The sequence below is a fragment of the Pleurodeles waltl genome, chromosome 11 (assembly GCF_031143425.1).
Source record: "Pleurodeles waltl isolate 20211129_DDA chromosome 11, aPleWal1.hap1.20221129, whole genome shotgun sequence".
NCBI classification, from domain to species: domain Eukaryota; kingdom Metazoa; phylum Chordata; class Amphibia; order Caudata; family Salamandridae; genus Pleurodeles; species Pleurodeles waltl.
The window spans coordinates 80,446,225-80,517,750 of record NC_090450.1 but is presented as its reverse complement, the minus strand read 5'-3'; the positions used below and the strand labels follow the sequence as shown (position 1 = coordinate 80,517,750).

Sequence of the window (71,526 nt, the reverse complement as noted above, 5' to 3'; positions counted from 1 at the left end):
CTTCTGCCCCGCGGGCCCGGTTCAGCGGTGCTCTTCTGCACCGCGGGCCCTGTTCAGCGGTGCCTATCTCCACGGCGGGGCCCTGTTCAGCGGTGCTCTTCTGCACCGCGGGCCCTGTTCAGCGGTGCCTATCTCCACGGCGGGGCCCTGTTCAGCGGTGCTCTTCTGCCCCGCGGGCCCTGTTCAGCGGTGCTCTTCTGCCCCGCGGGCCCGGTTCAGCGGTGCTCATCAAGCAGGTCAAGGGAGCCAGACCTGGCCTGGACTCCCGTCTCAGTCGCCCTCGGACCGTGACGTTTCTGGACCCTTCGGGGACAGACTCCTGGCCTCCTTAGTGTCCTCCTTCCCAGCTGGGATGTGGCATGTGGGGTCCACCTTCTCCGCGCTCCTGCTGCCCTTCCGCTCCTTTGATGGGGCTCTCGGGCCCTTGCCTCCCCTAGATGGTGTGGGTGGTGAAGTGGCCGCACATTGCTCCTTGGGGGCAGCCCTGTCGGTCCTCGCACGGCGGCCCTTGTTTTTGCGGGTCCTCTTGCCGGGGGGGGGGGGGGGGCTGGACGTGTCCTTGCTGCTGATGGATGTGTCACTGCTGGCAAAGGGTGGGCTCCAGAGCCCATGCACAACAGTGACACCCGAAGCTGGGCTGGTGGTGGCTGCGGTGCTCTTGGGACTCTTTGAAGATGGATGGGGGAGCTCATCGGGGGGAAAGAGGTCAAGGTTAGCAAGGAAAAGTTTTTTAGGGCCAAGGTAAAAGGTAGGAGAAGTGGAGATGGAAGTGGAGGTAGAGGAGGTGGTTGTAGGAGAGTCAGGTGTGCTGTCATTGGGTGAAGGTGCTGGTGCTGTAGGCTGTCGTGAGGTGGATGGCTGTTGGGTGGGTGGCTGCCTGCGTTTGTGTGTCTTGGAAGAGGGGGTGACAGACACAGTGGGAGAGGACACAGGGGACGTGTAAATGGCAGTGGGGGTGGTGACTGCACGAGTGTGGACTGTACTGGAGGGTGAGGTGGTGATGGAAGCACTGGCTGATGTTGGGGTGCATGCAGGTGTGAGTGTAGACGTCACAGGGAGGGAGGAGGGAGACGAGGAGGAGGGGGATACAGGGGTGGCAGTGGCTGTTGGCATGTCTGCATCTGGGTGTTGCTTGGGTGAGTGTTTGTGGGATCTGTGGTGCTTGTGTTTGGATGAGCTGCTCTTGGGTGTTGAGGTGTGTGCAGGCTGGTCTGATGGTGTGGATGGGATAGGCTGAGGGACAGGAGACAGAGAAAGGCTGGAGGCAGTAAGAAGAGGGAGGCTGGAAACAGGGACAATGGCTGCCGTCAGTGCTGAGGCCAGAGCAGTGAACGCTCGTTGATGGGCAGCCTGACCCGAATGAATGCCCTCCAGGTACGCATTGCTCTGTTGCACCTCCCTTTGCACACCCTGGATGGCATTCAAAAGGGTCGTCTGCCCAACAATGAGCGTCCTTACCAGGTCAATGAGCTCCGCACTGAGGGCAGCAGGGGCAACAGGGGCAGGGGCTGAGGTGCCTGGGGCGAAGGAGACGCGCGCCTTCCTGGGCGAACCGGCACGGAGCGAAGACTGAGGGGCTGCTGGGAGGGTGGGGCTGGTGCGCTGGGTGGCGGCTGTACCTGTAGAGGCGGGGGGCACGGATGTTGCCGCCACCGCTAGGGAGCTCCCGTCCGAGGACGTGTCGCTTTCGCTGCTCTCACCAGCGGTCCCCGTCGTGGTGCTCCCCTCGCCCTCCGGATCACTGGTGCCCTCGGTGTCTGTTCCTGGGCCCACCGGGGCCTTGTGTCCTGCAGCTCCCTCGTGTTCCGATGCCAAATCTCCTCCGCCTGATGATGCTAATGCACACATGCACAAGAAGATGAAGAGAAAGGGTGGGGGGAGAAAAAAGAAGACCAGGTTGAGTGCATGCAATGTCAACACCGTTGGCGGAGAGGACAGACACAGGAGCCTAATGCACTAAGCCGCGCATTCGGGGTACACTACTCAGTACTACTGACTAGGACAACAGGCCAAGAGACGTCAAACGCGCACATGGGAGATGCAGGACCTTCAATGGCTGTACTTGTCACCCTACCGAGGTGGGGGCCGGGGGCACAGGGCCATGCCTAAGGGAGAGGACTACACTACAGAAAGCGCCCTGGCCTAATGTCACCCACAGCCCTCCTCCCCCACCCAGACGCCTCCACTGCACAGAAAGATAGGAGAATGTGCTGATACTCACCCCCTTGTGTCTGCTGTGATGTCTTAAAGCGCCCATCCAATTCTGGGTAAGCCACCGCCAGGATCCGGGACATCAGGGGGGTCATGGTGCGACTGGCACCCCTCCTAGGTTGGGAGGCCATCCCCAGCAGTGTTTCTGCGGTCTTCCTTGTTCCGCGGCGGATGTCCTCCCACCTCTTGCGGCAGTGGGTGCCCCGTCTGTTGTGGACCCCCAAGTTCCGAACTTCCTTGGCGATGGCACGCCAAATCTCGATCTTCTGATGGGCGCTGACCTATTTGACATGTACAGGGTGGAAAGGAGGAATTCATCAATTACCTGCATGTTAGATGTGATTGGCCCCCCCCACCAACTTTGCCATATGGCACATGCTCTCATGTGTCGGGCGTTGCACTCCTCATTCGCCCCCCACCCCACCAACTTACATCCACCCCAATCCACACAGGCATAGCCCATTCCATGTGCACCCGGTGTACTCACTTGTTGGTCTGGAGGACCGTAGAGTACCGCATACTGGGGGAGGACCCCATCCACGAGCTTCTCCAACTCTTCAGACGTGAAGGCAGGGGCCCTTTCCCCAGTCGCAGCAGCCATTGTATCTTCCAGACCGAGGTCACAGCACCACTTGCAGTATAGGTCCTCTCCTGTGGATGATCAGGTCTCGAGTGATTAAGCAGATAGAAAATGGCGGTCACGCCCGCGGCGGTGCGTACCGCGGCGGTGCGTACCGCGACCGCCGGCGCACTTCGTCATTGGCTCCTGAAACCCATAGGCTTCAATGTTAACCAATGCGGCTTTGCGCCGCGGTCTTTGACCGCCTACCGCCACGGTGTGCCCCGCCAGCGCATTGACCTCACATCCCATTGTCCCACTTCACAGGTCAGGCAGCCGCCATTTCAAGGGCCTACATGGCTTAATTTTGAATGCGACACACAGGCCTAGGCCTTGCATTGCCACACATACACGCCTTTCAACCCATTGCCATTCTTTAACTGTGCAAGCTGTCTGTACGTACCTGTGGTTTGGCTGACTCTGTGCTCCATGTTGTCCTTCCTAGGCACCGTCCGCTGGGACTTGCGATGAGAAGGAGGAATCCTCGCGTGTACCGACCGCTGGTGGACCTGTCGACAATGGAAGAACGCCACATCATACTACGATACCGACTTGACCGAGCCACTATCCATGAACTGTGTGCCCAGCTGGAGCCAGCCCTGATGTCCCCCATCCGCCAACCCACAGGGATTCCCCCTCTGGTGCAGGTTTTGTCAGTCCTCCATTTTTTGGCAAGTGGGTCATTCCAGACCACAGCGGCCATGTCATCTGGAATGTCTCAGCCTATGTTTTCAAAGATTTTGAGTAGAGTGTTGTCTGCCCTGATGAAACTCATGCGGAGCTACATCATTTTCCCAGAGGAGGGTGACTTGCCTACAGTGAAGGGTGATTTCTATGCCCTTGGACATATCCCCAACATCATTGGTGCCATTGATGGGACCCATGTGGCTTTGGTACCCCCAAAAGACGATGAGCAGGTGTACCGAAACAGAAAAAGTTATCATTCGATGAATGTCCAGGTGGTCTGTTTGGCTGACCAGTACATCTCCCATGTAAATGCCAAGTTCCCAGGGTCAGTGCATGACGCGTATGTGATGCGAAATAGCAGCATCCCCTATGTGATGGAGCAGCTACAGAGACAACGTGTGTGGCTAATAGGTGACTCTGGTTACCCCAACCTGCCTTGGCTACTGACCCCAGTAAGGAATCCCCGGACCAGGGCAGAGGAACGGTACAATGAGGCCCATAGGCGAACTAGGAGGATCATCGAAAGGACCTTTGGCCTCCTGAAGGCCAGGTTTAGGTGCCTGCATATGACTGGGGGATCCCTGATGTACTCACCAAAGAAGGTGTGCCACATCATCGTGGCCTGCTGTATGCTTCACAATCTGGCATTGCGACGTCAGGTCCCTTTCCTGCAGGAGGATGGTGCAGATGGTGGTGTTGAAGTAGCTGTGGAGCCTGCGGAGAGTGAAGAGGAGGAAGACTCAGAGGACGACACAGACAACAGGGACAGAGTAATAGCACAGTATTTCCAGTAGCACACAGGTAATGATCACCCATGCCATTTTACATTTCCTGAAAGCCTCCTGCATCTCAACTTTGTCGGTTTCACCCCAGACCTATGGACATGATGTTTGAATTTCCCTTCCCTTTTCTGTGCTGTATGAGCCACTGCGTGACCTCGGCTTGGTTGGCCCATGGACTAATGCTAAGTTACCTCGGTATGTGTAATTCACAATGTTCACAATACGTAATTGATATGTAATGTGTCATACATTTGTAAATAAGACAGCCAGAGTCCTGATTGATTTCAGTGCAATGTGTGATTTATTATTAGTGCAGAGATATTGGTACATGATGGTGAAACAGTGATGGGTGGGGGTGGAGTAATGTCCATGGCGGAGTCCAGTTCTCAGTCTCACAGGTGCATTGTCCATACGCCTGTGGCAGGATGGAGCAGGGGCAGTTCAAGGTTTGACAGGGTGGCCATGTGGGACAGTGGGAGGACTTCAGGGGGTATGTGATGCTGGTGGGGGACTTGACATCCTACTCTGTCGTTTTTTTTTATCTCAGGCTCCTTTTGCGGGGCGGTTGTTGTTCAGCAGGAGGTGGGGTTCTGGGGGGCTGTCGTTGTGGTGGGGCCTCCTGTCCACTAGCGCCGGTGGAGGTGGTAGGCTGTTCCTGTTCCTGGCTAGTGACAGGGGCCCGGTGTGATGCCACATGGTCCCGAAATGTGTCCTCTATGCGGTTCAGGGCCTGGACTATGCTCCCCATAGCGGTTGAGATGTTGGTTAGTTGGTCGCTGAACCCCATGTAGCGTTGCTCCTGCTGTGCCTGGATCTCCTGGAACCTGGCCAGTACCGTCGCCATTGTCTCTTGTGAGTGGTGGTAGGCAGCCATGATGGTGGTGAGGGCCTCTTGGAGAGTGGGTTCCCTGGGCCTCTCCTCCCCCCCTGTCGCACAGCAGCCCTCCGAGTTGCCCTGTTTCCCTGGGCCTCTGTCCCCTGGACGGTGTGCCCACTCCCACTGCCCCCAGGTCCCTGTTGTTGTTGGGTTGGTGGGTTACCCTGGGGGCCCTGTAGTGGTAGACACACCGCTGCTTGACCTGTCCTAGAGACAGAGGCATGGGCCCGCTGGGTGGGAGCTGTGCGGTTGTTCCCAGAGGGGGTTGGGTCTGCAGTGGCCTGTGTCTGGGTGAGGGGAACCGACTGCCCAGAGGTCCCCGATGGTCCGGGCTGGTCGTCAGGTTCCAGGTCGACAGAGCTGCTGTCATCACTAGTGGCCTGTTCCGGGGGAGGGATGGACATTTCTGGTCCCTCCTGACCGGTGTGTTGTCGTTCGGGTCCTGCATGGGGTAAGAGGGTATGGTTATTGTTTCTGTGTGTGCATTAGCTTGCGTTTTATAGGTGCCCTTGTCCCCCAGTGCTGGCATTCCCTTGGGGGAGGTGTTGTGAGGGTGTTTGGTGGGGGGGGATGATGGGTATGTGCAGTGGTCATGCTTAGGTGATGGGTGTCCATAGTTTGGGGGTGGCATGCAGGGGTTGGTGTTGGGTGGGTTGTGCAGGGGAGACATTCTCAGGGAGGATGTGTGCTGGGGGGTTGGGGGTGAGGGTGGGGGTTAGCATGCTGGGGGTGGGGTGAAGTGGTTGGCCTTGTACTTACCAGAGTCCATTCCTCCGTGTACTCCAGCGAGGCCATCAGGATGCAGGATGTTGAGTACCTCCTGCTCCCATGTTGTGAATTCGGGTGGAGTGGGTGGGGGTCCCCCGCCAGTCTTCTGCACTGCGATGTTGTGTCGCGAGACCATCGAGCGCACCTTCCCCCGTAGGTCGTTCCATCGTTTGCGGATGTACTCTCTATTTCTGGGATGCTGTCCCACCGCGTTGACCCTGTCCACGATCCGCTGCCAGAGCTCCGCCTTCCTCGCTATGGTGGTGTGCTGGACCTGTGAGCCGAAGAGCTGGGGTTCCACTCTTATGATCTCCTCCACCATGACCCGGAGTTCTTGGTCCGAAAAGCGTGGGTGCCTTTGTGGTGCCATGGGGTGGGGTGTATGAGGTGTGGGGTGGTGTATGTGATGATGTGTGTGTTGGTGTGTGGTGCTTTGTGCTTCTATGTGGTGTGTGTGATGTTGCGGTGTGCCTCTGTGTGTCTGGCTATCTATTCTCTGATGTGTGTGTCTCTCTCCTTCGTCTCTGGTTTTTGTTGGTAGGGGTTTGTGGGTGATGTGGGTGTGTGTTTTATATGGTATTGGATGTGTGGGAGTGGTGTGTGTATGGGTTTCAGGTGTGTGCCTTTCAAATTGTCCAATGTGGTAGGGGATTGTAAAGGTGTGTGTATTTTGACCGCGGCGGGGTCTACCGCCAATGGAATACCGCGGTTGAATGACCGCCGCGTGGATTTGCGGGTCATAATGGGATGGGCGTATTTCTGTTGGCGTGGCGGTGGAGGTTTGGTCTTCTCCAGTTTACCGCTGATGTGGCGGACTGCAGTGGAGGGCGGATTTTCGGAGGTTTTGCAGTTGTGGGTCAGAATGTCCGTGGCGGCTGACCGCGGCCACGGCGGTATTGTGGCGGCCTTCTGACCGGCAGTAAGCGGCTTTTACCGCCGAGGTCAGAATGACCCCCTCTGACTCTTGAAATTCGGCCTTTTACGCCACAAGTTAACATTTTTAAATTGTCCTTTTATATATACTCAAGGGTACTTTTAACTTGTCATTTTTGACATTTTTATATATATGTCTTAGGTTTAGTTTTAGTAGCTTTTATACATTATTAGGCTTTGAACCACCTTTAAACAGGCAAGGGGAGGGTGTTGTCTAGCTATTTTAGTTATAGCTCCATGCACGTTATTATAGTACCCTAGGCCTGCAGCTGTGCACTTTACCTAGATGTATTTCATTTAGCTTTGTTTATAATTTTAACAATAGCCACATTAACGGTCTTGTTTTATTTCTCTCTATCTAGCTGTTTTTTGCCTAGGCCAGCACTACGTTCTTAAACAAGACATTCTTGTTCACTCTGTGCTTCTCTCAAGGCTACAATAAGATAGGTTGCCGGTAACACATGGTAACGCTTTGTCTCTGGTATTCATAGAAATATACACATCCTTACATAGGGACATTATTCTCAAAACATCAGCTGTTTTATTATAAAAACACTTCCCTGTCCCATATAAATTAGAGGGAGATTCCAGCCAGGTGACCATGACTGTATGCTGATTGCTGAGCACTTTGCTACAGCTGCTTATGCAGACTTCAGGCCTTTGCTCAGGTATAGGGATGATGTCTTCCCAGGGGAACATGAAGGGAAGAACTAGAGCTTAACATGCTGTGCTCTAATATAGCCTAGGTAGGAATTAGTCTATTGACTTTAGTGACAATATGGTAGTGTTATTTCTATGCTTCACTCGCCTTGTCACAGTTTTAATTCTGTCATGCTTTATCATCCTGGTTATTGCAGTACATACTTTATTATCTAAGATGCAGTTGCTTCATTAAAACCTTATTGAAACATATACTGCCTCTGTTTGTCATTGTATACGTGAGACTAATGTAACTGAGAGAAACGGATGGGATCTGAGTGACCACGATTTCGATGAGGAGTCAATTGTGTCATGCGCTGGGCTGCACAATCATCCCTGCTCTTGTGTGGAGATAAGGCACTGCTAGTTAGCCGGAGTAAAACCCGGATTGGGGCGACAGGTGTCACCTGCAGTGGGTTAAGACTCAGTCTCCCATACTGCAGGAGATTCTGCCGCTCAAATCCAGTAGTCTCATTAGAAAAAGGAGAGCCTACACAACAGCTACTGATCTAGCTCGTCTATATATGTATTAATTTGAGAAGAAGCCTTTGTTCAGACATACTAATCCCTTCAAACCACACATTATCCAATGGCATTGTTACATCAATGATGTTTTTTTTATTTGCTAAGGCCCTGATTTGGCTTTCCAGACCTTTTGTACGTGGATTAACACCTGTTCAGCTGACATTCACTTCACCTCTGCACACAGCAAATTAGAAATCTCTTTTCTGGATCTCACTGTTAAAACTGAAAATGGGCTACTGTACACCTCACTGTACAAGAAACCCATGGAAAGAAACTCCCTTCTGATGTACTCATCATCCAAGGGGGCTCAGTGATAACCTTCCCTATGGCCAATTTCTTATGATACGCAGGAATTGTTAAAAGAAAGAAGACTACTTTAGGTAATTTGATGTGCTCATCTACCGACTTGAGGAGAGGGTTTATCCTAGAAGGTTACATATGAGATCCAGGAAGAGAGCATGGTACATCCATTGGGAACATCTTCTCGACCCCAGAACCTGAGAACTTTTAAGAGGGTCATATGATTTTGTCAGCACACAGAATACAGATAGCAATGCCATACATATGATCATGTTAAAATACTGGCATTTAATAGCAGACAACCTCCTATCTGGGCTTTCAAAAGGGGTCCAAATCTTAGGGATAGGTTGATTAAAGCAGAAGTACCCACACAACCTGCTCCTACAATTTCATCACAATAGGGGCTTCTATCGCCAGAGGGGCACTTCAAGTGTGAACATTATCTAGCATGTCAAATGTGTTTTGAAATAAAAACTTTTGCTCAGAATGTTGTATCATATAACATGAATGTATTTTCTAATTGTAACACAAGGAACGTTGTGAACGCTCTCTGGTGTGTGTGTGGGAAGATCTATGTTGGACAGACAACTAAAAAAGTGAAAGTACGCATTTTACAACACAAGAGTCATAGTAAGTGTAAAACATTTGGGGCACCATTAGTGGACCACTAATTGCAATATGGACACACCGATTTGGATATTCAGTGGCGGGTGGTTCAAACACTCAAACAGGACAGCAGAGGCGGTGCCTACAAGAAAAGGCTACTGGAAATGGAATGTCAGTGGATTCAGTGAGTGAAATCTATGGAGGAGAGCCTTAACAGTCAAGACGAATGGAGCCAACATGTTTCTTATGGCCATTTATAGATTGCTTTATATGATCAATCTTTGAACATGCTTGTACTCCTGAGACTCTCTTTCATTCTGTTTCATGTTCCTCTTTCACTTTCACCTTGACCGGAGTGTTTTTCTTATACTCTGTACGTATCTATTGACCTTTAGTTGGTATCGTCCACATGTGTTCCTTTAATTGGAGGTTTTGTGTGTGGGTTGTTTTTATTCACCGGCCTTTAACTATTCGCAGTGACCGACCTTCGATTTCCTTGCTATAGATCACCTAGTCTGTTGCTTGGCTATATTACTATGGCCCTCATTACAACCCTGGCGGTCGGTGTTAAAGCAGAAGTAACACCGCCAACAGGCCACGACCACGGCGGAAACCGCCAACACAGACAGCCACTTTAACACTACGACCGCCACGGCGGTAACAACAAACGCCACGGCGGTAACAACAAACACCGCGGCAGTAACCGCCAACAGCCAGGCGGAAGACAATGTACCGCCCACCCCATTACAACCCGCCCACCCGCCAGCTTTTCCAGGGCGATACCAACGCCATCAAAAGCACGGTGGGAACAGTATTTGGAAGGGAAACCACTCACCTCTCGACACTCAATGAAGAACTAGGACACCATGGAGCCCGAGCTGCAGGTCTTGCCCATGCTGGTCTACCTCCTCATCTACCAGGAGTACGAACGCCGGCGGCGACAACCACGGTGAGTACTGCACCTAGCACACAGGGGAGGGGAGAGGAAAAAGAAAGTGACACACACATGCAACATGCAACACCCCCACCCCCACCCTCACCCACAACACCATACACACAAACATACATCAACATTACATTTACACCCTGTAACACTCTGGAACAATGCAAGGACAAAAGGAATTGGATCAAATAAGTGATATTTTAGAAATAATAATATTATACGTAATAATCAGAAAAACAGTATTTACAAAAATATACAATATGTACATAAGGTGGCACATTGTCCACCTAAAATGTCCGTGGGCCACTGGCCCAAAACGCAAAGGCCAAGCCCACACTTGACTCTTGCCTCAATACAGAGAGAACACTGTAGGGGCATCAGGTTGAAAACACACAGGCACCTCAGGGGGAAGGTGAAGTGGGGGCACCTCAGCCGGAATAACGCCACTGATCCTGGAGGGGGCTCCATGCCCCCAGCAATGTCCTGGGGAGTGCAAGACCACGGTCTCTGAAGCCTCTCAAGTGGGTGCTTTGCCCACTGCTTGGTCTTGGGGAGTGCAAAGCCACAGTCTCTCAAGTCTCTCAAGTGGGTGGTTTGCCCACTGCTTAGTCCTGGGGAGTGCAACGCCACAGTCTCTCAAGTCTCTCAAGTGGATGGTTTGCCCACTGCTTGGTCCTGGGGAGTGCAAAGCCACAGTCTCTCAAGTCTCTCAAGTGGGTGGTTTGCCCACTGTTTGGTCCTGGGGAGTGCAAAGCCACAGTCTCCAAGTGGGTGGATGTCCACTGCTTGGTCCTAGGGAGTGCAAGGCCACAGTCTCTCAAGTGGATGCCTTTCTCCACTGGTTCTGGAGGGGGCTTTGTGCCCAGTCTGCTTCATCCTGCCAAGGATAGGGTGAGTGGATGCATTTCTCCACTGGTTCTGGAGGGGGCTTTGTGCCCAGTCTGCTTCATCCTGCCAAGGATAGGGTGAGTGGATGCATTTCTCCACTTGTTCTAGAGGGGGCTTTGTGCCCAGTGATGCAACACTTGGGGTGTGACAGTTCACAGTCCGTCACCTATGTGTCAGAGGCACGAGATTTGAAGGGACCAAGTTACATGATAGTCCATGGAGGCAGGGCTAGACTCCATCCGGCGGCAGCTACGACTGCAAACTGGTGGTAGTGCTGGTGGGGGTGCTGCCAGTGGTGGAGGGAGGCCCCAGCCCGACTCCTGCCACCTCGGACGGCTGCCCACTGGGGCTGCTGCTGCTGGCAGTGATGCTACTGTCAGCGGTGCAGGTGGCGGGGCTTGCGGCGGTGTAGGTGGCAGTGCTGGCCGCAGTGCAGGTGCTGATGCTGCTAGTGGTGGAGGGAGGCTCTAGCTGGTCTCCTGCAGCCTCGGACAGCTGCTTACTGGGGCTGCTGCTTCTGGCAGTGGTGCTACTGTCAGCGGTGCAGGTGGCAGTGCTTGCGGCGGTGCAGGTGGAGGTGCTGCCAGTGGTGGAGGGAGGCTTCCAGCCCTTCTCCTGCACCCACTGGGGCTGCTGCTGACAGTAGTGGTGCTTGTGGCAGGGCTGATGGCGGTGCAGGTGGCGGTGCTAGCGGCGGGGCTGCTGCCAGTGCTGGCCGCGGTGCAGGTGACGGTGCTGGCGGTTGTGCTGATAGCCACCAGGCCTTCACCTGCAGCCTTGGACGGCTGAAGTGCCTTGCCTGGTGTTTTGTGCCCCTTCCTCACCTTGGCAGATGGTGGTGTCACCTTGGGTCTGGCAGCTGGAGTCTTTGAGGTGGCCTTGCTGGGTGGTTCTGGCTGCTTCCCCTTGATGGATCCTGTCCCCCTCTTCACCTTGCCAGGTGGCAGAATGGTTTCGGCCTTGGCAGGGGTTGGTGGCACACTGGCTGGGCTGATGGGTGCCCTCTTTGAGCCTTTGATAGCTGCAGGAACCACAGCGGACGACAATTTGGTGGCTGAGGTACTGGGCTGAGTTTTGGCCACCCTGGCCAAAGGGGAAGGACGGGGGGTAGGGAAGAGGGCAATGTTTGCCAGGAAAAGCTTCTTAGACACACTTGGGCGGGACAAGGGAGAGGGTTTGGGAGTGGAGGAAGAGGGAGTGGTTGTAGGAGGTGTCTGTCTGCTGAGTTTGGGTGCAGGCACATGGGCTGGATGCTGTTGTGAGGTGGATGGCTGCTGGGTGGGTGGGTGCTTGCGTTTGTGTACTTTGGGAGGAGGGGTCACAGACACACTGGGAGAGGACACAGGGGAGGGGTGTGCATGGATGTGGGGGTGGTGAATGCCAATGAGGGGTGTGTTGTGATGGGAGTGCTGGTGATGGAGGTAGTGGATGAGGATGTAGTGCATGCAGGTGTGAGTGGAGACACTACTGGGAGGGAGGTGGAAGACGAGGAGGAGGGGGACACAGTGGAGACAGTGGATGTTGGTGTGTCTGCATGGGGATGGTGCTTATGTGAGAGCCTGTGTGATGAAGTGTGGTGCTTGTGATTGCCTGAGACACTTTTGTGTGTTGATTTGGGTGAATGCTGGTCTGAAGGTGTGCTTGGGATAGGCTTGGGTTGAGGGGATTGGGACTGGGTAGAGGAGGTTGGAGAGGGGAGGCTGGAGACAGGGACAAGGGCTGCCATCAGTGCTAAGGCCACAGCCTGAAATGCTCTCTGTTGGGCCACCACGCCAGAGTGTATGCCCTCCAGGTATGCATTTGTTTGTTGCAAATGTCTTTCGACACCCTGGATGGCATTCAGAATGGTTGACTGCCCAACAGTGAGGTCAGTAGCCTCCTCACTGAGGGCAGCAGGGCTGACTGGGACAGTGCCTGAGGTGCCTGGGGCGAAGGAGATGCCCACCCTCCTGGGTGAGCGGGCACGGGAAACACGCTGAGGGGCTGCTGGGAGGGTGGTGCTGGTAGGGGGGTGGCGGCTGTACCTGTTGTTGGGGTGGGCACAGAGGTCTCCGCCACCGCCAGGGAGCTTTCATCGGAGAAGCCGCTGTCTGTGGTGTCCCCTCCTGTCCCCATCGTGGTGCTCCCCTTGCCCTCCGCCCCACTGGTGCCCTCACCGGCGGTGGATTCAGCCTCCAGGCCCATGTGGGATGCAGCTCCCTCCATCGCCAGTGCCTCTGCTCCTCCGCCAGATGATGCTAATGCACACAAGGACAGGGTGACAAAACAAAAAGGGGGGAGAGACAGAGGATACACTTGGTCAATGCCAGCAACAACACTACCGTTGGCGTACACAACACAAAGGGAGCAGCCCTATGCACTAGGCCATGCACTACCAGTTACACTGCTAGTCACCAGCCCATGGGGTACAATGCCTAACGCCATTAGCTGCACACCTGAAACCCAAAGGACCCTGCCCAGTAGTAGATGCCCATTAACACTATTGGGGTAGGAGTGCTTCAGAGCCTTCACAACAACGGACCTACCCTGCCAGTTTACCCTGGCCTAGGGGCACCCACAGCCCACATTCCCCACCCAGGTACAACCTTAACGCGTGCAAAGTAATGATTCTGAATCTGTACTCACCCCCTTGTGGCTGCTGTGATGCCTTCAAGAGCCCATCAAACTCCAGATAGGCCACCGCCAGGATGCGGAACATCAGGGGGGGGGGGTCAGGTTAAGACAGGCACCCCTTACAGCTGGACCTCCACCGTCCTCCTTGCCCAGCGGCGCCGGTCCTCCCACCGTTTGGGGCAGTGGGTGCTCCGCCTGTCAAAGAACCCCCCCCCACCCCCGGTCCGCACCTCCTTGGCGATCGCACGCTAAATACCCTTTTTCTGGTGGGCGCTTACCTGCATGGAAAAGACAGCAGAAAAGGGAATTAGTCAACCGTCCGGATCATCACACTCATGGCCCACGAGATCCCTCCCATCCCCTGATGCATATACATTGACCACCATACATGAAGCACACTGGCCAGGACCCCTCAGCCCCCACCCCCCCCCCCCACATGTGGCTTACACACACAGCACTCCATACATTCATGGCCCACACATCATGCTCACAGTGTACTCACCTGTTTGTCTGGAGGACCATAGAGTAACGTGTACTGGGGTAGGTTTCTCCAACTCTTCCGCAGTGAAGACAGGGGCCCTTTTCCCAGACACATGAGCCATTGTCGCTTCCAGACACAGGTCACAGCAGCACTTGCAGTTTGGGCCTCTCCTATTGAAGGTCAGGTAGTAATGAGTGAATAGATAGAAAATGGTGGTCACGTCAGCGGCGGTGCGTACGGTCACCGCTGGCGTACACTGCCATTGGCTCCTGGAACCCATAGGGCCCAATGTTAACCAATGCGAAGTTGCACGTCGGTCATCGACCGCCTACCGCAACGGCACACAACGCCAGTGGAATTACCTCATTTCCACTTGTCCTTCCTCACAGGTCAGGCAGCCGCCATTTCAGGGGGGCACAGGGCATGGCACCTAACTGCGTCACAGAAGACATTGGCACAGCAAATGACTCTCGGATTCACATACTGGTTCTGTAAATGTAGAAATGCATCATTACTGCAATAGATGTGTGATTATGACCATCTGCTCACCATTTTCCCCCATAGGCTCCGACCGCTGAGGATGAATATGAGATGGAGACATCCTCCTGTGTACAGACCCCTGGTGGACCTTGCGACAATGGAGGACAGACACATTATCATTACACACAGACTTGATAAGGCCACAATCCAAGAACTGTGTACCCAATTGGAGCCAGACCTGATGTCAGCTACCTGCCAGCCCACAGGTATCCCCCCTCTAGTGCAGGTCCTGTCAGTGCTCCATATCCTGGCAAGTGGTTCCTTCCAAACTACAGTGGCCATAGCATCAGGGATGTCACAGCCAATGCTCTCCAATGTGTTGGCCAGAGTGTTGTCTGCCCTGCTGAAACACATGTGCAGCTACATCATATTCCCCCAGGTGAAGGATTTGGCCACAGTGAAGGCTGACTTCTATGCTCTGGGACATATTCCCAACATCATTGGTGCCATTTAGACACACACAAAAAAGGGAGCACACTGCCTCACACTCCAGCATAAAATAGTCCCAATGCATCGTGGTAAATGCAGTCATTTGATTGGTGCCATTGATGGTACACATGTGGCATTTGTCGCCACCACCCCAGGCCCCCCCCCCCGGAGAAATGAACAAGTGATCAGGAATAGAAAAAGCTATTATTCTATGAATATGCAGATGGTGTGTTTGGCTGACCAGTACATCTCCCATGTGAATGCCAAGTATCCCGGCTCTGTGCATGAAGCCTTTATCTTGAGGAATAGCAGCATCCCATATGTGATGACTCAACTCCAGAGGCACCGGGTGTGGCTAATAGGTGAGCCCAAGTTCCCCACCCAGTATTAATTGGTGTATGGGTATGTGGTTGTCCCTAAGGGTTAATGTGTGGCTAACAGGTATCCCTCAAATATTTGCAGGTGACTCTGGTTACCCCAACCTCTCATGGCTACTGACCCCAGTGAGGAATGCAAGGACAAGGGCAGAGGAACGTTACAATGAGGCACATGGGCGAACAAGGCAGATAATTGGAAGAACCTTTGGTCTTCTGAAGGCCAGGTTCCAGTGCCTCCATCTGACTGGTGGTCCCTGTACTACTCACCCAGGAAGGTGTGCAAGATCATCGTTGCATGTTGCACAACCTGGCCTTGAGACGCCAGGTGCCTTTTCTGCAGTAGGATGAGCCTGGAGATGGACTTGTGGCAGCGGTGGAGCCTGTGGACAGTGAGGAAGAGGACGCAGAAGAAGAAGATGTGGACAACAGAAGTAATATAATACAGCAGTACTTCCAGTGACACACAGGTAAGACACTGTAACTTCACTTTACTTTTCAGTTTTCTGTTGGACATTGTACATGGCAGCCTGATTTCCCTATGTCTATGGCCACTTACTGTACCCTTTGGCATCTCTATTTTCAGATCTCTGTGGCCCACTCTGGCTCCTGGTGTGTTTACAGCTGCCCACTAAAGGTTATTCCAATGTAAATTTAACTGTACATATGACTTCCAATGCTTTGATAATGTTGGTGTAATACATATTTGAATCATTTGACAGACTCCAGATTTGTATTTGTTTCAAGGGTGTTTATTTAAGTGCTCATAAGTAGAGAGGGATGTGCAATGGGCTGGGGTGATGGTGGAGGAAAGTCCTTAATAGAGTCCAGTCTCTTGGTATCGTAGGTGCATTGTCCAAGGAGTCATAGGAAGGGGAGCAATGGCAGTTCAAGGTGGACAGGGTTACAGAGTGGGACAGAAGGGTGACGATCAGGAGAGTCTTATTTCCTGGAGGGGGTCTTGGCAATGTTCTCTGGCTTCTGCCTAGATCGCAGGAACTGTTTGCGGGGTGGTTCTCCTTCTGCAGGGGGTGGGGTGCCGGTGGCCTGTTGTTCCTGTGGCGGGCCTCCTGTCCACTAGCGCTGGTGGAGGTGGAGGGCTGTTCTTCGGAGTGGCTAGTGTCAGGGGCCCGTTGGTGTGCCACTGCCTCCCTCATGGTGTTGGCCATGTCACCCAGCACCCCTGCAATGGTGACCAGGATGGTGTAGATGAGTATGAGGTCCTCCCTGATCCCCAGGTACTGTCCCTCCTGCAGCCGCTGGGTCTCCTGCAACTTGGCCAGTATCTGGCCCATGGTCTGCTGGGAATGGTGGTATGCTCCCCGGATGTTTGTGAGTGCCTCCTGGAGAGTCGGTTCCCTAGGCCTGTTCTCTCCATCGCACAGCAGTCCTCCCAGCTTCCCTGTTGTCCTGTGTCTCTGTCCCCTGAACCGTGTGCCCACTGCCACTGACCCCAGGTCCCTGATCGTCCTGGGTTTGTGGGGTTGCCTGGGGTCCCTGTAGTGGTGGACACACTGCTGATTGACATGTCCTGGGGACAGTGGCATGGGCCCGCTGGGTGGGTGCTGTGCTGGTGTTTCCTGAGGGGGGAGGTTCTGATGTGGTAAGGGACTGTGGCAGGGTAACCGACTGCCTGGAGGTCCCTGATGGGCCAGGTTGGTCATTCTGATCCAGGCGTGCAGAGCTGCTGTCATCACTGTGGGCCTCTTCGGGGGGGGGGGGGCTGGATGTAGCTGGCAACTCCTCTATCGTGACATTGAGTAGGGGTCCTGTGGGGATGCAAATGCAGTGTTATTGTATCTGCGTGTGCCATCTTGTGCATGGGTATGTTCCCCTCTATGGTTGTTATTCACAAGGCAGCTTTGGCTTGTGTGAGTTGTGATTTGGTTTGCTAAGTGATTGTCACTAGTGTGCATGCTGTGGTGATGGGTGTCCATGCAGGACTGTGATGGGTGTCTATGCATTGGTGTTGCATGCAGGGCTTGGTATTGGGATGGGTGGGTTGTGATAGTGGGGTATATGTGAGGTGGTGGAGTGATGGGGGTGTGGGTAGGGGTATGAGTTTGTGATGGCATGCAAGTAGGGTGGGGGATATAGTAGTAAAGATTTGACTTACCAGAGTCCAGTCCTCCTGCTACTCCTGTGAGGCCCTCAGGATGCATGATTGCCAAGACTTGCTCCTCCCATGTTGTTAGTTGTGGGGGAGGAGGTGGGGGTCCACCGCCAGTCCTCCCTACTGCTACCTGGTGTCTTGAAACCACGGAACGCACTTCCCCCGTAGGTCGTTCCACCTCTTCCTGATGTCATCCCTTGTTCTGGGGTGCTGTCCCACGGCGTTGACCCTGTCCACGATTCTCCGCCATAGCTCCATCTTCCTTGCAATGGAGGTCTACTGCACCTCTATCCGAATAGCTGTGGCTCTACCCGGATGATTTCCTCCACCATGACCCTTAGCTCCTCCTCTGAAAACCTAGTGTGTCTTTGGGGTGCCATGGATGTGGTGTGAGTGATATGTGTGCGGGTGTGTGGGGTGCTGTGTTGGGGTGTGTGGTGTGAGGTGCGTGGATGGTGTATGGGTTATGGTTGTAGGAAGTTGGCTCTGTATATACTATTTCAAAGTAAGAAATAGTGTGCACAGAGTCCAAGGGTTCCCTTTAGAGGTAGGATAGTGGCAAAAGTAGATCATTCTAATGCTCTATTTTGTGGTAGTGTGGTCGAGCAGTAGGCTTATCAGAGGGTAGTGTTAAGCATTTGTTGTACACACACAGGCAATAAATGAGGAACACACACTCAAAGACTAACTCCAGGCCAATAGGTTTTTATATTGAAAAATATATTTTCTTAGTTTATTTTAAGAACCACAGGTTCAAGATTTACAGTTAATACGTTAAATGTAAGGTACTTCACTTAGATACTTTAGGAACTTTGAATGAAAGCAATATCACATACAGTCTTTGTAAAAATGGCAATAAGCTATTTTCAAAGTGGACACAGTGCAAAAATCAACAGTTCCTGGGGGAGGTAAGTAAAGGTTAGATTAGGAGGTAAGTAAAACACTTACAAGTCTCAGTCCTGGGACATAGGCAGCCCACCGTTGGGGGTTCAGGGCAACCCCAAAGTTACCACACCAGCAGCTCGGGCCGGCCAGGTGCAGAGGTCAAAGAGGTGCCCAAAGCACATAGGCACCTATGGAGAACAGGGGTGCTCCGGTTCCAGTCTGCCAGCGTCCTCGGGGGGCAGACCAATGGGGGTTTGTAGAGCACTGGAGGGGACACAAGAAGGCACACAAAGTACACCGTCAGCGGCACAGCAGCGGCCGGGTGCAGTGAACAAAGCAGGCAGGCACAGGGGGGCTTCTCGGGACAGCCACCACCTGGGATAGGTAGAGGGTCGCCTGGGGGTCACTCCTGCGTTGAAGTTCGTTTCCTTCAGGTCCTGGGGGCTGCGGGTTCAGTGTTGCTTCCAGGCGTCGGGTCCCTTGTTACAAGCAGTCGCGGTCAAGAGGAGCTTCTGGAATCTCTCTGCGTGAGTCGCTGTAGGGGCTCAGGGGGGTCGTCTCCGGTTACTCACAGGCTCGCAGTTGCCGGGGAGTCCTCCCTGAGGTGTTGGTTTTCTGCAGGTCGAGCCGGGGGAGTCGGGTGCAGAGTGTGAAGTCTCACGCTTCTGACGGGAAACGTGAAGTCCTTGGAAGTTGCTTCTTTGTTGCAAAGAAGTAGCTGGTTTTGAACAGGGCAGCTGTTCACAGGAGTTTCTTGGTCCTGTAGTCCAGGGCAGTCCTCTGAGGCTTCAGCACACACAAGCTGTGAGGCAGTGTGCATGTGCTGAGCGAGGGGTCCCTAGGGTGGCATAAGACATGCTGCAGCCCTTAGAGACCTTCCATGGCATCAGGGCCCTTGGTACCAGGGGTACCAGTTACAAGGGACTTACCTGAGTGCCAGGGTTGTGCCAAATGTGGAGACAAAGGTACAGTTTAGGGAAAGAACACTGGTGCTGGGGCCTGGTTAGCAGGGTCCCAGTACACTTTCAAATCATAACTTAGCACCAGCAAAGGCAAAACGTTAGGGGGTAACCATGCCAAGGAGGGGTTTCCTTACACAACAACCCCCCCCCCAAACGAAAGGGGATGAGACTAACCTTTCCCGAGAGTCTTCATTTTCTAAGTGGAAGAACCTGGAAAGGCCATCTGCATTGGCATGGGCAGTCCCAGGTCTGTGTTCCACTATAAAGTCCATTCCCTGTAGGGATATGGACCACCTCAATAGTTTAGGGTTTTCTCCTTTCATTTGCATGAGCCATCTGAGAGGTCTGTGGTCAGTTTGAAATATGAAGTGAGTACCAAAAGGTACGGTCTCAACTTCTTCAGGGACCAGACCACAGCACAGGCCTCCCTCTCAATGCCGCTCCAACGCGGCTCCCTGGGGAGTAACCTCCTGCTAATAAAAGCAACAGGCTGGCCAAGGCCATCATCATTTGTTTGGGACAGGACTGCTCCTATCCCATGTTCAGAGGCATCTGTCTGCACTATGAACTGCTTAGAGTAATCTGGAGCTTTCAAAACTGGTGCTGTGCACATTGCTTGCTTCAGGGTGTCAAAGGCCTTTTGACAGTCCAAGGTCCAGTTAACTTTCTAGGGCATTTTCTTGGAGGTAAGTTCTGTTACGGGGGTCACTATTGATCCATAATCCTTCACAAACCTCCTATAGTAACCAGTCAAGCCAAGGAATGCCCTGACTTGAGGTTGGGTTTTTGGAGCTACCCAGCCCAGAATAGTCTGGATCTTGGGTTGGAGTGGCTGAACTTGGCCTCCACCTACAAGGTGTCCCAAGTAAACCACAGTGCCATGTCCTATCTGACATTTAGATGCCTTGATAGAGAGGCCTGCTGCTTGCAGGGCCTGCAAAACCTTCGCCAGGTGGACCAGGTGATCCTGCCAGCTGGAGCTAAAGACAGCAATATCATCAAGATAAGCTGCACCAAAGGACTCCAGGCCAGCAAGGACTTGATTCACCAACCTTTGGAAGGTGGCAGGGGCATTCTTTAAGCCAAAGAGCATCACAGTAAACTGGTAGTGCCCATCAGGTGTAGAGAATGTTGTTTTCTCTTTTGCTCCTGGTGCCATTCTTCAATCAATCAATCAATCATTAAATTTATAAAGCGCGCTATGTACCCGTTAGGGTTTCGAGGCGCTTGGGGGGGGGGGGGGGGGAGGAGAGGGGGGTAGCTGCTATCATTCAAAGAGCCATGTCTTGAGGAGTCTCCTGAAGGTGAGGAGGTCCTGGGTCTGGCGTAGTGAGGTCGGGAGTGAGTTCCAGGTCTTGGCGGCGAGGTAGGAGAAGGATCTGCCGCCAGAGGTCTTTCGCTGGATTCGGGGGACGATGGCAAGGGCAAGGTTGGCAGAGCGTAGTTGGCGTGAGGGAACGTAGAAGTTGAGTCTGGTGTTCAGGTAGGTGGGTCTGGTGTCGTGTAGTGCCTTGTGTGCATGGGTGAGGAGTTTAAAGGTGATCCTCTTGTCCACGGGGAGCCAGTGGGGTCCTTCAGGTGGTGGGAGATGTGACATCGGCGGGGTATGTCGAGGATCAGGCGGGCGGATGCGTTCTGGATGCGTTGGAGTCGCTTGATGTCTTTTGTTGGGATGCCTGTGTAGAGTGCGTTGCCGTAGTCGAGTCTGCTACTGACGAGGGCTTGGGTCACCATCTTTCTGGTTCCTGTTGGAATCCACTTGAAGATCCTGCGGAGCATGCGGAGGGTGTTAAAACAGGAAGAGGAGACAGCGTTGATCTGTTTGGACATGGTGAGAGCGGAGTCGAGGATGAAGCCGAGGTTTCGTGTGTGGCAGGCTGGGGTGGGTGGGGGGCCCAGGGCGGTGGGCCACCAAGAGTCGTTCCAGGCCGAGGGGGTGCGACCGAGGATGAGGACTTCGGTCTTGTCGGAGTTAAGTTTCAGGTGGCTGTTGCTCATCCATTCGGCGATAGATTTCAGTCCCTCGTGGAGGTTGGCTTTGGCGGTGAGAGGATCTTTGGTCAGGGAGAGGACGAGCTGGGTGTCGTCGGCATAGGAGAGGGTGCTGAAGTTGTGCTGGCGGGCCAGTTGTGCGAGGGGGGCCATGTAGACGTTGAACAGCGTTGGGCTTAGTGAGGAGCCTTGGGGGACGCCGCAGATGAGGTTGGTGGCTTCGGAGCGGAAGGGTGAGAGTCGAACTCTCTGGGTTCTGCCCGAGAGAAAAGAGGAGATCCAGTTGAGGGCTTTGTCTTGGATACCGGCTTCGTGGAGGCGATTTAGTAGGGTGCGGTGGCAGACCGTGTCGAAGGCAGCGGAGAGGTCCAAGAGGATGAGGGCTGAGGTTTCGCCGTTGTCCATTTGTTGTCTGATGTCATCTGTGGCGGCGAGAAGTGCAGTCTCTGTGCTGTGGTTGCGTCTGAAACCGGATTGGGAAGGGTCTAGGATGGAGTTGTCTTCGAGGTAGTGGGAGAGCTGTGCGTTGACGATCTTCTTGATGACTTTCGCTGGGAAAGGGAGGAGGGAGATCCGTCGGAAGTTTTTGAGGTCGTTGAGGTCAGCCTTAGGTTTCTTGAGGAGGGGTTGGATTTCTGCGTGCTTCCAGCTGTCCAGGAAGGTAGCGGTGTTGAAGGAAAGGTTGATGATCTTGTGGAGTTTGGGGGCGATGGTGACGTCGGCTTTGTTGACCCAGTACCCTGCTGCCAAGTCAAAGGTACTCAAGTATTTGGCAGCACCCAATTTATCAATCAGCTCATCTGCCCTAGGAATGGGGTGAACATCTGTCTTGGTGACAGAACTAAGCCCTCTGTAGTCCACACAGAACCTCATCTCTCTCTTTCCATCTTTGGTGTGAGGTTTGGGGACTAAGACCACTGGGCTAGCCCAGGGGCTGTCAGAGTGCTCAGTGACTCCCAGTTCCAGCATCTTGTGGTCTTCCACCTTGATGCTTTCCTTAACTTGGTCAGACTGTCTGAATATTTTGTTTTTGACAGGCATGCTGTCTCCTGTGTCCTCATCATGGGTACACAGGTGTGTCTGACCACGGGTTAGGGAAAAGAGCTCAGCAAACTGCTGGAAGACTTGCCTGCAGTCAGCTTGCTATTGGCCAGAGAGGGTGTCTGAGTAGATCACTCCATCTACTGTGCCATCTTTAGGGTCAGCGGAGAGGAGATCAGGGAGAGGTTCACTCTATTCCTGGTCCTCATCTGTAACCATCAACATGTTTACATCTGCCCTGTCATGGAAGAGTTTTAGGCGGTTAACATGGATCACCCTCTTCGGGGTCCTGCTAGTGCCCAGGACCGCCAGGTAGGGGACCTTACTCTTTTTCTCTAGCACTGGGTAAGTGCCACTCCATTTGTCCTCAAGTGCCCTGGGAGCCACAGGCTCCAGAACCCAGATCTTCTGCCCTGGTTGAAACTCAACCATAGCAGCCTTTTGGTCATACCACATCTTCTGGAGTTGTTGGCTGGCCTCAAGGTTTCTACTTGCCTTTTCCATGTATTGTGCCATCCTTGAACGTAGGCCCAGTACATAGTCCACTATATCTTGCTTAGGCTCATGGAGACGTCTCTCCCAGCCTTCATTCACAAGAGCTAGTGGTCCCCTAACTAGATGGCCAAACAGAAGTTCAAAGGGGGAAAACCCTACTCCCTTCTGAGGCACCTCTCTGTAGTCAAAAAGCAGGCATGGCAAGAGGCCATCCCATCTCCTTTTTAGTTTTTCAGGGAGCCCCATGATCATGCCCTTCAATGTCTTGTTAAATCTCTCAACAAGATCATTGGTTTGTGGATGGTATGGGGTGGTGAATTTGTAAGTCACCCCACACTCATTCCACATGTGTTTTAGGTAGGCTGACATGAAGTTGGTACCTCTGTCAGAAACCACCTCCTTAGGAAATCCCACTCTGGTAAAAATACCAATGAGTGCTTTGGCTATTGCAGGGGCAGTAGTGGACCTAAGAGGAATTGCTTCAGGGCACCTAGTAGCATGATCCACTACTACTAGGATATACTGATTCCCTGATGCTGTGGGAGGTTCAGGTGGACCCACTATATCCACTCCCACTCTTTCAAATGGGACCCCCACCACTGGAAGTGGAATGAGGGGGACCTTTGGATGGCCACCTGTCTTACCACTGGCTTGACAGGTGGCACAGAAGGCACAAATCCCCTTCACTTTCTGGGACATATTGGGCCAATAGAAATGGTTGACTAACCTCTCCCATTTCTTGGTTTGTCCCAAATGCCCAGCAAGGGGAATGTCATGAGCTAAGGTCAGAAGGAACTTCCTAAACTCCTGAGGCACTACCACTCTCCTAGTGGCACCAGGTTTGGGATCTCTTGCCTCAGTGTAAAGGAGTCCATCTTCCCAATAGACCCTGTGGGTTCCACTAACACTTCCTTGTTCTTGTTCAGCAGCTTGCTGCCTTAGGCCTTCAAGAGAGGGACAAGTTTCTTGCCCCTTGCACAGCTGTTCCCTTGAGGGTCCCACTGGGCCCAAGAGCTCAACCTGATAAGGTTCTAACTCTATAGGCTCAGTTCCCTCAGGCGATAGAATTCTTCCTGAGAAGAGAGGTTCTGTTTCTTTTTCTGTCCTGAAGCTGGTTCCCCAGTCTTCTTTCCCTTTCTCTTGGAGGGTTGGGCCATTATTCCAGACTCCAACACCTCTTTTTCATCCTGAGCTCTGCACTGTGCCCTAGTCTTGACACACACCAGTTCAGCGATACCCAGCATGGCTGCATTGGTTTTGAGTTCTACCTCAGCCCACGCTGAGGACTCCAGATCATTTCCAAGCAGACATTCAACTGGTATAGCAGAAGAGACTACCACCTGTTTCAGGCCAGTGACCCCTCCCCATTCTAAAGTTACCATAGCCATGGGATGTACTTTAGTCTGATTGTCAGCACTGGCGACTTGATTCGTTTGTCCAGTCAGGTATTGTCCTGGGGAAACCAGTTTGTCTGTCACCATAGTGACACTGGCACCTGTATCCCTCAGGGCCTCTACTCTAGTCCCATTAATAAAGGTCTGCTGCCTGTATTTTTGCATGTTAGGCAGCCAGGCAGCTACTGTGGCGAAGTCCACCCCACCCTCAGAGACTAATGTAGCTTTAGTGTGAACCCTGATTTGCTCTCAGCACACTGTTGATCCCACCTGGAGACTGGCTATTCCAGTGCTAACTGGAGTAGTAGTTGAAGTGGAACCTTTCTTGGGACAGGCCTTGTCTCCAGTTTGATGTCCATGCTGACTACAGCTGCGACACCAGGCCTTTTTGGGATCAAAGTTTTTACCCTTGTACCCAAATGAGGATTGTGAAGAGGCTTAGGACCCACCCTCCTATGCAGGTTTTTGGGGCCCTGTAGAAGACTCTTCACTTTTTCCCTTGGATGTCTCAACACTCTTCCCCTGGGGAGGCTTCATGACCCCTTTCCTTTGATCACCCCTGTAGGAAGTTGGCTCTGTATGCACTATTTCAAAGTAAGCAATAGTATGCACAGAGTCAAAGGGTTCCCCTTAGAGGTAAGATAGTGGCAAAAAGAGATAATTCTAATGCTCTATTTTGTGGTAGTGTGGTTGTGCAGTAGGCTTATCAGAGGAGTAGTGTTAAGCATTTGTTGTACACACACGTGCAATAAATGAGGAACACACACTCAATGACAATTCCAGGCCAATAGGTTTTTGTATAGAAAAATATATTTTCTTACTTTATTTTAAGAACCACAGGTTCGAGATTTACAAGTAATACTTCAAATGAAAGGTATTTCATGTAAGAACATTAGGAACTTTGAATTAGCAAAATAGCATATACAGTTTTCACATAAATGACATATAGCTATTTTAAAACTAGACAGTGCAATTTTCAACAGTTCCTGGGGAGGTAAGTGTTTGTTAGTTTTTGCAGGTAAGTAAACCACCTATGGGGTTCAAGTTTGGGTCCAAGGTAGCCCACCGTTGGGGGTTCAGAGCAACCCCAAAGTTACCACACCAGCAGCTCAGGGCCGGTCAGGTGCAGAAGTCAAAGTGGTGCCCAAAACACATAGGCTTCAATGGAGAAGGGGGTGCCCCGGTTCCAGTCTGCCAGCAGGTAAGTACTTGCGTCTTCGGAGGGCAGACCAGGGAGGTTTTGTAGGGCACCAGGGGGGGACACAAATCCACACAGAAAGTACACCCTCGGCGGCACAGGGGCGGTCGGGTGCAGTGTGCAAACAAGCGTTGGGTTTTCAATAGAAAGCAATGGGAGACCAAGGGGTCTCTTCAGCGATGCAGGCAGGCAAGGGGGGGGCTCCTCGGGGTAGCCACCACCTGGGCAAGGGAGAGGGCCACCTGGGGGTCGCTCCTGCACTGGAGGTCGGATCCTTCAGGTCCTGGGGGCTGCGGATGCAGTGCCTTTACCAGGTGTCGGGTCTTTGAAGCAGGCAGTCGTGGTCAGGGGGAGCCTCGGGATTCCCTCTGCAGGCGTCGCTGTGGCGGCTGAGGGGGGTCAACTCTGGCTACTCACGGTCTCGCAGTCGCCGGGGAGATCTCCCTGAAGTGATTGTTCTCCATAAGTCGAGCCGGGGGTGTCGGGTGCAGAGTGCCAAGTCTCACGCTTCGGGCGGGAAACGAGTGTTGTTTCAAAGTTGCTTCTTTGTTGCGAAGTTGCAGTCTTTGGTGAACAGAGCCGCTGTCCTCGGAGTTCTTGGTCCTTCTAGATGCAGGGCAGTCCTCTAGGGCTTCAGAGGTCGCTGGTCCCTGTGGAAAGCGTCGCTGGAGCAGTGTCTTTAGAAGTGGGAAGACAGGCCGGTAGAGCTGAGGCCAAAGCAGTTGGTGTCTCCGTCTTCTCTGCAGGGTTTTTCAGCTCAGTAGTCCTCTTCTTCTTAGGTTGCAGGAATCTATCTTGCTGTGTTCTGGGAGCCCCTAAATACTCGATTTAGGGGTGTGTTTAGGTCTGGGGGGTTAGTAGCCAATGGCTACTAGCCCTGAGGGTGGCTACACCCTCTTTGTGCCTCCTCCCTGAGGGGAGGGGGGCACATCCCTAATCCTATTGAGGGAATCCTCCATCTGCAAGATGGAGGATTTCTAAAAGTCAGAGTCACCTCAGCTCAGGACACCTTAGGGGCTGTCCTGACTGGCCAGTGACTCCTCCTTGTTTTTCTCATTATCTCTCCTGGACTTGCTGCCAAAAGTGGGGGCTGTGTCCAGGGGGCGGGCATCTCCACTAGCTGGAGTGCCCTGGGGCATTGTAACACGAAGCCTGAGCCTTTGAGGCTCACTGCTACGTGTTACAGTTCCTGCAGGGGGGAGGTGCTAAGCACCTCCACCCTGAGCAGGCTTTTGTTTCTGTCCTCAGAGAGCACAAAGGCCCTCACCACATGGGGTCAGAAACTCGTCTCTCAGCAGGAGGCTGGCACAGACCAGTCAGTCCTGCACTGAACAATTGGGTAAAATACAGGGGGCATCTCTAAGATGCCCTCTGTGTGAATTTTGTAATAAATCCAACACTGGCATCAGTGGGGGTTTATTATTCTGAGAAGTTTGATACCAAACTTCCCAGTATTCAGTGTAGCCATTACGGAGCTGTGGAGTTCGTTTTTGACAGACTCCCAGACCATATACTCTTATGGCTACCCTGCACTTACAATGTCTAAGGTTTTACTTAGACACTGTAGGGGCATAGTGCTCATGCACATATGCCCTCACCTGTGGTATAGTGCACCCTGCCTTAGGGCTGTAAGGACTGCTAGAGTGGTGACTTACCTATGCCACAGGCAGTGTGAGGTTGGCATGGCACTCTGAGGGGAGTGCCATGTCGAATTAGTCATTTTCTCCCCACCAGCACACACAAGCTGTGAGGCAGTGTGCATGTGCTGAGCGAGGGGTCCCTAGGGTGGCATAAGACATTCTGCAGCCCTTAGGGACCTTTCCTGGCATCAGGGCCCTTGGTACCAGGGGTACCAGTTACAAGGGACTTACCTGGGTGTCAAGGTTGTGCCAATTGTGGAGACAACAGTACATTTTAGGTGAATGAACACTGGTGCTGGGGCCTGGTTAGCAGGGTCCCAGCACATTTCTCAGTCAAGTCAGCATCAGTATCAGGCAAAAAGTGGGGGGTAACTGCAACAGGGAGCCATTTCTTTACAACCCCTGTGGAAGTCTTGGTCACCCTTGTCTTGACCCAGTGGTCTGCCTTATTTCCCAATTCTTGGAGAGAAATTGGACCTAGGTCTACCGGATGCTGATGCAGTTTATCATTGAAACAATTACTTAAAAGGTGTTCCTTCATAAATAAATTATACAGTCCTTCATAATCATTTACACCACTGCCATTAATCCAATCATCTAGTGTTTTGACTGAGAAGTCAACAAAATCAACCCAGGTCTGGCTCGAGGATTTTTTAGCCCCCCTGAACCTAATCCTGTACTCCTCAGTGGAGAATCCACAGCCCTCAATCAGTGTAGCCTTCATGAGGTCATAGGATTCTGCATCGTTTCCAGAGAGTGTGAGGAGTCTATCCTTTCAACTTTCCAGTGAACATTTCCCAAAGGAGAGCACCCCAGTGAGATCTGTTTACTTTTCTGGTTGTACAAGCCCTCTCAAAAGCTGTGAACCATTTGGTGATGTCATCACCATCTTCATATTTTGTTACAATCCCTTTGGGGATTTTTAGCACGTCAGTATTCTCTCTGACCCTATTTAAGTTGCTGCCACCGTTGATGGGAGCTAAACCCATCTCTTGTCTTTCCCTCTCTCTTGCTAGGAGCTGTCTCTCCAAAGCCAATCTTTTGGTCATCGTGGCTAACAGGAGGTCATCTTCATTGAGGCTGCCCTCAATGCTTCCAGAGTTGCTGGTCTCCCCGTGGGAGAAGCAGCATCTCTGACTATCACTTGTGGAGTCACGGTTTGAGGGAGCCTGGTTTCCCTAACTAGGACAGGAGGGAGGGAGTTATCCTCTAGGTCACTAGTTTCCCCCTCTGTAAAGTTGTCTTCAGAGGGGTGGTCTCTAGCAAACTCTGCCAAAAGCTCCTGGAGCTGTACTTTGGTAGGGCTTGATCCAGGTTTTATATTTTTTATTTTACAGAGAGTCCTTAACTCTGACATCCTTAGATGCAGGTAAGGGGTGAGGTTGAGTTCCACCACCATCTCTTCTGTGTTAGACATTATTTCTCTAAAAGTTGGGATACTTTTTAAGAATCTAAGAATATCTCTAGAACGTAATCCAAACGTTTACAAAACTTTTAAACTCTAAAAGAAATGCTAACAGGGACTTACAAAAGGCCCTAGCAGGACTTTTAAAAATGTTGAAAAACAGCTCTAATTTCAAAAATCAGTTTCTAATGTAAATTTTTGGAATTTAGTCGTGTGATCAGGTATTGGCTGAGTAGTCCAGCAAATGCAAAGTCTTAGACCCCACCGCTGATCCACCAATGTAGGAAGTTGGCTCTGTATATACTACTTCAAAGTAAGAAATAGTGTGCACAGAGTCCAAGGGTTCCCCTTAGAGATAAGATAGTGGCAAAAGTAGATAATTCTAATGCTCTATTTTGTGGTAGTGTGGTCGAGCAGTAGGCTTATCAGAGGGTAGTGTTAAGCATTTGTTGTACACACACCGGCAATAAATGAGGAACACACATTCAAAGACTTACTCCAGGCCAATAGGCTTTTATATTGAAAAATATATTTTCTTTGTTTATTTTAAGAACCACGGGTTCAAGATTTACAGTTACTTTAAATGTGAGGTACTTCACTTAGATACTTTAGGAACTTTGAATGAAAGCAATATCACATACAGTCTTTGTAAAAATGGCAATAAGCTATTTTCAAAGTGGACACTGCAAAAATTAACAGTTCCTGGGGGAGGTAAGTAAAGGGTAGATTAGGAGGTAAGTAAAACACTTACAAGTCTCAGTCCTGGGACATAGGCAGGCCACCGTTGGGGGGTTCATGGCAACCCCAAAGTTACCAAACCAGCAGCTTAGGGCCAGTCAGGTGCAGAGGTCAAAGAGGTGCCCAAAACACATAGGCGCCTATGGAGAACAGGGGTGCTCCGGTTCAAGTCTGCCAGCAGGTAAGTACCTGCATCTTCGGGGGGCAGACCAGGGGGTTTTTGTAGAGCACTGGGGGGGACACGAGAAGGCACACAAAGTACACCCCCAGCGGCACAGGGGCGGCCGGGTGCAGTGAACTAAGCAGGCGTCGGGTTTTGTATAGGTTTCATTGGAGGAACCCGGGGGTCACTCCAACGGTGCAGGCAGGCACAGATGGGGCTTCTCGGGACAACCACTACCTGGGCTAGGTAGAGGGTCACCTGGGGGTCACTCCTGCGTTGAAGTTCGGTTCCTTCAGGTCCTGGGGGCTGCGGGTGCAGTGTTGGTTCCAGGCGTCGGGTCCCTTGTTACAAGCAGTCGCGGTCAGGGAGAGCCTCTGGATTCTCTCTGCAGGTGTCGGTGTGGGGGCTCAGGGGGGTCGTCTCCGGTTACTCACGGGCTCGCAGTTGCCGGTGAGTCCTCCCTGAGGTGTCGTTTTCTGCAGGTCGAGCCGGGGGCGTCGGGTGCAGAGTGTGAAGTCTCACGCTTCCGGCGGGAAACGTGAAGTCCTTGGAAGTTGCTTCTTTGTTGCAAAGAAGTAGCTAGTTTTTAACAGGGCTGCTGTTCACAGGAGTTTCTTGGTCCTGTAGTCCAGGGCAGTCCTCTGAGGCTTCAGAGGTCGCTGGTCCCTGTAGGATGCATCACTGGAGCAGGTTTTCGAAGTTGGAGACAGGCCGGTAGGGCTGGGGCCAAATCAGTTGTCGTCTTCCTCCTTCTCTGCAGGCTTGTATGTCAGCAGTCCTCCTTCTTTCTTCAGGTTGCAGGAATCTGATTTCCTGGGATCTGAGAAGCCCATAAATACTGAATTTAGGGGTGTGTTTAGGTCTGGGAGGGCAGTAGCCAATGGCTACTGTCCTTGAGTATGGCTACACCCTCTTTGTGCCTCCTCCCTGTGGAGAGGGAGGCACATCCCTAATCCTATTGGGGGAAAACTCCAAACTCAAGATGGAGGACTTCTCAAGGCAGGGGTCACCTCAGCTCAGGACACCTTAGGGGCTGTCCTGACTGGTGGGTGACTCCTCCTTGTTTTTCTCATTATCTCCTCCAACCTTGCCGCCAAAAGTGGGGGCAGTGGCCGGAGGGGCGGGCCTCTCCACTAACTGGGATGCCCTGGGGCGCTGTCACAAAAGGGGTGAGCCTTTGAGGCTCACCACCAGGTGCTACAGTTCCTGCAGGGGGAGGTGAGAAGCACCTCCACCCAGTAAAGGCTTTGTTCCTGGCCACAGAGTGACAAAGGCACTCTTCCCATGTGGCCAGCAAAATGTCTGGTGTGTGGCAGGCTAGCAGGAACTGGTCAGCCTGCACTAGAAGTTGGGTATGTATTCAGGGGGCATCTCTGAGATGCCATTTGGGTGTATTTTACAATAAATTGCACCCTGGCAACAGTGTGCATTTATTCTGCTGAGAAGTTTTATACCAAACTTCCCAGTTTTCAGTGTAGCCATTATGGAACCGTGGAGTTCGTGTTTGACAAACTCCCGGACCATATCCTCTTATGGCTACCCTGCACTTACAATGTCTAAGGTTTTGCTTAGACACTGTAGGGGCATAGTGCTCATGCACATATGCCCTCACTGTGGTATAGTGCACCCTGCCTTAGGGCTGTAAGGCCTGCTAGATGGGTGACTTACCTATGCCACAGGCAGTGTGAGGTTGGCATGGCACTCTGAGGGGAGTGCCATGTCGACTTAGTCATTTTCTCCCCACCAGCACACACAAGCTGTGAGGCAGTGTTCATGTGCTGAGTGAGGGGTCCCTAGGGTGGCATAAGACATGCTGCAGCCCTTAGAGACCTTCCCTGGCATCAGGGCCCTTGGTACCAGGGGTACCAGTTACAAGGGACTCACCTGAGTGCCATGGTTGTGCCAATTGTGGAGAAAAAGGTACAGTTTAGGGAAAGAACACTGGTGCTGGGGCCTGGTTAGCAGGGTCCCAGTACACTTTCAAATCATAACTTAGCACCAGCAAAGGCAAAACGTTAGGGGGGTAACCATGCCAAGGAGGCATTTCCTTACAATGGTGTTTTGTGGCTCTGATTGAGTGGGTGCTCCTGGCTCGTCTCTCACTCTGTGCTATCTTTTCTTTTCGCTGTAAGGGGTTGTGGGTAATGTGGGTGGGTGTTTTATATTGGATTGGGTGTGTGGGTGTGGTGTGTGTATGTGTCAGGTGCGTGTAGTTTGAATTGTCCAATGTGGTGCAGTTTTGTAAGTGTGTGTGTATTTTGAGCGCAGCAGTGTGTACCGCCAATGGTTTACCGCAGTTGAAAGACCGCTGCAGTGATTCGTGGGTTGTGATACTGTGGGCTTATTCCTGTTGGCGTAACAGTGTGGGTTTTGCTATCGCCGGTTTATCACTGACCTCTGGTCTGGCGGACTTGTGTGGATGTCTGTATAGTGGCGGATTTCTCAGTGTCGGTCATAATACCTGTAGCAGAATACTGCTGCGGTCGTGGTATGGTATGTTGGCGGCCGTCAGCACGGCTGTAGTTGGCATTTACCGCCAGGGTTGAAATGAGGGCCTTCGTGTCCACCTTTTGGCACCCTTATTGACCAAGGCAACCTCATCCAGAGTGTACACCAATGCGGCTATTTTCTTGTCTCTTCTCTGACCAAGCCACTTTTTTAGTTCTAGGGCCCCACGTAATGGGCTCCTATCCTAGAACTTGTCTCATTTGTCTGCAAGGTTATGCTTTTTAAGGATCAGTGTAGACGCACACGTCCACCATGAGAGGCATGCTCTCCTGGTTGGCTCTCTATTCGTTCACCCACTAAGCTTGCATCCCTTTTGACTTTAGGTTTTGCTCTTTGTGTTTCTGACAGGGCATGCTGGTTTTTCAGGGTAAACACTGGTTCTCTCCGTCATTGTGCAATATGTATCTATCTTACACCTAACAGTACTCATTGCTCTCTGTGATCTTTTCATGATTTGCATCATCTGTTTCTTTCCTTTATTCAGTGGAGTTTCTCAACCCCCATTACTAATGGTATGGGTATGATGTTTTTCTTCCGGACACATAGTGATTGTGAGAGACGCAACCTTTGTAACCTTGTTGCCCAGATTCAGTCTGGATGGGTAAGGTATTTTTGATCATCCTTGAAAACATTTGGTGAGTCATTTTGCCCGCAGGGACTGATTTAAGTTTCACTTTGGTTTATAGTTGTTACCATTTTCATTGGTCCTGATGAAGACCCCAGCACAGTCAATCTAAGTATGGTCAAAACTTCGACTTTTCCTGGTCAAATCTTATTGTTAGCTAAGACACTAGGAGCTCATTAGTATTGCTTCAATCGCTTCTATGAAATTCTCTATTGGAAATTGACCTCATGCCTTCTACCAACATTATATATGTGATTGTCTCTTATATATTTTTGTTTGTCTCGTCACATTCTTGTACACTTTTTCACATTCTATGTGTTTTGGTTTTTTAGACAGATCAGTCAGGCCATATATCGTTCATGCTAGAGGGTTTACAAATTGTATATACACATCAATAAATAATGTATGTTTTGTGTAAACAGAACGAATTACACGTGTCCTTTTGAAAATTATTATCATATTATTCATATTGAAGTTCTTGGTCACGGCAGAACAATTGCTTATGTTCTGACTGGATTTAAGCTAGCCTGACTGATGAGGGTTGATACCCCAACAACTGTCCCAGGATGCTTGCTTCCAGTTCAGGGAAGACCTGGTGTGGCAGTATGGGCTGGACTGTTCCAATGCGGAGCAGGGTCAAGACTGCTTTCCATTTGACTGAGTCCAAACTGGGGTGGCATGGTGGGCAAAAAAACATTGGTTTGGGATGTAGCCCCGAGTGATTGCCAGTGGCTGAGATTAACTTAAACATTCTATCCATCACATTGTTCTTTTTGCCTCCGGAACGATTAACTTAAACATTCTATCCATCACATTGTTCTTTTTGCCTCCGGAACGACAGTAAGCGATGGACAAGCTGCAAACCCTGTATAGTAAACAATACATATTGCAGGGGCAGAAAATGCACTGTCAGCAAGTGAGACCTAAAGATCGGGAGGAGGTGGCCCATTAAGACATCAGGACGCACCCAAACTCGTAAAGCCTGTCCTTTCTTACAGATCCCTGGGGCATACAGTATCCATATGGCAAGCAGGGGTAAAGTACACATTTTCCAACTATTTGTGTGAGGGAATTTTATGGGATTTGCAGAAATCGCCAATATTCCTACCACTCAGTGGTACCATGTGTGAATGTGCACCAGCGTGGTGTTTTGTACTTATGTTTTCTTAATATTTACATTCATGAATTTTTTTAGTTTTACATTGTACTAAATTGACACTATGACGCTAGAATGCTTTACATAAGTATCAAATTAAAGTAAATTTCATTTTGCATTCATTTGTCACTGTTAATATTATATATGCATTATTATATTTTATATATACACAACAGAAATGTACCATATATAGACCATTTCAGCAGTCATTTATTTAGGAATGGTTACGATTCCAAAATGGCCGACATATGTCTAAATGTGTGTGAATTCATTGATGTTCTTGTCACACAACTTAAGCTGACTTTTAAACTCAATTGACCATTTTGGAATCACATAAAAAGCATAGTAATAAAAGTACGTTAATTTTGTAGTATAAAATTTGCAGAAGTGATAGGAAAATGTTTGTTTTCACTAATCCCGGAGTTTAAAATATTGTTCAAATTGAGGTACACAAAGTTTTATTTTACTTTTCTAAAGAGGCATTGACACGCTTGCGCACAAAAGTACATGCAGCAGCAATATTTTTAAGTTTCCGTCTTACGTCCCGGAGGTACAGTCAGACAGGAGAGATGCGCAGAGGGTTAAACAAGTAGTTGCGTCACCAGAGGTACAGTCAGACAGGAGAGATGCGCAGAGGGTTAAACAAGTAGTTGCGTCACCAAGCGGAGGTACGTACACGCGTAGTACTTCCTTGTGACGAGTTGTTGGCGACCCCAGACGCATTACAACCGTTGTGTTTACCTTATTGGCCATACGTCCCCTTCCGCCAGTAGTCACGTAGGTGAAGAAAAAGTTCCAATTTGATTCCTTATTATTAATATTACTTTACGTTTTATTGCTCCGTACAAAAGAGAAGGAAGAAAGCGTGATCCGTATATACGTGACTCACCGAACGTGGGTTATGGCTTCGGGCTGTGAAAGAGTCCGAAATTAAGGTCCCGCCCAGCGCTGAAGTAGTTCCGGGAGCATAAATTCAGAGCCCGCTTTTTCAGACCGTCTTTCGGTTTCCAGTGGTGATCGTGGGAGCAAGTGTCATCGGCACGAGCAGGTAAACTGTCAGGCCATGTGGTCTTTTTGCCTCTTGCACCTAAGAGGCACGTATTTGGTGCCCAACTTATCTGCGTGTATTTCTTGCTTAAACTGGTATGTTGGTGGAATTTTTCTTCAAATCTGCTCGAGTAACGAGGGAGAATCGTGTTTTTGAATAGGTCCATTTTTTTCCAGTTAACCAGTAAACTTTTCAGTTAACTTAAATTGAAACTCAATAGTTGACCGTGCTGAAAAAAAAATATTTTGGTTGAGTCCCTAGTTCATCTTGACTGCGGATAATGAAAGTTGGGTTAAGATTTCAAAACGTAAAGTCCATGGTCTTTGTGCAGATCGCACCCAACTGAATACGGAGTATATTTTATCTTGGTGTAGGTTTACTTTATCACAAGTAAAGTTTTGTACTTTAGCCACAGATTTAGTAGTTGCACTGGTGAATTTAAACTTGATGAGAGAGAAAAGCAAGTGATAACGCAACTTAAAGCGCTTCTGGCCTGTCTTCCTACCCCCACCCTGGGGATCAATCATGAAACTGAATTTTTGTTGTAGTCTACAGACTACTAAAAGCGAGCCTGTATTTTCCATGAGCAAGTCACTAAGCACGTGTTGCTGTGCAGTGGCAGGCCCTTAGTAACGATTAACTTGCCACCTTATTTTGGGGTGTTGGAGTGGTTCTCAAACTGCCATATAGTGTTGTGGAGATTTTGGTAATGTTGACGCTAAATGTTTGATAAAGCATGCCGCACGTTTCAATTGGCCCTGGTTATGTGCGGCCAAACCTAGACACGTTTCAGAAGAGCGCTTTTGATAGCCCTCGTCACTTTAGCAAACTGCCAGTTTGTGTAGTCTTAGCTCGATTGATATGTGCAGGATGGGTTACAGCCCAGCTGGCATTGCTAGGCTGTCGTTCGCCCTGCAAGGGGGCTTTATTCCTAACATCCTTGCATGTCCTGCAACGGCAGGAAGGGACGCATGGTCTCAAAACGCTTTGCTCCTGCAGATATGGCGCCCATTAATTGTGATTGTGACCGGCTTATAAACGATCTTTTCTTTTTCTGCAGCAGTTAGTTGACATGTCTGCCATAGAACAGACCCGGCCCAGAAGCTGCCATTCCTCACAGCTGCAGGCAATATTGCACAGAACACGGAACGTTTCCCCGACTGCTGGGCAACAAGACTCCGCTGATTGTCGAGGTACACGATTTGTACTTAAAAGGGGACGTTTGATGGTCTACGCGGGTATAGTGACACGTGCAATGGTGGGGCTTGCCTAGTGGCCATTTTGTTTCTGTTTGGCACGATGGCCGTTTTACACCTTGATCATGCCATTGCTTTAAAAACTGAGTAAGCTTGCTCCCGTATGCTGGATTTCTGTGGGCTGTGATGGCCCTTTACAGAATGGCTGCCATTTTCCCTTAAGACTTTTAAGTGCTGTAAAGTTCCTCGTACTTTCCAGTCTTGATCTTGAGGGGTAGATCAAGGACCGCTCTCCACAGTGGATTACACGGTTGTAGTCCATCACTATATTGTGGCCGACACTTCTAGAAACGTAATTGGGAGTTGACATGTTTCTGCTGTAATCCAAATGTCTGTCAACTTGTACATTTTCTTTTTGATTCCCAAGGGTCCGTAGCAGAGGATCTTGTCTGGAGCCTGGAACATGAAGGCTAAGGAGTGCTGCTTTTGTATGCTGTGGCTTGAATACAGTCCTCAAGTACTGCAGGTAAACACTGCGCCCTTTTACGGGGTGGCACGAGAAATGCTGCCATACACCACTGGAGGACAAGGTGACATGATGTATTTTAACATCTTTCGGGACTGATAACGAGATGATGATAAAACTTACTGCTGATCATTTAAAACTGGCTCATATTGCCCGTGTCTTTGTTGAAACGCGGTTTTAATTGTGACTTTTTTTTTTCTCCCAAAGGGTTACATTTTCGGGCGAAATGGAACACGTTCATTCGATGGGTGAAAGCTGTGCAAATTCAGGTAATTACCTTATTTGTGAAAGGTTGGGGGTTGTTTGTATGTAGTTTGATACCCAGTTATGAATCGTAAACCACTACCTTCTATAGTGCACGGAGTGATCAGTGGCCGTGAATTAGCCTAATAATTGTGGGCTAGTTCAAGTTTGTCTTCACCCCACAATATTCGGATGGGGGCGTTTGTGGCACGCTTAACTATACTGTGGTGCAAATCGTGTGCTTGATTAAAGGCCGTAATTTGGTCTTTCACGGAAGCAGGGCAAAGTGAAATGATGGCTTTAACATCTTTCGGGACTGACAACCAGATGATGACTAAACTTAACGCTGATCTCTTTGGACTGCTTTCTCCCCTTCTCGGTAACGACTTATTGTGCGTGTCCTAACTAGGAGTGGGTACTTTATGACATCTTCTCGCGAGCAGTGCGTGTGAAGTGAAGAATACCTTGGTGTAGCTTTTCCTTGCCCACTGTCCACTCTGAGCACAACTAAGGCGTGCTAAACAATACTACAAGGTCGATGCACTGCCGACTGATGGGGGTCTTCAACAAAATTCATGTGACTTGAGCATTTCACCAATTTACTTTTTGTGTTTTTCTATAGGATTGCGATGAAGTCGAAAGAATGGGCCGCTCGTTCTGGGGAAGAACTTAGTCACAGCAGAATTGCAGGTAAATATCAAACAACCTCGACTGCCCCCTAAAAGATGACGTTCTGTAAAGTTACTTATACTTTGCAGACAGACTCTTAAGGGGTAGAGTAAAGACCACGCTCCACGGTGACGACACAGTTGTCGTTCATCACTATTTTGTGGCCAACACTGTTCAGTGAGCATAGTTTCCAGTGATTAAGACTGCCATGCTTGGTTAGGTTACTTCTCTGGGGTCGTGTTAGCCCCACAGGGGGAGCTATTGGGTTTACTTCATCTTGCAGCTTTTAACTCGTTCACATTTCCCCGAATACGCCATGTATCCGTTGGCATATGTTTTGACGCCTGCCCGTTTGTGATCATGGATGTTTCTTTTCCTCTGAAGGGTGCACTTTGTGACGCGTCTTGCGAATGCGAGGTTTGCTGTGGACTTGCGGACTCCAGTCGGTGAGTACTTGTAGTGCCTTCAAACTTCTGTAAGCGGTGGTCACCCCTAATTAAGTAGTGTGGTTGTGCACTTTTGCCCGGTCACTGCAGCCCGTGAAAGTACTGGCCTTGAATGCCGCAGTGGAAATGACTCTAGCCACCAATGTGCATTCCAAAGCTGAATGTCTCCAGAAGCTGGGGTTTGTTCCTCTGCCGCACGAGGGTGGATGAGATACTGTGGACTGCTCACTTCAATAGATGGGTTTTTTTTTTTTTTGTTTTTTTTTAAATGGCGATACAATAAAACTAGTTGAGCAGCTTAGTTTCCATCTCGCGAGCCTGTAAAATAATGCTTCTGTTCTGGTGGCTTAATATTCTTGTGTGCCGGAGATATACCTGCTGTGAACTATTCTAGGAGGATGCATTTCTGTTATACAGTCACACTTACGAGTCTGCCCTCTAGGTAACTACCGAGCAGTTTTGTTTTGAAAATTAGCACTTACAGCTGTAATTGTTGCCTCCATGGTGTATATCAGTTTGTACATCGAATGACCCATGCAGGATAAGTTACAGCCCAGCTGGAAGTGCTGTGTTGTCGTTCCCCCTGCACAAAGCAATTGTTTCCTACTATCCCTGCCTGTTGTAATGCACCGGCATGCAGGGACGCTTGGTCTCAAACACGTTTGCATACAACACAATGTACGACTTGGGTAGGAGCTGTAGTCCGTTTAGGACTTTAACTTGGGTGGCCAAGATCTGCGTCTGACCAAGCCACTTGCTGATAAATGAGCTTGATTGTACTCTACGCTATGTGTATAAATTATAATCCCGTCTAAAACGTATGCACTCGCGACCCTACCTCGGGCTTTAAAGGTCAAGCAGCGCTGTTGTATGCTCGCTCCATGGAGATTTCACAATTCGTTAGTAACAAACTTTTTTCCACCCACAGGAGTGAGGATGTTGGAGTGCACAAATTTAAGGTAGATATTTCATTTGAATAATCCGGCATGCCGTTGGGACTATTTCTTGGTTTCCGTTACTGGCTTATGCCTCATTTTATAAAATGGGTGGGATCGTTATCACGAGCACCTAAAAAATATCCTTATTGGGTGAAGCACACAACGTGTTTTCTCAAGAAGCTATTATGCTGTAGAACCATTGAGCCTGATTGCTTTTGTAGCTGTTGTAGCAAACCTAGAGCCTTTACCAGCACCTGTTAGAGTGGGGCACTTCATTTTATTTATATATGTGTGTGTGTGTATATATATATATATATATATATAGATAGATAGATAGTTATGGGTTCCTTCCTGTAAAAGCACCGTGCTAAAATTAACAACCAGGTTTACTCCTGGCTATTAATGATGCTAGCAGGGTACACACAGGAAGGAGAGTAAAAGCACCAGCCGCGGTGACTTGGATGGACCTCTTTCTTAATGTCCAGTGTCCATGTCTAAAGGTTGGTGCAACACATTGTGTACCCTTTGTGTAGCAAGAGAATGTGGTTGCCTTTATGTTAATCGCCTCGTTTTCTTTTAGGGTATGGCAACATTTGGACGTTCGCAGACCTTGGTAAGAGTCGCAGCTTATTTTACATATTACTTGCAGAATATCCTACTGGCTTAACTTTCTCGTGTCCTTGGGTCTACCTTGGCACTACTGCGTTGGCCCTCATTTAAGTGTCCTTTCTCCCGTTTGAGGTGCAGGATAAGTTACAATGTAGCTCCAAGTGCTACATTGTCGTTCCCCCTGCAAACATTAAATCAATTCATACTATCCCTGTCTGCTACGACTCCACAGCAGGCAGGGACGCTTGGTCTCGTACATGACAAGTTTAAATAGATGGCCATAACTTTAGCACTTACTGTAAACAGGTTGACCTTACTGTAATGGTGCATGATTTAAAATAGCAAATCAATTTCTTGTGGGGTATAAAAATGAGGGCCATGCTTTTAGCAGCTGTTTGGAGTCTGCAGTGCAATTTGAACTTTTGGTTTCTCTTGCAGCAGAATATGTGGCCTGGCACCCATCAACTGGAAGCACGCTTCTGATAAACTACATCTGCATATCCCCGGTGGAGGTGTCCCTTGATACAAGTGTCTGCATTGCTGTACTTATGCGGGGAGACTTTCTGAATTCGAGGCTGAGGGATGGAGGCCAGTAGGAACAGACTGGTTGTGCTAGTGTTTTAAAGTCTTGAATGACCATACAGACATTACAGTTGGCAGAACCAACCGGTAAAAATCAAACGTTGATTTTTCTATGCAAAGACTTAACTTGTTTTGGCGCGAGAGTTAGAGGCGGCATTAATCAGTATATATTTCCACACTCGAGTAATTTCTTCGACTTCAGCTGTGTTTCTGTAACAACATTGCCTGGTCATTAGAACATCCCACATCTTTCTAAAAGACTCGACTCTAAAATGTTCTCATCTGTACATGTCTAGCATTAACGTGCTCAGTTTAAATCTTCAATAAATCATTTAAGTGTACTTGTGTGAAATGTGATATTTTCAGTGTTCATATTGTTTCTGGTAATGAGTAGATATTGGAAGTCTAGAGAAGTTGTAAATCTTGCTTCTAGCTAAAGCAAAAAGTAGCTTGGATAGCGGAAGTATTTTCTCCCACCCCCTTGTTACAGCTGCAATAGTCTGCCATAGCACATGCAAAATCGCATAGGAAAGTCGGAGCAAACAATACATTGTTTTGCAGAGAACTGGTTGTTTTAAGGGTGTCTCACTGATTATTGCTGGGTATCTGCCCCATGACTGACATCTTTGCTAAGTGCCGTGCCGACACCGCCACCAATATTATGGAGCTCTATAGCAAATGGGAACCCGAGATTGGCTCTGTTGCAGCACTTCTGCCAAACTGCAGCTGCACTTATCAATGTCCTGATCCTGTCTGCTGGGGGTTGCGAGTCAGCACTCTGGCTATTGTGCAAACACTATGCACTCAAAGTAAAGGCCATTACCCACATATTCACTGCACTGGTTACAACGCTTCAGATATTGCTAACGTGTAAGTTCCTTTTAACACTCATAAGATGATAGCATAGTAATCAAATACTCTAGAAATATTCTGCAACTTGAGAATTAATTTTAAGTACTAGGTAGTTAATAGCGCTCCGTGAGAAACCAAAAATATGTAAAAGTTACCGTCGTGCCAAACCATGCACAATACATATCTTTAAATCAGACCTTAAACTAAACTGTAAACAGTATTTTGATGAACACTTAAGCTAAAAGCAAAACCACTTCAAGGGTGTGTGATTCAGGTTATAGAATTGTATTCAAAACACTTGCGGACTGATTCAACATAAGGTTGGGAAACCAACTCACCCAAGGTTGTGCAAGGGCGGGGTGCAAATATGTATTAAGTATCGCGGCCTGGGTACGAGCATTCCTAAAGTTGTATAGCGCACATAGGTCAGTACTCCAGCTATATTCACACAAAATAGCATTATTGCTTCAAGTTGGAGGTATCAATCTGGATTAAGCTGATACTTGTAAACAATATTGGTAACAGATTTGAGACACAAGGTTGAATCGCTGAAACTTGCAAGGTTGTGTAAGGGACGTGGAGTGAGAAACTCAAAGTTTACAGGCACGCAAAGATATACTAGGGGTATGGTAAAATCAGTGCTAGATTGGGTGTCGTTGACTCCCAAAGTATGCTAGACACTCGTACAAGGAGGTACAGGAGACAGTTTATCTAGTCCATGGGAAACACATCAGGAAACAAGATGTAGAGAAGTCTGATGGAAGCAAGTGGTAACAGACATGCAAGAACTATTGGAGCTTAATGTCAACTAACCTGGAATTGGGTTTTTACCCTGAGAAGCACTGTTTAGAAATATGAAGCAGTGGTTGCTGGAAGATTTTTGGGGGGGGGGGGGGGGGTGCGCAGAAATAAAGTGCACTGAACAAGAGTACAGAAGATCTAGGTGAGTGCAGGGATGTTGCTTGCATTGGACTTGTGCAGTTACTGGTACGAGGACAAGCACCAATGCAAGTTCTGAGGGGCTATTTATACAGGGAGCCAAGAGTGTTCCGTAAGAGTACAGGGAAAGCTTCCAAGGGAACCTGGGTAGAGTTGCATACAAATACTCTTGTCTTAATGAACAGATAAAAAATGGAATCCCAAATTCCTGATGGTACATCCTAATGGTTAATAAGTGGAGATGGGCGAATCCCAACAGGGCACACGACATTTGCAAGTGCAAACAAGATGGAACTTGCATAGCAGCACAACAGGCAGTTCAGCCCTAAAGAGGGTGGGGGTGTCATGGAGCTTCAAAGACAAAAAGGCACCACAGTAGAAGAAATGAGAGGTTGGTGAATAATAGCTGCTAAGCATAGGGCACAGGATTGAGAAATAAAGTGCACTGAACAAGAGTACAGAAGATCTAGGTGAGTGCAGGGATGTTGCTTGCATTGGACTTGTGCAGTTACTGGTACGAGGACAAGCACCAATGCAAGTTCTGAGGGGCTATTTATACAGGGAGCCAAGAGTGTTCCGTAAGAGTACAGGGAAAGCTTCCAAGGGAACCTGGGTAGAGTTGCATACAAATACTCCTGTCTTAATGAACAGATAAAAAATGGAATCCCAAATTCCTGATGGTACATCCTAATGGTTAATAAGTGGAGATGGGCGAATCCCAACAGGGCACACGACATTTGCAAGTGCAAACAAGATGGAACTTGCATAGCAGCACAACAGGCAGTTCAGCCCTAAAGAGGGTGGGGGTGTCATGGAGCTCCAAAGACAAAAAGGCACCACAGTAGAAGAAATGAGAGGTTGGTGAATAATAGCTGCTAAGCATAGGGCACAGGATTGAGTTGTTGCTTTTTTGGACCACACCATGGCTCAATTATGATATTCATGCAGTAGTATTTCATACTTTGAAGACTGGTGCCACCATTAAAATCAAACTTTCTGACTGTCACACTACCTGGTGGCATCTACTGCCACTCAACTTGCTAATTTGAGATGGGGCAGGGTGACCGATTTTGCTCAGGAATTTCATGACTGACTGAAACCCTGGTTTCTGGGGTTACTCTCGTTGCCTATGGACCCCATTGATTGTCTAGAAAAAAATCGCCCCAAATGTGTGAACTTTTTGCCCCCTCCGACTGTCCTGACATCTCATTTCCTGCTCTCTAACCAGTACCATTTTACTCAGCCATTTTTGAGGGCAGGGAGTTAAATTGGAGCGCCAATTTCTTAACAGAAGAGATCTGGCAATCACGTTGGTGATTAAAAACTAGCTTTTCCCACCTGGGTGGAAGCCTTGACCCGCGGTTGTAACCGAGAGCCACCAGCCAAATTCTGGGGATTATAGGGATCGGAGCAATAGTTGTTAATCTTAAATACTCCATCCCAGAATTACTGTAAAGTCAACATGAGCCAATCACGTGTATCCAGCCAGCCACCCCTGTTGCCTTACAGTGAAAACAAAGATCAGGGCAACTGGACACCAGCCGGGACAAGGCTTGCGGGGTGCAATAGAATCATTTAATAAAGAATATCATGCAATGCCAATCTCACCTGAGTACAGTAAAAGTTAGATCTTTTCCCAGCACTCCCTTGACAGGTTGAGGCCCTCTTGCTGGCCCCAATTTCTCACTACCTTTTCCCAGAGATCAGTCTAATCCTGCTCAAGAAGTAATTTAAATGCACCACCTCGCCTTCTCCCGGGAGCTCCACCAGTTAGGTAACTACTGCCTGTGCATTAATGATTGAATTGATGTCTAAACCCCTCAGCCTGTGGAGCATGATACTATAAGATCTCCCTAAGAAAAAAATAATTTTGAACGACCATCTGAATATTTGAGTTTCCCAGTTATCATTAAAACAAAAATCCCCAATTTTACTCAATCCTGCATAATCCCATCTCCTTACTATTCCTAAATCGACCTGAAAGCCTCAGAGCGCAAGGTAAAGAAATGCAAGTATGGGATTGAATATCTTCTACAAAGATTTGCTTTCCTTTTAAAGAGCCATTGAAGAATCTTGTATCAAACTTTTTGAGGCAATTTCACCCTCAGTGCAGGACTCGTAATATCGCAGTCCCTGCAAATTAATTCTCAAAAATCTTAGGGAAATTGACCGCCCAAAGATTGGTCAACTTTGAAATTAGTCAAATACTGTGCAAAAAAGGCAAAATAGTCTTTAAAATGTGGTGGTGCTACCCCCCTCCCCCGCCTTCTCTATAGGCATAGAATGTACTTATTGCAGCAGATGCCTTCTGGTTTTGCCAAATGAATGAGCCAAACAGACTTAACTTCTTAAAAAATAGAGACGTTAATATGCAAGGAATGGCTGAGAACAAAAGGTTAAATAATTGAAGTATTGACCTTTTGATCTGTGCAATTCGTCCAAGTATAGAGGGGGGAAGAGAACCCCCAGCGTGCAAGCTGGGCCTGAGTTTTCAGGGGAAGAGGAACATAGTTGAGATCATACAGATGTATTTCCGATTAATAATTACTCCCGTCATGCTCCACGGCTAGCCATCGCAGAGGGTGGACGGCGCTGTAGCACGGACACGCTATGCGACAGTCTCTTTCCTGACCACAGAGAACATCGCCGAGCCGATGTTGCTGAGGGGGAGGCAGACGCTTCTTTCAGCCTGCCGTAAGACTTGCCAGAACTCGTAAATGGTCTGAATTTTCTCAGAATGCTTTACTTTTTCTTGAAACGGAGTTGCCACCAGAGAAGATTTCAGGTGTTCGATCTGCCCGGCCTCTGTGGGAGTAGCCCAGAATGATCTCACCTCCCACTGAGCTCTACCAGAAAATGAAATACTTGCTGCACGGTATGTCAATGTTTTCATAATATGAGAATATAACCGGGCTTTACGTGAACCAATCTTTATCAGATCGTAAGATTTGACTGACTGGCCCAGCTCTTCAGGGGCACAAGCCATGGTGAGAATCGTTTGCCACCCGTAAACGCCAAGGCAAGACCCCAAGCGTTATTGAAGATCTGCTTGTCATCAACTGGAAGATTCCCACATTTCACGGACTGTCCCATCTCTGGGAGATTTTCTTTTTTTTTTTTCTTCTTCCACGGCCCCACTCATTTCATATGGAACCTCTCTCACTAATTTGCCCCAGCCCTGTCTGCATTTTTAGACGCACCGCCCGGTCGAGCCGTCTCGATATTTCTGTTGGCGCTATATAAAACTTTTTGGACAGATACCCTCTGCTCTGGTGCTGCAGAAAGCACCTCGTGAGCACTAGAGTGAAACAGCCTGACAAGAAGGCTGGGGGAGCAGTTTCATCACACGGTGAAGGCAGGAAGAGCTCTGAGGGAAGTGCTAGTTTGTGGACTCTGAATAGCTGACACAAACTCAGCCCGGTGTTTGCAGCACAAGCTCATTTCTATCTGCCCGGGAGCTTCACGTCCCCGTTCCTCTTTTCAGAAATGTAATCACTTTCTTGTGTGGGCGGACGGTGCTTGCAGTGAATTGGGAGTTATCTACGAGAGGAGCCAAGACTCGCATAGAGGGAACAGGAGGCGAGGCAGGGATCACCGAGACCTAAACAGAGATGACAGGCTCGCGTGTTTTTTTCCTTTTTGGGCAGATGAAGAAGGTGCCCAATTGAAAAGAGGGAAAAAAGATAAAAAAAATTAAAGTGAAGAAAGGAAGGGGAAAAAAACTGACTGCTTTCAGGGCTTTATCTGCTCAGGGTGTTCAGTACTCCTAAATTATTTGCTAAAGGATACTAAACCTGTCACACAGTGTCTCTAGTGGGATTTGGTATGCGTCAAGTACTTCTCAGGCAGAGCCAGAGCTATCTTTGCAGGAGGGCAAGGAGGGAAAAAACAATGTGTCGGTCCCTCCATCAGTTTCAGGGCAAAGGGCACGCTGCTTCAAAGACTCAAGGTGGGAAAACAAAGCGCCTTACTCCCTCCGATAACCACAGACATTTAGACTCTCCTCCAAGTGCTCCCTCCCCGCTAACTACGGACTCATCTCTTAGCATTATCCAGCCTCACAATTCGTTGACTTCGACGGATCTGCGCCTTCACTCTGATTTTTTTTTTTTTTAGCTGAGGTTGCCAGAGAACCGGACTCAGTCCCAGACTCAGACCAGGATTCAGACTCTAATCCAGAATCGGCCAATAAACTGTGCTCACTTCAGGATCGGTCAATGCCTACCGTGAATTCGGAGTCTAACGCAGTAAGTTTCAGGGCACAGGCTCTGCATTTAAGCTGCTGTTTACTGGAGGAGTAGGGGGCAAAATATGTTATCTCTTCGTTAACCAATAACTTTCTCTGCCCCTCAGGTGGACAGTCCCTCTTCTAGTGCACTTCATGATCCAGTCAATGTCTTGGGAAATATTGTTCTAACAGGCCACCATGAACGCCATCTTAAATGGGCCTCCTCAGATGGCTCAAGATCAGTGGAACTTACAAGCTCGGCATCCATCTCAAGAATATGGAGATAAGGTAGCTGCTGGCACTCCTTCAGAAAACTTGCTCCTTCAAATTCTATCTGAACTTAGAACTCTTAAAATTTCACAAGAAGCAAATCAGAAAACGGAATCACAATTAAATCTAATTTCTGGTAATATACAGCAATTTAGCTCATGTATTAAAGAGGTGGAGCAGCGAGTGTTCAATCTGGAAGGTTCACACTCTTCTTTGGCTCTGACAGCGGCAAAATGTCAAGCAGATCTGGTAGACCTGCGGATTCGGCTAGATGGTGTTGAAAAACGTTCACGCAGGTCTAATTTGAGATTCACTCAGATCCCTGAAGGACGTGAATATGGGCAGACTGTTACAGATTTAATTACTGATCTTGTTTTAAATCATGTTCTCTCAGAACCGAAGGATAAACATTTAGATCTCACTATTATGCGGGCCCTTCAGTACAGCCACCCAACGCAAAATATCCTCGAACTGTACTCGTCAATTTCGGCGACTCGCATGAAGGGACGGATTCTACAGCAAGCAATTAAGAATAAAACTCACCAGATTTGCGGCGATTATGCTTTTAAAATCTTCTCGGATATGTCGGTGGCTGCTGCGTATCGGAGGAGAGAATTGAAGGGGATGATCCCCGCATTTCAGAAAGCTGGGGCCCCGGCAGCACCACTCCAACAATCTGAATTACACGTTTTTTTTCAGGGTCACTCCAACTTGGTCCACACAGTGGATGTCGCTAAGACTCTTGCACTCGATTCAGAACTCTGATGGATCAGGGCAAAGGGGACGGGGAGATCGGGGGAAATTTCCAAAGATTCTCAACCTTCCCTTCTCATTTGAAGGGTAGATGTTGTAGAGCATAGCACATCATTAGGACATTTACATTGCAGTCCCCTTGGCAGTTTATGGCATTTAGGGTGCCATGCCAAGGCACCCAACTAGGGAAGAAGGGGGTCAGGGGTGGCTCTGGAGTGCCCAGACAGGAGGGCCCCAGGTGCTGGCCACCCAAGGGGTGGGATAGGGGTATAGGGGGATGGGATGGGGTAAGGGGTACAAGACCCTTCTTTACCATACTAAAATATAGCTATGCACAATGTGGAATGATTAACTTTACACTCTGGATGACACCATTCAATACAGGCCAAGGTTTACGCGCTCTGATGGTTTTGATTACTTAATATTTAGGCAATTCTTTATAAGAATTCAATGGTAAAGTTAAATTCCTCACTAAAAATAGTTTCTTGGAATGTTAACGGGTTAAATAATCGGAGAAAAAGGTCTGCAATTGAGGAGATGGTAAATGCTCTAAACCCTTCTGTCATCGTGTTACAAGAAACTCATCCTTGCTAAAAAAAAGTAGCGGGCTTCAATATGTTTAAAAACTCTGTTGCTTTTAAGGTTGGTGCCGCTGCTCCAGTCGCTCACAGAGGTGTCTAGCTAAGAATCTTGGTGCTCGGGCACTTGATTCTTTTTAGTGACCCCGAAGGGCGATAGTGCTGGGTACACTGCCTAATCGCTACAGAGAGATTTATTTTTGTCAGTTTTTATGCACCTCTGACAGATGATCTGGCCCCTTATGTGGAACTGTTTTAATCCCTTTTGCAGCTTCCAGGCAAAATCATTATTGGCGGTGTAGGAAGTTGGCTCTGTATGTACTATTTCAAAGTAAGAAATAGCATGCACAGAGTCCAAGGGTTCCCCTTAGAGGTAAGATAGTGGCAAAAAGAGAATTCTAATGCTCTATTTTTGTGGTAGTATGGTCGAGCAGTAGGCTTATCAGAGGAGTAGTGTTAAGCATTTGTTGTATACACACACAGGCAATAAATGAGGAACTTACACTCAGAGACAATTCCAGGCCAATAGGTTTTTGTATAGAAAAATATATTTCCTTAGTTTATTTTAAGAACCACAGGTTCAAGATTTACAAGTAATACTTCAAACAAAAGTCCACACAAAAAGTACACCATCAGAGGCACGGGGGCAGCCGGGTGCAGTGTGCAAACAGGTGTCGGGTTCACAATAGGATTCAATGGGAGACCAAAGGGTCTCTTCAGCGATGCAGGCAGGCAAGGGGGGGGGGGGGCGCTCCTCGGGGTAGCCACCACCTGGGCAAGGGTGAGGGCCACCTGGGGGTCACTCCTGCACTGGAGGTCGGATCCTTCAGGTCCTGGGGAATGCGGGTGCAGTGTCTTTGCCAGGTGTCGGGTCTTTGAAGCAGGCAGTCGCGGTCAGGGGGAGCCTCGGGATTCCCTCTGCAGGTGTCGCTGTAGGGGCTCAGGGGGGTCAACTCTGGCTACTCACGGTCTCGTAGTCGCCGGGGAGTCCTCCCTGTGGTGTTTGTTCTCCACAAGTTGAGCCGGGGGCGTCGGGTGCAGAGTGCAAAGTCTCTTCACGCTTCCGGACTGAAACGTGTATTGTTTCAAAGTTGCTTCTTTGTTGCAAAGTTGCAGTCTTTGGGGAACGGAGCCGCTGTCCTCTGGAGTTCTTGGTCCTTCTAGATGCAGGGTAGTCCTCTGAGGCTTCAGAGGTTGCTGGACCCTGGGAACGCGTCGCTGGAGCAGTGTCTTTAGAAGTGGGGAGACAGGCCGGTAGAGCTGGGGCCAAATCAGTTGGTGTCTCCGTCTTCTCTGCAGGTCTTTCAGTTCAGCAGTCCTCTTCTTAGGTTGCAGGAATCTATCTTGCTGTGTTCTGGGAGCCACTGGGGTGTGTTTAGGTCTGGGGGGGTTAGTAGCCAATGGCTACTAGCTCTGAGGGTGGCTACACCCTCTTTGTGCCTCCTCCCTGAGGGGAGGGGGGCACATCCCTAATCCTATTGGGGGAATCCTCCATCTGCAAGATGGAGGATTTCTAAAAGTCATAGTCACCTCAGCTCAGGACACCTTAGGGGCTGTCCTGACTAGCCAGTGACTCCTCCTTGTTTTACTCATTATCTCTCCTAGACTTGCCGCCAAAAGTGGGGGCTGTGTCCAGGGGCGGACATCTCCACTAACTGGAGTGCCCTGGGGCATTGTAACACGAAGCCTGAGCCTTTGAGGCTCACTGCTAGGTGTTACAGTTCCTGCAGGGGGGAGGTGTGAAGCACCTCCACCCAGAGCAAGCTTTTGTTTCTGTCCTCGGAGAGCACAAAGGCCCTCACCACATGGGGTCAGAAACTCGTCTCTCAGCAGCAGGCTGGCACAGACCAGTCAGTCCTGCACTGAACAATTGGGTAAAATACAGGGGGCATCTCTAAGATGCCCTCTGTGTGCATTTTTTAATAAATCCAACACTGGCATCAGTGTGGATTTATTATTCTGAGAAGTTTGATACCAAACTTCTCAGTATTCAGTGTAGCCATTATGGAGCTGTGGAGTTCGTTTTTGACAGACCCCCAGACCATATACTCTTATGGCTACCCTGCACTTACAATGTCTAAGGTTTTGCTTAGACACTGTAGGGGCATAGTGCTCATGCACCTATGCCCTCACCTGTGGTATAGTGCACCCTGACTTAGGGCTGTAAGGCCTGCTAGAGGGGTGACTTATCTATGCCACAGGCAGTGTGAGGTTGGCATGGCACCCTGAGGGGAGTGCCATGTCGACTTAGTCATTTTATCCCCACCAGCACACACAAGCTGGCAAGCAGTGTGTCTGTGCTGAGTGAGGGGTCCCTAGGGTGGCTGCAGCCCTTAGAGTCCTTCCCTGGAATCAGGGCCCTTGGTAACAGGGGTACCAGTTACAAGGGACTTACCTGGGTGCCAGGGTTGTGCCAATTGTGGAGACAATGGTACATTTTAGGTGAAAGAACACTGGTGCTGGGGCCTGGTTAGCAGGGTCCCAGCACACTTCTCAGTCAAGTCAGTATCAGGCAAAAAGTGGGGGGTAATTGCAACAGGGAGCCATTTCCTTACAGGCGGGGATTTTAACTTTCTCCAGGATCTATTTTTGGATACCATTGTTAAGGGTAAAAAACAGCACAAACCTAAAGTTGCTAAGATTTTTAAAGACTACATTAAAGTGTTGATGCTCTGCGATCCTTGGAGAATAAGTGCCCCGAATGAGAGAGAATATACGTGCATTTCCAGACTGTTTAAAAGCACCTCCTGCATCGATTTTGTTTCCTGATATCCAAAATAACGCACTTTAAGAATCAATCTGTGAGGCTCTCTGGTCTATCCGATCACGCCACCCTAGTGTTGGAAGTACTTTCTTTCCCAGAACACTCTACGCCTCAACCTAGAAGGTGGGTGTTCAACCAGCAACTCCTCCATACAGTGGGATGGGTACAGGCCTCTAAAGTCGAAATAAATGAATTTTTCAAATGTAATCAGGGAGATATATTAAAACTTATGTGGCTTTTGTTGCACAATCTTTAATGAATGCACTTAAAGTTGATTGCTTGAGATGAGAACTTGGATAGTAGCCATCCCAGATATATATATATATTTTTTATATCTTTTTATTAGTTTTATAGGTAACACAACAGGTACAGACATGAACAACAATTGGTCCTATCTTCCCCTCCCTTGGCCCCCTGCCAACTCCCACTCAGCGGATGATCGCTCTGTTTCTAACATTGTCTATCCTGTCAGCAAATTTGAGCAAAGTTCATGTCTAGGGGAGACTCTTTAAGTTCTAAAGCGGGCGGAGGGAGGCAGGGATCTGCAGCTTTCAACAAAATTCCAGAAGACAGTTTTGCCAAGTCTTCCTGTGAGGAAATGGGGTGTATTATGCAGTATGCGACCTCACCAAATGATAGTTACAATTATATTTTTATACACCCCAACAAAAGACCCATGGGAGGGTTTCATAGATACAGAATTTACCGGGTGCAGTAAATATACATTTTTTACATAGCAGCCAAGCATTGGCTAATTCAACACTTAAAAACTTTTTAAAGAAAAACCTAGGTAAGTGTCAATGTGGTCACTTTAGTTGACCAACTCCAACAGGGAACCAGCAAGGTCAGGAGAAAGAAGCACTGTTCAGTACGTTCATGGCACTATTATTCCTTTTGCTGTAGGTTGCTATGGAAGTGGTCCTGATACAAGGGATACAGGATGCTGGAGATTCTGTAGATGTGATGTGGTCGATGGTAGTCTTCCTGCAGAGGTTAACTGGTCTGCAAACTTTGTGAGGTGGTCCTGGCCACAGGGAAAGATGTCCCTAAAAGTTCTCTCGATCCTGGCAGAAGTGCATTCAACTGGCATTGTGACCACAAAGGAATTCTTCCTTGAACAATAACTTGTTTTTTTGTGTGACCAAACTGCTCTTACACAACTTTCCTGGGTGCAGCAGAGACTGGTGCATCTTTGTATTGTATTGTAATAGTATTTATATAGTGCTTACTACCCCTGACGAGGCGTCGAAGCGCTTTTCGGCGGGTAGCACGCTACTCTGGAACCCAACAAGAATTAGTGATGGATTAGTATCGGAAAATATGAGTACTGTTTTAGTATTATAATGGGTTCATTTGAGCCGCGGATATGAGAGTTTGTTCGATAGATTTATTGAAGTAATAGAGGGGTGGAGGAGGAAAGAAATCCAGAAGTGTTAATTGGGAGTATATCCCTCCTTTACTCATCCCAAAGGCTTGGGATGAGTAAAGGGGGATAGAGGAGAGAAGAGTCGGTGGAAGGGTTAGGGAGATCATAGTAGCAGGGTGAGATAATTGAGGGAGGATTTAGTAGGGTTGTTTGGGAGGTCGTGGTAGTAGAGTGAGGTTTGGTGAGTTAGATGTGAAAGCGGAGGGAAGAGCTTAAGCAGAGTTATTTAGGAGATTAAAGTAGTAGAATGGATTTGGGTGAGTCAGAGTGGGAATGGAGGATATATTGATAGAGACATGACATATGATGATGGGTAGATAAGTGTGATAAGATGAGAGCAGGGATTCATAGATATCTAGTATAACAACCCACCCAGAAGCCATGCAATGACCCACGAACATGCCAAGCACAGAACAACATACATATATTTATATGTTCGGTGGCATGTATAGCTGCAGATTCACATGCTGTGCATTATCCTGCCATCTAGTGTTGGGCTCGGAGTGTTACAAGTTGTTTTTCTTCGAAGACTTTTCGAGTCACGTGACTGAGGGACTCCTCCCTTTCAGCTCCATTGCGCATGGGCGTCGACTCCATCTTAGATTGTTTTCTTTCCGCCATCAGGTTCGGACGTGTTCCTCTTTGCTCCGTATTTCGAATCGGGAAAGTTAGCTAAATAACGAAAAATCAATGGTATTGTTCTCGTTCGGGACCGGGTTAGTGTCATTGTATCAGCACCAACAGCAGGAGCGCTCCGGTGGCCCTTCGGGGCTTCCGTTCTTCAGCAGGGCCTGGTCGGCCCGACCACATCCATCGTCAAAGACTAATGGACCGGACCCCCTTCCGCTTCGGTCCGAAGTGCCACTCGAAGTATCCCTATACAGACCAACACCTGGTCTGTAATCTGTGTTTGTCACCAGAACACAGGGAGGATACTTGTGAGGCTTGTCGAGTGTTTCGATCTAAAAAGACCCTACGTGATCGACGAGCGAGAAGACTGCAAATGGTGTCGACACTGAGAGAACAACTCGACGTCAGAGAGGAGGAAATAATTTCCATCCAGGGAACGGACTCTGACGAATCCGAAAGTGAGCAACCCTCGACGGTGCAGCGAACAGTGAGTAGAATTGCCCCGTCCAAAACTCACACCAAGAACTTTAGGCCAAGGGAACGCCACCGCCAGCAGGCCATGGCTTAACCCATCGAAAAGAAGGTGACCAAACATTGGCACCGAAAAAGGCCAGAAATTTGCAGAAGACTTCCGACTCCGGTTGAGATTCCAGCACTGAACGATCTCGACACAGAGAGTTCGACTCACCCAAGGTGAGACATTTTTTGTCAGAACCAAAAAAGACAGTTTCGGAAACATCAGTACCGAAAAAAGCGGCTTCGGAGCCAGAAAGAAGCTCTTATACAGAGGAGCAAGGACTTTCCAGCCAAATGCATGAAAGACACAGGTTTGAGCAGGAAATAAGTATGGATGAACCAGACATACGCAAATGAGGTTGCATATCCAGAAAGAGACAGGGAAAATACAAACTCTTCCTCCAATTAAGACCAAAAGAAAACTGCCATTTAAGGAGACAGAAATGCAGCCGAAGGTGAAGGTGGCCAGAGAAAAATCCCCACACATACAACATTGCTTTTTAGAATCCCAGTCATCAAAGCATTTATGGAGGGTCTAAAAAGAATCATACCCCCAAGGACACCACCAGTACCTTTGTGGAACCTTAATATTGTATTAACACGACTCATGGGGCCACCATTCGAACCCATGCACTCTTGTGAGATGCAATACTTAACTTGGAAAGTAGCCTTCCTAATAGCTATCACATCACTTAGAAGAGTAAGTGAGATACAAGCATTTACTATTCAAGAACCCTTTATACAATAAAGAGAGCACTAATGTATTACATTGACAGAACAAAACAATTTCGTAAAAAAAAAAAAATTGTTTGTAGCCTTCCAAAAACCTCATGCAGGTAATCCTATATCCAAACCAGGCATCGCCAGATGGATAGTTAAATGTATTCAAACTTGCTATATTAAAGCAAAAAGAGATCTACCTATTCACATGCTGTGCATTATCCTGCCATCTAGTGTTGGGCTCGGAGTGTTACAAGTTGTTTTTCTTCGAAGAAGTCTTTTTGAGTCATGAGACCGAGTGACTCTTCCCTTTCGGCTCCATTGCGCATGGGCGTCGACTCCATCTTAGATTGTTTTCTTTCCGCCATCGGGTTCGGACGTGTTCCTCTTTGCTCCGTATTTCGAATCGGGAATGTTAGCTAAATTATCGAAAATTCGACGGTATTGTTATCGTTCGGTACCTTGTTAGTGTATCGGCACCGACATCAAGAGCGCTCCGGCGGCCCTTCGGGGCTTCTGTTCTTCACCGAGGCCTGGTCGGCCCAACCACACCCATCATCCCAGACTAATGGACCGGACCTCCCTTCCGCTTCTGTCCTAAGTGTCATTCGAAGTATCCTTATACAGACCAGCACCGGGTCTGTAATCTGTGTTCATCACCTGAACACAGGGAGGATACTTGCGAGGCTTGTCGAGTGCTTTGATCGAAAAAGACCTTGAGAGATCGGCGCACAAGAAGACTACAAATGGCGTCGACACCGAAAGAGCAGCTTGACGTCGGATAGCAGGAAAGCATTTCCATCCAGGGGACAGACTCGGATGAATCTGAAAATGAACGACCCTTGACGGTGCAGCGAACAGTGAGTAAACCTGCCCCGTCCAAAACTCACACAAAGACATTTAAGGCCATGGGGACGCCACCACCAGCAGGCCATGGCTTAACCCACCGAAAAGAAGGTGACCAAACATCAGCACCGAAAAAGGCCAGAGAATTGCCGAAGATTTCTGACTCCAGTCGAGATTCCGGCACCGAACGATCTCGACACCGAGAGTTCGATTCGCCCAAAGTAAGGAAAATATCTTCGGAACTGAAAAAGACGTACCTGAAACCTCGGTACCGAAAAAAGCGGCTTCGGAGCCGAAAAGAAGCTCTTATACAGAAGAGCAAGGACTTTCCAGCCAATTAAAGGAAAGACATAGATTTGAGCAGGAGTTAGGTATGGAAGAACCGGACCATACACAAAGAAGATTACATATCCAGAAAGAGACTGGAAAAATTAAAACTTTACCTCCACTCAAATCTAAATGGAAACTTACATTTCAAGAGACAGAAATGCAACCTAAGGCAAAGGTGGTTAGAGACAAATCCCCACCACCAAGGTTCTCACCACAACCGTCCCCACCACAACTGTCACCAGTGGGAACACCTACAATACAGTCACCCACACATACTGGGATGACACAGGATGATGCTGATGCATGGGACTTACATGATGCACCAGTATCGGATAACAGTCCGGATTGTTATCCAACAAAGCCATCACCTCCAGAGGACAGTACTGCATATACGCAGGTACTATCAAGGGCAGCTACGTTCCACAACGTAGCAATGCACACAGAGCCAGTGGAGGATGATTTCCTGTTTAACACTTTAGCATCCACCCACGCTTCCTATCAGAGTCTGCCAATGCTCCAGGGAATGCTCAAGCACGCGAAACAGGTCTTCCAGGAGCCTGTAAAGGGAAGGGCAATCACGCCTAGAGTTGATAAGAAGTACAAACCTCCCCCAACAGATCCTGTGTTCACAACACAACAACTTAGACCGGACTTAGTGGTTGTAGGCACGGCAACAAAGAGAGCAAACTATCAATCGTCAGGAGACGCTTCACCGCCTGACAAAGAAAGCAGAAAGTTTGACGCAGGGGGCGAACGAATGGCAGCACCAGCAGCCAATCAATGGCGGATTGCAAATTCGCAAGCCCTACTTGCTCGCTACGACAGGGCACACTGGGACGAGATGCAACACATTACAGTATACAACACTTGCCCAAAGAACACCAGAAACGTGCCCAGCAGGTTGTGGAAGAAGGACAGGCAATATCCAACAACCAAATAAGGTCCGCACTAGACTCGGCAGCAAGAAGGTCAACACTGCGGTAACCATTCGCAGGCATGCATGGTTAAGAAGCTCTGGAATCAAGCCAGAAATCCAACAAGCGGTGTTGAACATGCCTTTTAACCAAGAACAATTGTTTGGGCCGAAGTGGACACAGCAATTGAAAAATTAAAGAAAGACACGGACACGGCCAAAGCCATGGGCGCGCTCTACTCCCCACAAGGCAGAGGCACATTTAGAAAGCCACAATTCAGAGGGGGTTTTCGAATGCACACACCAGAGCCTTCCACCTCTCAAACCAGACCCGCCTATCAGGCACAATACCAGAGGGGAGGGTTTCGTGGTTCATATAGAGGAGGCCAATTCTCAAGAGGAAGGGGAAAGTTCCAGACACCTAAAACAAGCCAAACCAAACAGTGACTCCAAGGTCACAAAACCCCAACACTTATCACCAGTGAGGGGGAGACTTACAGCATACTATCAGAACTGGACACACATTACCACAGACGCATGGGTCCTAGCCATTATCCAACATGGTTATTGCATAGAATTCACAAAATTCCCGCCCGATGTGCCACCAAGAACGCACAATCTGTCCCAACAACACTTACACCTATTACAAATAGAGGTCCAAGCACTACTACACAAACAAGCAATAGAAGCTGGCTTGTGGATTGTTAATGCATTGTCACGCAGTGTTCTTTAAAGAGGCGAGTTTTCAACTGTTTTCAAAATTGGAGCAGTGTAGGGGCAGTCTTGATGTATACAGGGATGTTGTTCCAGATCCTGGAAGCAAAGATTAAAAAGAGCCCGGTTCTCTCTTTTATACGCTCTGTAGTCTGCATTCCAATTGCGTGTTGGCTGTGGATGTGCCAAAAACCACCAGAGATGGAGAGCTTGTCTGTGAGATAAGTGGGGGGCTGGTTGTGATGGCTTTGTAGAGGATGCAGCTGGTTTTGAAGATGTTGTGGGCTAGCAAAGCGAGCCAATGGCTGATCATGATGGGGGTGATGTGATCATATTTCATCGGGGCCCAGATGAGACGTGCTGCAACAAGCAGAATGCCCCTAACTCTTGGAAGCCCTTAAATAGGGCGGTACCACCACTGGTTCTAGGTTTTCTATGTGGGAGAAACTGGGTGCCTAGTGTGAGGTTTCAAATCAGTCAAGAAGTGTTGTGCTAATCTAGTGTTGCGGAGAGTGTGAAACTTAGACGCAGCTGCTTGTCAGGAACTTACCTAAAGTAATACTGATATCATTACATATGAAGTTGCAGTTGATAGTGAGTATATAGTTTACCTGTGCAACACTGTATTGACTTGGCCACGGTTGTGGAGCACAAGCAGGTGCTCTCCAGTCTCAATTTGGCCAAAAAAACTGAAGAGGGACAAACCATTTCAACAAAGTAAAGAAAAATAATCAGCTGGAATGCTCATTGTACATAAACAATCTGCTGGATGGGGTAACTGATCTTCTGGAGTAACACTTGTGGAAATGTGACCAAAGTCATAGGCCTTATACTTTGTTTATTATCCAAGCAACTGTTTAACTAGATTGAAAAACATTGATTGCTTGGCTTTGGTGAAGACCTTTTGTTATTAATGAAAACGTATGTATACTGTACATACTTACGGACAGGAGATTTGGGTCGGCCCTCTTCTTCCATTGGTCTGCTGTAGTGTCATTCACATTTTTTGCATCCGTCATGGCGTACAGCATGGGATACAAAGTCAGACCATTTGAGACATTGGCTTACCCAACTGAGAGTGATGACATTCTGCTGTTGCACAATGTGTACATCCACACAATAAGTACCACATATTTGGTAATTCTGTAGCACCAGGGAATTCTGGTGCAATGTGTGCTTTTACATTAAAACATATTTTGCCTTTTAGTCAATGCTTGTTTTACTTACTCTTAACTGACAGTCGTCAGCCCTCCCAACACTGCATACAAGCCACTTGTGTGTCATAGGTCTTCATACACAAGCCATTCACAAACAAAATAAGCAGTGGAAAAGCCTAAAGGTCAGCAGCCAACCCAAGACCTTGGCTTTGTCAGTGCTTTCTTTCGTTGGCGCTGAAGACTGGTACTAATTTATGGAGACCAAGAATTGTTTTTCATTAGACCAGAGCAGGAAGGCAGAAAAGGGAGAAAGAGACAGGAGGTGGTGAGTAGTGGAAGAAAGAGGGCGAGGTGTTGTCAAGCCTAGACAACCTTGGTATTCAGCAACCCCAGCATTCAGCAGCACTGGCGGCAGCTGGTAAGAAAAACTTTGGACCCCTGCACTTCTACTTTTACCATCTAAGGGCCTGATTTATGAAAGGTTAGCACTGCTTTTACGTCATTTCTTGACGCAAAAGAGGTGCAAACTTACAAAGTATAGTTATATTTTGTAAGTTTGCGCCGCTTTTGAGTCAAAAAATGACGTAAAGGCGGCGCTAACTGTTCATAAAACAGGCCCTAAGTACTGCAATAATAATTTCTCAGGAATTCAGGAACTTGGTCTACAGCATCACACTTTATCACCTATATCACAATCAAACAGGATGGAAGAGGAAAGGAGCAGAAAAGGTAACTTTTGTGGTTTGTGTTGAGACGGGACCTTCGTCTAGTTGTCCAGTTTGATGCTGTATTCTTTGCATCATGCAGTTTCAGGAAGTTATCAGGCCAAGCAGACCCATTGAAGATGATGTGCCTGGGCATCGTGGTTGCACAAATCTTGGATGGCATCCTCTGGGAGCCATTGTTTCTGTCAGGGTGCAAGGCCTTTCACATTTGCGCACACAATACTTGTGAATTTGCTTGTGAATTCTTCACTTTGGCTGAGCAAGACCAACATTTGTCTGGGCTGTGTTCTTCTAGACCACAACTGTAACTTCAGAAGATAGTACCTAGGGCCTGATTTATAGTTTGGAGGTTGGGGTCACTCCATCGCAAACATGACTGATATCCTCTCTGCTGGGTTACGATTCCTATAGGATATAATGGGATCGTAATACGATGGACGGCGTATCGGTCAGGTTTGTGATGGAGTGACCCCACCTGCCAAACTCTAAATCAGGCCCTATGTTACTATGGGGGACTGGCCAGAGACTGCCAAGATATTATACAGTTTTGGTTTCAGACTGAATTATTGTGATGTGTATTAAATGTACTGTTTGCCTTAATCAGGATACTGCAGAATGCAGACATGCAGTGCAGGGGTATATTCATTGTAATGTCCCCTGCACTGCAGAAGGTACTGATTTCAAATGTAGTTTAAGGCACCCAGCAGGATCTCTACAGCAGTAAGATGTGGAAAACTACCTGAGAGTGAAACTTGACGATGTGATTCTCCTGGAAGAACAGAGTATTCTGCCTGCAGCGCAATGTTTCGCCATTGCTGTCATTATTAAATGCCAAGGTTCTTGGCACATTATCTAGTGTGCTTGATTTGCAAATCACTATTTTGCATTTGGCTTGGGAATGTAAACTGTGACTTCGATATTTCCATCTGAACAATATCCAGAGGCTTAGTTTAGCGCAATTAAGGGTGGCAAGCAGAGGAGACAGTCACAGCATTTCCAAAGTTCACGTGATAAATTAAAAACACGTATAAGTGTCACATGAAGTCTTTGTTTTGTTCACCAAGTGCATAGAGTTAGGAAGCCTAAGATCACTCTGGGAAACTCTTGTTTTTTTCCACGAAGAAACAGATAAACTTCCCCTTTATAAAATGAATCCAAGATTTGGTGAAAGGATTTGTGCTGCCTTAGCAAAGTGACATTTTGCAGTCCCACTCACAATCAGGCCTGGGGAAAAAAAACAGGCATAGGCAAAGCCAAGGGAGTTGACGCTCGCACTTGAAGGTTGAAGAAAACAAACGAAAAACTCTGCTGCACTGAAAATCAATGTAACCAAGCATTGCCAAAACCTGCAAGTCTGGCTTACACTTTTGAGTCCTCAGTAAAACATTAACAAAAGGCATGTTGCAGTGTGAAACAAAACAAAAATGATTGCTTTATGTATATGATGCATCTTGTGAGAAAAAAAATAAATTGGCGATGATTCAAAATCATTTTTGTGACGTAAATAGTCCCTAATGCAGTGTTATGCAAGCACCACTTAAGAGGCGGATGAGACATCTAACAGGGCAAGCTTTTTATGGCTGTCTGTAATTTCTCCCAGGATAAAAGAGCATCCAAAAGTTCCTGTTCTTCGACGCTCATCTTCCTGAGAGGGATTGATTCCAGATACTGCATAATTTCACTATCTTCCTGCCCTTCTTCCTCTTTATTGAGCTTCTCATAATGCCCCAGAAATACCTCTCGTATCCTGTCTGGGTCAGTAACCAGGTCATCCCGGGAATATCATTAATCATGTCTTTAGCCAGCGCCACTTTGTGTTGTGCCCTCTCGACATCCCCGCCCATCGAATGCTGCCATATTAATTGAGACTCAGTTTCCCCGATCGCCCTACAGAGCACCATCCGCTGCAGCTTATCTTTTTTTTTTGCCTATTCAGGCTAGAACTGAGCATCTCCACCCCTTACACCAGCCTTGAAAGCATCCCACACTACGCCAACTTAGGCACTCCCCCTATTGTGCTCCATGAATCTAGATGCTCAGATGGCAAATATAATATTCATCAGCAAGGATTGCTAGCTCAAAACAGCAATTCTGCTTATCCTTGCACAGTCTGGTCATAGCCAACTCGAAGACCAGCGGATTATGGCCAGACATGACCTAGGGAATTTTCTGAATTTTACATCCTCAGAGCAAACTGCGGGAGATACAAAAGTAATCAAGGCAACCATGTGGCCTATGTGGAGCTGAAAAAAAAGGTGAAACCAGGATCTGAAGTATAGATCTTAGGCCAGACATTCACCAGTCCATGATCCTTCCCCAGGTAGTGCAGATATCTAAATACTTTGGGCTTTTGACCGGTGTAGGAGTCTATACCGACTTTCAGCTGCCCCCACCACTACACTAATATGAAAGTCCCCACAGACTATTATCAGGGTAGGCCAAGGCCCTGATTCTGTATTCAACCAGTCAAAGACTGCAGGGTCATCAGGGATCTCGCCGTACACTGAACACAGAGTGAAAGCCCCTACGAATAGTGACACTCAGTGATTACCCACCTACCAAATTTGTCAGATAAAGATAGATTGAAATAACACTTATTTTGGCGTGCCATGCTGGCTACCCCCGGGTCCTTACCCCTTGGGTTGTACAGCCCACCAGTTCAAAGCCAAAAGATTCCAGCAGATGCCTCCTTGCCCCTTCTATGTGTGTCTCCTGCAGACATAGAATGTCCACCCGTAATACCTTTAAATCTTGAGCCACCTTCGGCCTCTGACAACTATAATTCGGCCCACAGATATTCAGAGTTGCTATATGGAGCTTACTCATGGTTAGAATGTGTAGAATGTACCGGCCGATGGAACCCCACTCCTAATCGTAAGCGAACCTCTCCAGCTCCTACTATTACCAGGCATGCACAATTCTTGATTTCCTTCTTGTGTTGAGTCCCCCCCCCAGCCTCCCACCCAAACGAGGCCCAATATTCCTTAACCCAGACCCACTGACTGTACCCCACTCCCAACCCAGCACCCCCTCCTCTCCCCCCCACCTCAACCATGAAGCAGTCAGTTCACCCATGGACGGAATGATGGTTCCCAAGGTCATCCTCTATGCTCTCCCCCAGCTCAAAAAACATAATACAGATTAAATCCTAGATGAAGGAAAGAAGAAAACATACACGCTACCCCTAGTGGGGAGGTTGCACCCCCCTTATTCCCATGCCAAAGCTCATGGCGATATAAGCCTAAAAGCACATTGAGGGCATTTTTCACCCCCCCCCCATGCAAACACCTGTGAAGTTGACAGTCAGGATTAAATTAAAGACAGATCAAGACACATCACAAGAAATATCATAAAACCAAAGAAAACGATACTCCTCCCAGCAGAGAACACTTTTAAGTCCCAGAACACAGGTTATTCAGATACTCTTTGACCTTGACTTCAGGCGTGACTGTGTGAGTCATGCCCTTAAAATGAACCTATAGGTGGGTGGGGTTTATCAAGAAAACTTCATCCCACAGGTCGGGAAATGCTTTGATAAGCTGGCTAAGCCGACATCTCTCCTCCACTGTAGCATGGCAAAAATCTGGCTACGCAAAAAAGATACGACCATTATAGCTTTGTTTGGCATCAGAGCGAGCCTTTTCAAAGATTGCTGACCTCAGCAGGAAACTCCCAAAGTACACCAGCACGGACCTGAAACTGGCGGCCTACTCATGTTGTTTTTTAACCATCATCGGGAAGTACTGAATGCGCTGAACCTCCAAGTCCCAGTTCCATGTTATGAGTTCATGGAAGGACCCTTTAAGAAGACTCAGCATGAAGGATCTGATATCACTGCCTTCCACACCTTCTGCAGCCCCAAAAACCTAAGACTGTTCTTTTGCTGTCTGTTCTAAAAATCTTCCAGTTTCCAAAATGTATCTGTTACATATATCTGTTATCTGGTACTCATAGGTGTCGGCCTGCCCTTTGAGTGCTCCTACATCAAGCTCCAGTGCTGTAGTGGGCTGTTCAACTGAGGAGATCATTATCCCTTATTATGTACAGATTTTATTGACCTTCCTGAATGCCAATTGGAGCTTTTTTGTGGCTATGTACGACAGTCAATGCAAGTTTCCTTCTGCAATTGCTTTATGGAATTATGAATGAGGTTGAGAGAGGGCTTTTCTGGGCCTACGGATATAGCTGAGCAATTTTGCTCTTGAGAGGGCGAGGGCGTTTGCATAATCTGATTATCAAGATAAACCTGTTGCGTGGCAGAATAGTTCCTCTTCAAGGCCCGGGGAACCTGTAGTTAATTTTCCACTTCAACCCCCTGATTAGCTCCCATCTTTCCCCTTTTTTCACTGCTTCAGTCGCCTAGCTGTGGCACAGCTGCACTACTCAAACTAACACCTGAAGCTCCTGTTGCTCTGAAGTGAGAAGAGTGCGTATCATAGTCTAGATCACTGAGGCTCTGGTTAGAAGATTCCGACCCTTCACTAAGTGAGAAAAATTTAACCCATGATCTGAGGGGTCTTCTAGGGCTTTTAATCCAGCAGGGCTACTATCGCAGATGCAAGGGTCAATATCTGGCGGGGGCAGAATGCATGGGTCCTGGGGGTACTGTTCTCTGCTTGGTGTTCCATGTCTCTTTCTCAGGCATAGCACCTGGAGAAACTAGAGAGACCGGGTAATGAATAGAGGGCATATTTGCTGAGTTACTGGAGTGGCAACCTCCCCCCCGTGCCTCTCCCCTCACCTTTCCCCAAAACTGCAATTGCCCTTAGCCACATACTCTGTTCCCCTGGATGTGGCCTCACTCTGGCCAGATCCTTTAACTTTCAAGAAGTCTCCATCCATCACTGAGTGTACCCCATTGACTTGTGTAGCAGCAAGTCGGTCTTGCTCCTGAAGTTTATCTGAAAGCCCAGCCGGAAGTCTATGTGCCTCCTGATGGCTACCAGAAGACTGCGTCTAGGGGGCTACTTCCAGTGAGATCACCCCCGCCATTCTGGAGGCAGCCTTGTATGAGTCCGTAATCTCGGCCACTGGCTCCTTCTCCGTAATAGCTGCCTCCGGTCGTGTACCCTCAGGTATAAAGGCAAAAAAAGTAAACAATTGAGGGCATTGGCTGAGCATCTGCCCCTGATGCTTCTCTGGTGGTCTCCAGTATTCAATACCTTCTTTACTGCAGCAGCTTGAGGGTGAGTTTCAGGGTCCATGTGGAGACGTGTTTCCTTTTCCTCGTTCCTGTACTGTGGCAGTCAAGCTTCAGCCGGACTTGTCCAGCTACATGCTTCAGCAGTGCTGATGCCTCTGTCCAGTCCTGGAATGGGTCTTGTGCCCTTGGGAGGTGTGCTCCACGCCAGGAGATGCCGACAGAAACCACAGCAGAGAGAGCCGACTGCCCGGCCTGCAGTTCGTGACGCAATGGCTGCTGACAAAAGCAGCACCCAGACCTCCGTTTCCCGGGTGTTCTGCCAAGCTATTCGCAGTCTCCACATACTTTGAATTCTAGGCTACCTGCCTCTCTGTCTCTCCTGGTGGCACGACATGTGAGCGTGTTACGTGATGGCCATCTTGCTTCAACCAGATCTCCACTTTCCTGAAACAAAAGTATTCAAGATTAGGATACATAGTAATCTCGACTGGCAGTCCAACAGCACTATTGCCACATGGAAGAATTAAGTCTTACAAAATGGAAAATGTTGATCTTTAAATTGAATACCAAATGACATGGGATTCCTCTTGTAAAGCTCCTCTGATGATTCTGTTACTCACTGTATATTGCATTATCACAAAATAAAATGATGGACGGACGGTTGAAACTTTTCAACCACTCACCTCCAGTCACAGATCTGGGTTTAATCTATCGTTATTTTGCTTGCCACGTCACCCCAGTTCGGCCCCAGCCATATGCAAATCAGTCTTGACCCTGCTCCCAGTGGGAGCAGTCAAGCCTGAACTGCAAGCAAGTTCCTCCCTGGACAGGATTCAAGCATCCTGAGACCCGTTTCAGGGTATCACCCTTCATCAGTCAGGGTAGCTTGAATCTACTGGTGCAACAAGCAAGGGACCCACGTCTGGGCATATCCTTGCTTGACGCTTAGGGCGCACAAAGCAATATCACAAAATAAAATGATGGACGGAGTGTTGAAACTTTTCAACCACTCATCCCCAGTCACAGATCTGGGTTTAATCCATCGTTATTTTTCTTGCCATGTCACCCCAGTTCAGACACAGCCATGTGCAAATCAGTCTTGACCCTGCTCCCAATGGGAGCAGTGCTTGCACCTTTTGGCAATGGTCAATGTGGAAGTAATAGGTCTCTACTTTTAGGCAGTATCTGCTACTTGTGCCGTTCATTTAATGTTTTGAGAAGAATAGCTTTGTTCATTATGTTGAAAGAGGTTGAGACATCAGGATGTAGGAAGTTGGGTTGTCTGCCTTCAACCAGGGCACTAAAGGCTTCTTCCTCTGAGATGTCAGTCAAAGTGGTTTTGGGTTCCCATTTCTCCTTTAATCCCGAGCCTGATGTGCCATGTGTTATAATTTATTTCCAAGATTTTGCTTCAATATGATTGATTTGAGAATCGGTGGTAGTTTATCAATAGTTAGGCATCTTGTGATGACTTCTTGTGCTTTGGTGGGTTTGAGTATGTGTCCATTAGGTATGATGAATTGACAAGATCTGTGATGTTTGTCGCCAGCATTGGAAGGAATCGTCTCAAAAAGGTTTGCCCAGAAAATTGAATGCTATGTCTTCTTAAGCCAACTTCATAACATCCTCCACTTCTGAAGAGACAAGGAAAGCTCTGAGTTGGTTATAATGAATTATTTGATTTTTGCAATTTTTGATTATAATAGTATAGGTGCCTCACAATTCTCCTGGGTTGCCATGGGACTATATACAAACATAAGGGGTCTAAGAACATTTTAAGGATTTTATTTGTTGGGTTTGGGATACACTTCATAAAAATGCCTTTTTTTGCTATCTTTATACTTTATGGTAAACCTTTCTACCTTTCGTTCATTGAATTGTGTCAGTTTCAGACCATGATCTAAGCCACTGCATTCAAAACTGCAGTTCCATTTTAATTCTTACACTTCACTGTTGTCCCACTTATTCTTGATCTTAGAACCACTTTTTGCTTTATATGCTTACGATTCTGGCCATAAATGTGCTGCAAAGTGGATCAGTAACAATGAACTACCAGATTACTATGCAACAAATAGAAATTAAAAAAACGTTTGACCATTGGCAAATGCAATCTGGCTCAGTAACGTTTACGTACAAGAGAGACCGATTTGCATCGCCAGTACTTATTTAAAGTAGTCTATAGTAATATAGTAGTGTACCTCCCACATTCCTGTTACAGTTTTTCTAAAGATCACTAGGTGGCATGGAAAGGCAGCAAATTGGTGTTTAAACGTAGCTGTGTTTACAATGCTGCGCTCAGAGCAGGAAGTATAATAACTTTATGGAGAGTGAAAAAGGCCATGTGGGCGGATTAAACACAAACAGTGATGAAAGCAACAAATAAGAGCAAGGTAACTGAGACTGAAATAAAATCCACCCAAAGCATTCCTAATGGCCAAGGATTGGCCATCAGGAATGCTTGCTCTCGATAGACAACTGGAGCTCCGTGAAGTGAGACAGCTAAACACCACGTACAATCATAGGCTATTGGGCAAACACCAACAGGGAAATAGATGAGGAGAGAAGAGTACCGCAAGAAAAAAAATGATGAACTTACTACTGATGTAAAGAGGACCAGTGTGGTAGACTGCTCTAGTCACTGTGCAGTGAGACTTGAATATAACCCTCTATTTCTCCAGGAGGTCACTGTACTTTCACCAAATGGGATTTGATGAAACGGCACCAGGTAAAATCCCAAGGAAGACAGATAGCTGTATTTAGCAAAATTTGCACAGGCTAAAAATAAGGTGCATTAGGAGACCAAGGTATAGGGCATTGTAATAATTGAGTCCAGGTTAGATGGACGCCTGTATAATTAGTCTTCTATTTCTCAAAATGGAGAAAGGGATGTATCTTCCTCAGAGACTTAAAGAAACAAAAACACGTTGATTAACTTGAGGAGTGATGACATGGTCAAGTTCCTGATTCTGGTTGCTGGTGTACAGCTGGGAAGTGAGGGGAGATGATAAATGGGGGACAGCACCCATGTGTCAGATTACACCTTGGGAAAGCCTCAATTTAGTTTGACTTACATCTCAGGCTATTGGTTAAAACCCAGGAGGATGCAGTAGTCAAGTTCAGAAAGTTGAAAAAGTGGTGAGTGCTTCAGCAATCCTGATGACTTGCGTAGGAACATGTACATAAAGAACAAAGCCATGCAGTTCTGAAAGTTGAAAAAGTGGTGAGTGCTTCAGCAGTCTTTATGATTTGCCTGTGAGCATGGCAATGAACAAAAAACAAAGGACCTAATGACAGTGGACAAAGGTGATGCATAAGCATAGAAGAGATTGGGGCCCAGAGCTGACCCTTGGGGTCCTCTACTGCTTAAAGCTCCTTAAGGAAAGTGGGTGAAGCAGCAGCCAGTTTATAGTCAGAAAGAAAGATCTGAGTCCCATGCCAATTTCCATCGCATGGGGCCTATAAATTAGTCTGCATTTGTCCATGGTTTCAAAAGCAGTAGATGTATCTAACAGAACAAGTGCCATGACATTGCTGCTATCAAGAGCCATGTATCTATGGCATCCACTGCCGCTCCTGGAATGGTCTTCGTACCATGGACGGGCCACAAAGCAGACTGGGCATGATTGTACTATTTGGTGCCTGCAACCTGTTTCCTTGTCACAAGACTAGGTTTAATTGGCCTTTGTGTATTTCTTCCAGACAGCCACACAATAGAGAGACTAGTTTTGACAGGATGGGTCATTCAAGCAGGATGAGAGGGGGGCGCAGAGCTGTGCACTGCCTCACATGCACATCAAAGACACAGCCTCAGCACACACACAACTTCAGATTAACCTAGTGTGCTCCCGGACATCCTTGGGCTAGGGCAGGGAGGCAAGAAATTCCAGACACTTCTGTGGGAGTGAGGGGGGCGACTCCAGACATTTCCTTCACTTCAAAGTTGGCATCAGGTACAAAATTAGGACCCTTGGACTCACACTTGCCTGGGACCCATCCATGGACAGTGGCTATGGCTGAATAAACAAGTAGGCCAACTAGGTAGACGATGGCTGAGACACCACCTGGAGGGAGGTGCAGGACCTCTCCTCCACCCTTGCAAATTGACAACACCGATCTGAGAGAGATTCTCATAAAGCACAGCGAGGGGGGCACAAAATTGGTCCTACGCACATGTTCTGGGAGGGAACTGAAGGGGGAATGGCTGCCAGGGGAGCACTGGTCCACGTCCTGTAACAAGTGACAAAGTAAGAGGACGAGCCCTGCAAGTACGCCAATCACCTGAAAGAACAGAAGGGCCTAAAAAGAGACTTACCATGCCGAAGGGATCACAGGTGCCTAGTCAGACCTGATGTAAGCTCTCTTTAAACAACAAAATAAATTAATACACTGAAGGACTGGGCAGGACGATGCTTATCCACAAACCGAAGCAAAGCACTTAGGGGTAAACCTACTCAGAGCCAATATCTAGGGATATCATATTGGGATTTCATACTTCTTCAGGCCAGGTCTGGATACAAAAATTGACAGCATCTCCATAGAAGTGAACCCTCTCAAAGTGGACATGAGAGCGATGTTGATGAGAGTGCAAACCACCTCCAAAGTGAGCTATAACATCTACAGGAACAGATTCCAACCTTGACAGGCCGGACACAAACCGTGGAAGCACATGCAGAGGACCACTCCCTGAAAAACAATTGAGGTTTCCCAGAATGCACACCCTGAAACATAAGGGGCTATCCAAGTTTTTCACAATTTAAAGGGCTCACAGGGCACTTATGAGGGTGTCACCACTTGAAGCTTCTTCTAGAGCCATAACTGAGAAATTGCTTAACGGTAGCGAAAGAAGTGTGAGTGATGCACCCTGGATAATAACCACCATGCAGAATGATGGAAGTGGGAGAAGATGTTTTTGTTTATGAAGGGATCTAGAGAGAGAAACAGACCTGGAGCCAGTGCAGGAAGAAGAGATGACACGCAACACAAATCTGTGGGTAAGTACTGCTCACTTTGTTCGGGTCAGACAGCATCAAGGATGACTTGAAGGGCCAATCACAGGGCAAGGTTAACTGTGAGAAGAGCTACATGTAGAATGTAGAAGGAGACAAGAGGGAAATACTTAAAACTGGAATATCATTGAAAGCTATATAGTGCCGGTAGGGAAAAGATTGACTGTGTAAATGTGGACTACAGGAAAACAACAACCATCTGGTGGAACCAAAATAAAAATTCTGTCATTAAAAAGTGAATAGCAGAATGTTGTCACAAAGTGCATGTCACTGGATGACGGAGTTCAAAGTCCACTGTGTGATGATGTAGGGTTGGGATGTCTTTATGAGTTAAATGCAAGATTAGGGTCAGCATTGGCAGAACAGGGATGTGGCATTGAAGCAGTCCTCAGGTAGAGATGACCAACACAGCTAAATACAGCACCGTATTATGGGACATGTTTGTCATGGAACACGACTGGCCTAAGAAATAAAATAAAGAGAATACTGGTACAAAGCAGCTGCCTAGTCAGAAAGGTGATATAATGTGCTTCCAGGAGACAGACCTGAAAGGTAAAAAATGCCACTTCATTGGAAGGGGGGAAATACAAGGTTCTGACCCACTCAGCACACACACCTTGAGGTACAAGGGGGTAACAATACTAATTGTAACCTCATTGACGTTCCACCTGGTGCAAATGTGGAAAGATATGCAGTCATAACAGGGCCATGAAAAGGCAACAGATACCTGGTCAACATATACTCAGGCATAAACTAGCCACAGTTCTAGTCTCTATTGACATTATTGGGCAGGACTCCTAATTGACTAAATCAACTCAAAACACGTGGTATGGGCAGTTGGTATGGGCTGTTTGCTGAACCATGGGGGTGAGTGACATGTGAAGGGGATGCACAGCACTAAAAGGTGCTACACTTACTACTTAGTGGCCCACAACTTCTACTCAGTCATTGACTATTCCTTTACCCAATACACAATAGCCAAATGATTTGCAGAAGCCGGATACCTGGCCAGGGGAATATCCAATCACCCCCTTCTTTAGTAATAGTAAACATCAAGAACCAGAAACAATGTGGAAAGTTGTTCATGGTGGTATATGACCCAAAACTGGTGGTCGCATTGTTATGGGCAACAGAAAATGATTTCACTGACAGCGAAGGGTAAGGTGAATGATAGATACAAGGTCGAATGGTTTCAGGGGAAGTAGGAGACAATAGGACAACCAGAAATGTGCCCCATCCTCGCAAATGAATAACAAGACAAGTACAGGCAAAGAAAGACCAATATAAATCAGTACTCAATAACATTAATCGAAAATTACACAAACCAGGGGCAAACCTTGAAAGCTCTTAGCTTGGCTATGCAGCCAAGAAGAGGGATTGTGTCACATGAAAGAAGTTAACACACACATGGGCATGAGGTTTGGCAAAGATAGAGTGGTAACTAAATTGTTAGCAGACTATTTTCAGTCCTTGTATACCTCATAAAAGATTGGGTTGTGACAAGAATTATTATAAATCGTATCCAACTGCCCAACCAGATACCTAACTAAATAGGAGAAAATAATGGTGCAGGAGCATTGGATAGCTGCAATGTAATTCTAATCAGGGAAGGCACCAGGCCAACCCAGAGCAACATGAAATTGGCTAAACTAACATACTTCTACTTGCCTACAGGGAAGGGAGGTTGGTGACCCAACACTGGCAATGGTTTTCCAGGGCTACATGGGCAGAAGGCCCAGAAATGCGTGCAGCTCATAAGTCTCCTATCAGAGTTTAAGAGTGAGAATGCACTCACTCTTAAATAGAAATCTGGTCATCTAACACCTTTCTTGGCATCATAATATTTTTTCATTTTTGGTTGTTTCTCCAATACACTCGCCTTTACAGCAGCGTGATCAACCCACACACAATCCTTGCTCTTCCACCATGCTGGGATTTTCTTCCTACCTGGTTCTCTTCCGCTAGGGAAAATGAAAGGTGATACTTCTGTCATTGAATGTGGTGTAACTCTGTATGCCCAAATTAATTTCCTTAATTCCTCTTTCCGTGGTAACCCATTGACCAAGGTCAGTTGAATGTTCTCCATAATTAGGCAATTGACTGGCTCAATGAGTCCACTGGCTTGAGGTCTGAATAATGCCAACTTCTCATGTTTGACACCCATGCTTTCCAAAAACGTTGTCATATTTTTTCAAATGAACTGTATCCCGTTGTCTGAAACCTATGCCTTGGGAATACCCTCATCCATGAAGACACCTTCCAAAAATCTAATGACATTTTCTGTATGAATGTGATCAGTAGATTTAGTCACAAAGGATAAAGTATGGTAATCAATCAGGACCATTATGCACCTGTCCCTTACTCTGAATCAATCTACAGGACCTAGAAAATCAATGGTCACCTTTTCCCAAGGTTTACTGGGTACTTCCACACAACCCAGAGGCGACTGCATCATGATTTAAATTTTATCACTATTGGCGCAAGCATAACATTCTTTGACTATGCGTTTAATGGTTTCATCCATTCCACCAAATAGATTGACACACATGCCTCTTAGTCATGTTACAGCCCAGAAGTCCTTCATATGCATTTTGGATTATCTTCTTCCTACGTTTTTCAGGTGGAATGATCTGGGTTCTTCGCATCAATTTCCCTTCATGAACACTTATTTCATCTCTCACACTATGGTAAGCACTCAGTCCCATTTTACACGTTGCTTCATCTTTCTATCCCGCACACACTTTGCCAAATCTTTCTATTAAACATCCTCCTCCATTGTTGCATTCCACTCGTCCTTGCTTAAACCAACTTCTTGTGTCCCTTCCATTACCACTTCCACATCTATTTCTATCTCTTGATATTGTTCATCTATGGGCATCCTAGATAGGCAATCTGCCACAATGTTTTTAAAACCTTTAACATATTCAACCTCAAAATTGCATTCTAGTACACATAACATAAATCTTGAAATTCTTAGAGTTATATTTCCTTCATGTCCTTCACCCCCTTCAGTATAATTGTATACTTCCTTAATCATTCTGTTACAGTTTCATCAATTTGTGTCCTTTTCCATTCTTCCTCACTATTAGGATGATATCTTGGAAGCAGAAGATATCCCCTTAAGCCATCAAATGTGTTGCATCATCCTTCGAAACACCACTGGTGCTGA

General features: G+C 48.0%; 1 long non-coding RNA gene and 5 other non-coding genes across 7 annotated transcripts; all 6 read left to right on the top strand.

Moving 5' to 3' along the window:
- Window positions 1-34,495: 34,495 nt before the first annotated feature.
- Window positions 34,496-40,188, top strand: LOC138265419 (uncharacterized). Of its 2 annotated transcripts, none has more exons than XR_011199363.1 (9): window positions 34,496-34,638; window positions 35,699-35,831; window positions 36,262-36,360; window positions 36,568-36,629; window positions 37,226-37,293; window positions 37,657-37,718; window positions 38,647-38,677; window positions 39,237-39,269; window positions 39,704-40,188. It is a non-coding gene; the product is annotated as an uncharacterized lncRNA (long non-coding RNA). The 2 variants fall into 2 exon arrangements; XR_011199364.1 differs by having other exon boundaries at window positions 34,529-34,638; window positions 35,702-35,831.
- LOC138266785 (small nucleolar RNA SNORD2) lies at window positions 36,423-36,495 on the top strand. Its single transcript, XR_011199704.1, has one exon. It is a non-coding gene; the product is annotated as a small nucleolar RNA SNORD2 (small nucleolar RNA).
- On the top strand, window positions 36,888-36,959 carry LOC138266788 (small nucleolar RNA SNORD2). Its single transcript, XR_011199706.1, has one exon. It is a non-coding gene; the product is annotated as a small nucleolar RNA SNORD2 (small nucleolar RNA).
- Window positions 38,253-38,378, top strand: LOC138266762 (small nucleolar RNA SNORA63). The gene has a single exon (XR_011199688.1). It is a non-coding gene; the product is annotated as a small nucleolar RNA SNORA63 (small nucleolar RNA).
- Window positions 39,002-39,171, top strand: LOC138266782 (small nucleolar RNA SNORA81). Its single transcript, XR_011199702.1, has one exon. It is a non-coding gene; the product is annotated as a small nucleolar RNA SNORA81 (small nucleolar RNA).
- LOC138266760 (small nucleolar RNA SNORA63) lies at window positions 39,398-39,524 on the top strand. The gene has a single exon (XR_011199686.1). It is a non-coding gene; the product is annotated as a small nucleolar RNA SNORA63 (small nucleolar RNA).
- Window positions 40,189-71,526: the final 31,338 nt, after the last annotated feature.